Source organism: Hypanus sabinus, chromosome 13 (assembly GCF_030144855.1).
Source record: "Hypanus sabinus isolate sHypSab1 chromosome 13, sHypSab1.hap1, whole genome shotgun sequence".
Classification (NCBI taxonomy): Eukaryota; Metazoa; Chordata; class Chondrichthyes; order Myliobatiformes; family Dasyatidae; genus Hypanus; species Hypanus sabinus.
Window position 1 is genome coordinate 64,068,273 of NC_082718.1, and position 64,134 is coordinate 64,132,406.

Here is a 64,134-nt window from a genome sequence, read left to right on the forward strand (position 1 = left end):
CCCTGGATATACCTGCTCTGTACGGGTACTGACCTTCCCTGAATATACATGTTCTGTACGGGTACTGACCTTCCCTGGATATACCTGTTCTGTACGGGTACTGACCTTCCCTGGATATACCTGCTCTGTACAGGTACTGACGTACCCTGGATATACCTGCTCTGTACAGGTACTGACGTACCCTGGATATACCTGCTCTATAGGTACCGACCTTCCCTGGATATACCTGCTCTGTACGGGTACTGACCTTCCCCAGATATACCTGCTCTATAGGTACTGACGTACCCTGGATATACCTGCTCTGTACGGGTACTGACCTTCCCCAGATATACTTGCTCTATAGGTACTGACGTACCCTGGATATACCTGCTCTGTACAGGTACTGACCTTCCCTGGATATACCTGCTCTGTACGGGTACTGACCTTCCCTGGATATACCTGCTCTGTACGGGTACTGACCTTCCCTGGATATACCTGCTCTGTACGGGTACTGACCTTCCCTGGATATACCTGCTCTGTACAGGTACTGACCTTCCCTGGATATACCTGTTCTGTACGGGTACTGACCTTCCCCAGATATAACTGCTCTATAGGTACTGACGTACCCTGGATATACCTGCTCTATACGGGTACTGACCTTCCCTGGATATACCTGCTCTGTACGGGTACTGACGTTCCCCAGATATACCTGCTCTGTACGGGTAGTGACCTTCCCTGGATATACCTGCTCTCTATAGGTACTGACCTTCCCTGGATATACCTGCTCTGTACAGGTACTGACCTTCGCTGGATATACCTGTTCTGTACGGGTACTGACCTTCCCCAGATATACCTGCTTTATAGGTACTGACGTACCCTGGATATACCTGTTCTGTACGGGTACTGACCTTCCCCAGATATACCTGCTCTATAGGTACTGACGTACCCTGGATATACCTGCTCTGTACGGGTACTGACCTTCCCTGGATATACCTGCTCTATACGGGTACTGACCTTCCCTGGATATACCTGCTCTGTATGGGTACTGACCTTCCCTGGATATACCTGCTTTGTACGAGTACTGACCTTCCCTGGATATACCTGCTCTGTACAGGTACTGACCTTCCCTGGATATACCTGCTCTGTACAGGTACTGACCTTCCCTGGATATACCTGCTCTGTACAGGTACTGACCTTCCCTGGATATACCTGTTCTGTACGGGTACTGACCTTCCCTGGATATACCTGCTCTGTACAGGTACTGACCTTCCCTGGATATACCTGTTCTGTACGGGTACTGACCTTCCCTGGATATACCTGCTCTGTACGGGTACTGACCTTCCCTGGATATACCTGTTCTGTACGGGTACTGACCTTCCCTGGATATACCTGCTCTGTACAGGTACTGACCTTCCCTGGATATACCTGTTCTGTACGGGTACTGACCTTCCCTGGATATACCTGCTCTGTACAGGTACTGACCTTCCCTGGATATACCTGCTCTGTACAGGTACTGACGTACCCTGGATATACCTGTTCTGTACGGGTACTGACCTTCCCTGGATATACCTGCTCTATACAGGTACTGACCTTCCCTGGATATACCTGCTCTATACAGGTACTGACCTTCCCTGGATATACCTGTTCTGTACGGGTACTGACCTTCCCTGGATATACCTGCTCTGTACAGGTACTGACCTTCCCTGGATATACCTGCTCTGTACAGGTACTGACGTACCCTGGATATACCTGTTCTGTACGGGTACTGACCTTCCCTGGATATACCTGCTCTGTACGGGTAGTGACCTTCCCTGGATATACCTGCTCTCTATAGGTACTGACCTTCCCTGGATATACCTGCTCTGTACAGGTACTGACCTTCGCTGGATATACCTGCTCTGTACGGGTACTGACCTTCCCCAGATATACCTGCTCTGTACGGTTACTGACCTTCCCTGGATATACCTGCTCTGTACAGGTACTGACGTACCCTGGATATACCTGCTCTCTATAGGTACTGACCTTCCCTGGATATACCTGCTCTGTACGGGTACTGACCTTCCCTGGATATACCTGCTCTGTACGAGTACTGACGTACCCTGGATATACCTGTTCTGTACGGGTACTGACGTACCCTGGATATACCTGCTCTGTACGGGTACTGACCTTCCCTGGATATACCTGTTCTGTACGGGTACTGACCTTCCCTGGATATACCTGTTCTGTACGGGTACTGACCTTCCCTGGATATACCTGTTCTGTACGGGTACTGACCTTCCCTGGATATACCTGTTCTGTACGGGTACTGACCTTCCCTGGATATACCTGCTCTCTATAGGTACTGACCTTCCATGGATATACCTGCTCTCTATAGGTACTGACCTTCCCTGGATATACCTGTTCTGTACGGGTACTGACCTTCCCTGGATATACCTGCTCTGTACGGGTACTGACCTTCCCTGGACATACCTGCTCTGTACGGGTACTGACCTTCCCTGGATATACCTGCTATGTACGGGTACTGACGTACCCTGGATATACCTGCTCTCTATAGGTACTGACCTTCCATGGATATACCTGCTCTCTATAGGTACTGACCTTCCCTGGATATACCTGCTCTGTACGGGTACTGACCTTCCCTGGACATACCTGCTCTGTACGGGTACTGACCTTCCCTGGATATACCTGCTCTGTACGGGTACTGACCTTCCCTGGATATACCTGCTATGTACAGGTACTGACCTTCGCTGGATATACCTGCTCTGTACGGGTACTGACGTACCCTGGATATACCTGCTCTGTACGGGTACTGACCTTCCCTGGATATACCTGCTCTGTACGGGTACTGACCTTCCCTGGATATACCTGCTCTGTACAGGTACTGACCTTCCCTGGATATACCTGCTCTATAGGTACTGACGTACCCTGGATATACCTGCTCTGTACCGGTACTGACCTTCCCTGGATATACCTGTTCTGTACGGGTACTGACCTTCTCTGGATATACCTACTCTGTACGGGTACTGACCTTCCCTGGATATACCTGCTCTGAACAGGTACTGACGTACCCTGGATATACCTGCTCTGTACAGGTACTGACGTACCCTGGATATACCTGCTCTGTACAGGTACTGACGTACCCTGGATATACCTGCTCTATAGTTACTGACGTACCCTGGATATACCTGCTCTGTACGGGTACTGACCTTCCCTGGATATACCTGCTCTATACAGGTACTGACGGACCCTGGACATACCTGCTCTATAGGTACTGACGTACCCTGGTTATACCTGTTCTGTACGGGTACTGACCTTCCCTGGATATACCTGCTCTGTACGGGTACTGACCTTCCCTGGATATACCTGCTCTATACAGGTACTGACGTACCCTGGATATACCTGCTCTACAGGTACTGACGTACCCTGGTTATACCTGTTCTGTACGGGTACTGACCTTCCCTGGATATACCTGCTCTCTATAGGTACTGACCTTCCCTGGATATACCTGCTCTATACAGGTACTGACGTACCCTGGATATACCTGCTCTACAGGTACTGACGTACCCTGGTTATACCTGTTCTGTACGGGTACTGACCTTCCCTGGATATACCTGCTCTGTACGGGTACTGACCTTCCCCAGATATTCCTGCTCTGTACGGGTACTGACCTTCCCTGGATATACCTGCTCTATACAGGTACTGACATACCCTGGATATACCTGCTCTATAGGTACTGACGTACCCTGGTTATACCTGTTCTGTACGGGTACTGACGTACCCTGGATATACCTGCTCTGTACAGGTACTGACGTACCCTGGATATACCTGCTCTATACGGGTACTGACCTTCGCTGGATATACCTGCTCTGTACAGGTACTGACCTTCCCTGGATATACCTGCTCTGTACGGGTACTGACCTTCCCTGGATATACCTGCTCTGTACAGGTACTGACCTTCCCTGGATATACCTGCTCTGTACGGGTACTGACCTTCCCTGGATATACCTGCTCTGTACGGGTACTGACCTTCCCTGGATATACCTGCTCTGTACGGGTACTGACGTACCCTGGATATACCTGCTCTGTGCGGGTACTGACCTTCCCTGGATATACCTGTTCTGTACGGGTACTGACCTTCTCTGGATATACCTACTCTGTACGGGTACTGACCTTCCCTGGATATACCTGCTCTGAACAGGTACTGACGTACCCTGGATATACCTGCTCTATAGTTACTGACGTACCCTGGATATACCTGCTCTGTACAGGTACTGACGTACCCTGGATATACCTGCTCTATAGTTACTGACGTACCCTGGATATACCTGCTCTGTACGGGTACTGACCTTCCCTGGATATACCGGCTCTGTACGGGTACTGACCTTCCCTGGATATACCGGCTCTGTACGGGTACTGACCTTCCCTGGATATACCTGCTCTATAGGTACTGACGTACCCTGGTTATACCTGTTCTGTACGGGTACTGACCTTCCCTGGATATACCTGCTCTGTATAGGTACTGACCTTCCCTGGATATACCTGCTCTGTACGGGTACTGACCTTCCCTGGATATACCTGCTCTATACAGGTACTGACGGACCCTGGACATACCTGCTCTATAGGTACTGAAGTACCCTGGTTATACCTGTTCTGTACGGCTACTGACCTTCCCTGGATATACCTGCTCTGTACGGGTACTGACCTTCCCTGGATATACCTGCTCTATACAGGTACTGACGTACCCTGGATATACCTGCTCTATAGGTACTGACGTACCCTGGTTATACCTGTTCTGTACGGGTACTGACCTTCCCTGGATATACCTGCTCTCTATAGGTACTGACCTTCCCTGGATATACCTGCTCTATAGGTACTGACGTACCCTGGTTATACCTGTTCTGTACGGGTACTGACCTTCCCTGGATATACCTGCTCTGTATAGGTACTGACCTTCCCTGGATATACCTGCTCTGTACGGGTACTGACCTTCCCTGGATATACCTGCTCTGTACAGGTACTGACGTGCCCTGGATATACCTGCTCTATACGGGTACTGACCTTCCCTGGATATACCTGCTCTGTACGGGTACTGACCTTCCCTGCATATACCTGTTCTGTACAGGTACTGACGTACCCTGGATATACCTGCTCTGTATGGGTACTGACCTTCCCTGGATATACCTGCTCTGTACGGGTACTGACCTTCCCTGGATATACCTGCTCTGTACGGGTACTGACCTTCCCTGGATATACCTGTTCTGTACGGGTACTGACGTACCCTGGATATACCTGTTCTGTACGGGTACTGACGTACCCTGGATATACCTGCTCTCTATAGGTACTGAGCTTCCCTGGATATACCTGCTCTGTACAGGTACTGACGTACCCTGGATATACCTGTTCTGTACGGGTACTGACTTTCCCTGGATATACCTGCTCTATAGGTACTGACGTACCCTGGATATACCTGCTCTGTACGGGTACTGACCTTCCCTGGATATACCTGCTCTGTACGGGTACTGACCTTCCCCAGATATACCTGCTCTGTACGGGTACTGACCTTCCCTGGATATACCTGCTCTGTATGGGTACTGACTTTCCCTGGATATACCTGCTCTATAGGTACTGACGTACCCTGGATATACCTGCTCTGTACAGGTACTGACCTTCCCTGGATATACCTGCTCTATACGGGTACTGACGTACCCTGGATATACCTGCTCTCTATAGGTACTGACCTTCCCTGGATATACCTGCTCTGTGCAGGTACTGACGTACCCTGGATATACCTGCTCTCTATAGGTACTGACCTTCCCTGGATATACCTGCTCTGTGCAGGTACTGACCTTCCCTGGATATACCTGCTCTCTATAGGTACTGACCTTCCCTGGATATACCTGCTCTGTGCAGGTACTGACCTTCCCTGGATATACCTGCTCTGTACGGGTACTGACCTTCCCTGGATATACCTGCTCTCTACGGGTACTGACCTTCCCTGGATATACCTGCTCTCTATAGGTACTGACCTTCCCTGGATATACCTGCTCTCTATAGGTACTGACCTTCCCTGGATATACCTGCTCTGTACGGGTACTGACCTTCCCTGGATATACCTGCTCTCTATAGGTACTGACCTTCCCTGGATATTCCTGCTCTGTACGGGTACTGACCTTCCCTGGATATACCTGCTCTATACGGGTACTGACCTTCCCTGGATATACCTGTTCTGTACCTGTACTGACGTACCCTGGATATGCCTGCTCTATACGGGTACTGACCTTCCCTGGATATACCTGCTCTGTACGGGTACTGACCTTCCCTGGATATACCTGTTCTGTACAGGTACTGACCTTCCCTGGATATACCGGCTCTGTACAGGTACTGACGTACCCTGGATATACCTGCTCTATACGGGTACTGACCTTCCCTGGATATACCTGCTCTCTATAGGTACTGACCTTCCCTGGATATACCTGTTCTGTACAGGTACTGACCTTCCCTGGATATACCTGTTCTGTACAGGTACTGACCTTCCCTGGATATACCTGCTCTGTACGGGTACTGACCTTCCCTGGATATACCTGTTCTGTACAGGTACTGACCTTCCCTGGATATACCTGCTCTGTACGGGTACTGACCTTCCCTGGATATACCTGTTCTGTACAGGTACTGACCTTCCCTGGATATACCTGCTCTGTACGGGTACTGACCTTCCCTGGATATACCTGTTCTGTACAGGTACTGACCTTCCCTGGATATACCTGCTCTGTACGGGTACTGACCTTCCCTGGATATACCTGTTCTGTACAGGTACTGACCTTCCCTGGATATACCTGCTCTGTACGGGTACTGACCTTCCCTGGATATACCTGCTCTGTACGGGTACTGACTTTCCCTGGATATACCTGCTCTGTACGGGTACTGACCTTCCCTGGATATACCTGCTCTGAACAGGTACTGACGTACCCTGGATATACCTGCTCTGTACGGGTACTGACCTTCCCTGGATATACCTGCTCTGAACAGGTACTGACATACCCTGGATATACCTACTCTGTACGGGTACTGACCTTCCCTGGATATACCTGCTCTGAACAGGTACTGACGTACCCTGGATATACCTACTCTGTACGGGTACTGACCTTCCCTGGATATACCTGCTCTGAACAGGTACTGACGTACCCTGGATATACCTACTCTGTACGGGTACTGACCTTCCCTGGATATACCTGCTCTGTACAGGTACTGACCTTCCCCAGATATACCTGCTCTGTACAGGTACTGACGTACCCTGGATATACCTGCTCTGTACGGGTACTGACCTTCCCTGGATATACCTGCTCTATACAGGTACTGACGGACCCTGGACATACCTGCTCTATAGGTACTGACGTAACCTGGTTATACCTGTTCTGTACGGGTACTGACCTTCCCTGGATATACCTGCTCTGTACGGGTACTGACCTTCCCTGGATATACCTGCTCTATACAGGTACTGACGTACCCTGGATATACCTGCTCTACAGGTACTGACGTACCCTGGTTATACCTGCTCTGTACGGGTACTGACCTTCCCTGGATATACCTGCTCTGTACAGGTACTGACCTTCCCTGGATATACCTGCTCTGTACGGGTACTGACGTACCCTGGATATACCTGCTCTGTACAGGTACTGACGTACCCTGGTTATACCTGCTCTGTACGGGTACTGACCTTCCCTGGATATACCTGCTCTGTACAGGTACTGACCTTCCCTGGATATACCTGCTCTGTACAGGTACTGACCTTCCCTGGATATACCTGCTCTGTACGGGTACTGACTTTCTCTGGATATACCTGCTCTGTACAGGTACTGACGTACCCTGGATATACCTGCTCTGTGCGGGTACTGACCTTCCCTGGATATACCTGTTCTGTACGGGTACTGACCTTCTCTGGATATACCTACTCTGTACGGGTACTGACCTTCCCTGGATATACCTGCTCTGAACAGGTACTGACCTTCCCTGGATATACCTGCTCTGTACAGGTACTGACCTTCCCTGGATATACCTGCTCTATACGGGTACTGACGTACCCTGGATATACCTGCTCTGTACGGGTACTGACTTTCCCTGGATATACCTGCTCTGTACAGGTACTGACCTTCCCCAGATATACCTGCTCTGTACAGGTACTGACCTTCCCTGGATATACCTGCTCTGTACAGGTACTGACCTTCCCTGGATATACCTGCTCTGTACGGGTACTGAACTTCCCTGGATATACCTGCTCTGTACGGGTACTGACCTTCCCTGGATATACCTGCTCTGTACAGGTACTGACCTTCCCTGGATATACCTGCTCTGTACGGGTACTGACCTTCCCTGGATATACCTGCTCTGTACGGGTACTGACCTTCCCTGGATATACCTGCTCTATACGGGTACTGACGTACCCTGGATATACCTGCTCTGTACGGGTACTGACTTTCCCTGGATATACCTGCTCTGTACAGGTACTGACCTTCCCCAGATATACCTGCTCTGTACAGGTACTGACCTTCCCTGGATATACCTGCTCTGTACAGGTACTGACCTTCCCTGGATATACCTGCTCTGTACGGGTACTGACCTTCCCTGGATATACCTGCTCTGTACGGGTACTGACCTTCCCTGGATATACCTGCTCTGTACGGGTACTGACCTTCCCTGGATATACCTGCTCTATACAGGTACTGACGTACCCTGGACATACCTGCTCTATAGGTACTGAAGTACCCTGGTTATACCTGTTCTGTACGGGTACTGACCTTCCCTGGATATACCTGCTCTGTACGGGTACTGACCTTCCCTGGATATACCTGCTCTCTATAGGTACTGACCTTCCCTGGATATACCTGCTCTATAGGTACTGACGTACCCTGGTTATACCTGTTCTGTACGGGTACTGACCTTCCCTGGATATACCTGCTCTGTATAGGTACTGACCTTCCCTGGATATACCTGCTCTGTACAGGTACTGACCTTCCCTGGACATACCTGCTCTGTACAGGTACTGACGTACCCTGGATATACCTGCTCTGTATAGGTACTGACCTTCCCTGGATATACCTGCTCTGTACGGGTACTGACCTTCCCTGGATATACCTGCTCTGTATGGGTACTGACCTTCCCTGGATATACCTGCTCTGTACAGGTACTGACCTTCCCTGGATATACCTGCTCTGTACAGGTACTGACCTTCCCTGGATATACCTGCTCTGTACAGGTACTGACGTACCCTGGATATACCTGCTCTGTACGGGTACTGACCTTCCCTGGATATACCTGCTCTGTACAGGTACTGACCTTCCCTGGATATACCTGCTCTGTACAGGTACTGACGTACCCTGGATATACCTGCTCTGTACGGGTACTGACCTTCCCTGCATATACCTGTTCTGTACAGGTACTGACGTACCCTGGATATACCTGCTCTGTACGGGTACTGACCTTCCCTGCATATACCTGTTCTGTACAGGTACTGACGTACCCTGGATATACCTGCTCTGTACGGGTACTGACGTACCCTGGATATACCTGTTCTGTACGGGTACTGACGTACCCTGGATATACCTGCTCTCTATAGGTACTGACCTTCCCTGGATATACCTGCTCTGTACGGGTACTGACCTTCCCTGGATATACCTGCTCTGTATGGGTACTGACTTTCCCTGGATATACCTGCTCTATAGGTACTGACGTACCCTGGATATACCTGCTCTGTACGGGTACTGACCTTCCCTGGATATACCTGCTCTGTACAGGTACTGACGTACCCTGAAAATACCTGCTCTGTACAGGTACTGACCTTCCCTGGATATACCTGTTCTATACGGGTACTGACCTTCCCTGGATATACCTGCTCTGTACGGGTACTGACCTTCCCTGGATATACCTGCTCTATACGGGTACTGACGTACCCTGGATATACCTGCTCTGTGCAGGTACTGACCTTCCCTGGATATACCTGCTCTGTACGGGTACTGACCTTCCCTGGATATACCTGCTCTCTATAGGTACTGACCTTCCCTGAATATACCTGCTCTGTACGGGTACTGACCTTCCCTGGATATACCTGCTCTCTATAGGTACTGACCTTCCCTGGATATACCTGCTCTGTACGGGTACTGACCTTCCCTGGATATACCGGCTCTGTACCTGTACTGACGTACCCTGGATATTCCTGCTCTATACGGGTACTGACTTTCCCTGGATATACCTGTTCTGTACAGGTACTGACCTTCCCTGGATATACCTGCTCTGTACGGGTACTGACTTTCCCTGGATATACCTGTTCTGTACGGGTACTGACCTTCCCTGGATATACCTGCTCTGTACGGGTACTGACCTTCCCTGGATATACCTGCTCTATACGGGTACTGACCTTCCCTGGATATACCTGCTCTATACGGGTACTGACCTTCCCTGGATATACCTGCTCTGTACGGGTACTGACCTTCCCTGGATATACCTGCTCTGTACATGTACTGACGTACCCTGGATATACCTGCTCTATACGGGTACTGACCTTCCCTGGATATACCTGCTCTATACGGGTACTGACCTTCCCTGGATATACCTGCTCTATACGGGTACTGACCTTCCCTGGATATACCTGCTCTGTACATGTACTGACGTACCCTGGATATACCTGCTCTATACGGGTACTGACCTTCCCTGGATATACCTGCTCTGTACGGGTACTGACCTTCCCTGGATATACCTGCTCTATACGGGTACTGACCTTCCCTGGATATACCTGTTCTGTACAGGTACTGACGTACCCTGGATATACCAGCTCTGTACAGGTACTGACGAGCCCTGGATATACCTGTTCTGTACGGGTACTGACCTTCCCTGGATATACCTGCTCTGTACGGGTACTGACCTTCCCTGGATATACCTGCTCTGTACGGGTACTGACCTTCCCTGGATATACCTGCTCTCTATAGGTACTGACCTTCCCTGGATATACCTGCTCTGTATAGGTACTGACCTTCCCTGGATATACCTGCTCTCTATAGGTACTGACCTTCCCTGGATATACCTGCTCTGTACGGGTACTGACGTACCCTGGATATACCTGCTCTGTACAGGTACTGACCTTCCCTGGATATACCTGCTCTGTACGGGTACTGACCTTCCCTGGATATACCTGCTCTGTACGGGTACTGACCTTCCCTGGATATACCTGCTCTATACGGGTACTGACCTTCCCTGGATATACCTGCTCTGTACTGGTACTGACCTTCCCTGGATATACCTGTTCTGTACGGGTACTGACGTACCCTGGATATACCTGTTCTGTACGGGTACTGACATACCCTGGATATACCTGCTCTGTACGGGTACTGACCTTCCCTGGATATACCTGCTCTGTATGGGTACTGACCTTCCCTGGATATACCTGCTCTCTACAGGTACTGACCTTCCCTGGATATACCTGCTCTGTACAGGTACTGACCTTCCCTGGATATACCTGCTCTGTATGGGTACTGACTTTCCCTGGATATACCTGCTCTATAGGTACTGACGTACCCTGGATATACCTGCTCTGTACGGGTACTGACCTTCCCTGGATATACCTGCTCTGTATGGGTACTGACTTTCCCTGGATATACCTGCTCTATAGGTACTGACGTACCCTGGATATACCTGCTCTGTACGGGTACTGACCTTCCCTGGATATACCTGCTCTGTACGGGTACTGACCTTCCCTGGATATACCTGCTCTGTATGGGTACTGACTTTCCCTGGATATACCTGCTCTATAGGTACTGACGTACCCTGGATATACCTGCTCTCTACGGGTACTGACCTTCCCCAGATATACCTGCTCTATAGGTACTGACGTACCCTGGATATACCTGCTCTGTACAGGTACTGACGTACCCTGGATATACCTGCTCTGTACAGGTACTGACCTTCCCTGGATATACCTGTTCTGTACGGGTACTGACTTTCCCTGGATATACCTGCTCTGTACGGGTACTGACCTTCCCTGGATATACCTGCTCTGTACGGGTACTGACCTTCCCTGGATATACCTGTTCTATACGTGTACTGACCTTCCCTGGATATACCTGCTCTGTACAGGTACTGACGTACCCTGGATATACCTGCTCTATACGGGTACTGACCTTCCCTGGATATACCTGCTCTGTACGGGTACTGACCTTCCCTGGATATACCTGATCTGTACGGGTACTGACCTTCCCTGGATATACCTGCTCTGTACAGGTACTGACGTACCCTGGATATACCTGCTCTATACGGGTACTGACCTTCCCTGGATATACCTGCTCTGTACGGGTACTGACCTTCCCTGGATATACCTGCTCTCTATAGATACTGACCTTCCCTGGATATACCTGTTCTGTACGGGTACTGACCTTCCCTGGACATACCTGCTCTGTACAGGTACTGACTTTCCCTGGATATACCTGCTCTGTACGGGTACTGACCTTCCCTGGATATACCTGCTCTCTATAGATACTGACCTTCCCTGGATATACCTGTTCTGTACGGGTACTGACCTTCCCTGGATATACCTGCTCTGTACGGGTACTGACCTTCCCTGGATATACCTGCTCTGTACGGGTACTGACCTTCCCTGGATATACCTGTTCTGTACAGGTACTGACCTTCCCTGGATATACCTGCTCTGTACGGGTACTGACCTTCCCTGGATATACCTGTTCTGTACAGGTACTGACCTTCCCTGGATATACCTGTTCTGTACGGGTACTGACCTTCCCTGGATATACCTGCTCTGTACAGGTACTGACGTACCCTGGATATACCTGCTCTGTACAGGTACTGACCTTCCCTGGATATACCTGTTCTGTACGGGTACTGACCTTCCCTGGATATACCTGCTCTGTACGGGTACTGACCTTCCCTGGATATACCTGCTCTGTACGGGTACTGACCTTCCCTGGATATACCTGCTCTGTACAGGTACTGACCTTCCCTGGATATACCTGTTCTGTACAGGTACTGACCTTCCCTGGATATACCTGCTCTGTACGGGTACTGACCTTCCCTGGATATACCTGTTCTGTACAGGTACTGACCTTCCCTGGATATACCTGTTCTGTACGGGTACTGACGTACCCTGGATATACCTGCTCTGTACGGGTACTGACCTTCCCTGGATATACCTGCTCTGTACAGGTACTGACGTACCCTGGATATACCTGCTCTGTACGGGTACTGACCTTCCCTGGATATACCTGCTCTATACGGGTACTGACCTTCCCTGGATATACCTGTTCTGTACAGGTACTGACCTTCCCTGGATATACCTGCTCTGTACGGGTACTGACCTTCCCTGGATATACCTGCTCTCTATAGATACTGACTTTCCCTGGATATACCTGCTCTGTACGGGTACTGACCTTCCCTGGATATACCTGTTCTGTACAGGTACTGACCTTCCCTGGATATACCTGCTCTGTACAGGTACTGACCTTCGCTGGATATACCTGCTCTGTACAGGTACTGACGTACCCTGGATATACCTGCTCTGTACGGGTACTGACCTTCCCTGGATATACCTGCTCTGTACGGGTACTGACGTACCCTGGATATACCTGCTCTGTACAGGTACTGACCTTCCCTGGATATACCTGTTCTGTACAGGTACTGACCTTCCCTGGATATACCTGCTCTATACGGGTACTGACCTTCCCTGGATATACCTGCTCTATACGGGTACTGACCTTCCCTGGATATACCTGCTCTGTACGGGTACTGACCTTCCCTGGATATACCTGCTCTGTACAGGTACTGACGTACCCTGGATATACCTGCTCTATACGGGTACTGACCTTCCCTGGATATACCTGTTCTGTACAGGTACTGACCTTCCCTGGATATACCTGCTCTGTACGGGTACTGACCTTCCCTGGATATACCTGTTCTGTACAGGTACTGACCTTCCCTGGATATACCTGCTCTGTACAGGTACTGACCTTCCCTGGATATACCTGCTCTATACGGGTACTGACCTTCCCTGGATATACCTGCTCTATACGGGTACTGACCTTCCCTGGATATACCTGCTCTGTACGGGTACTGACCTTCCCTGGATATACCTGCTCTGTACAGGTACTGACGTACCCTGGATATACCTGCTCTATACGGGTACTGACCTTCCCTGGATATACCTGTTCTGTACAGGTACTGACCTTCCCTGGATATACCTGCTCTGCACCGGTACTGACTTTCCCTGGATATACCTGCTCTCTACGGGTACTGACCTTCCCTGGATATACCTGCTCTCTATAGGTACTGACCTTCCCTGGATATACCTGTTCTGTACGGGTACTGACCTTCCCTGGACATACCTGCTCTGTACGGGTACTGACCTTCCCTGGATATACCTGCTCTGTACAGGTACTGACCTTCCCTGGATATACCTGCTCTATACTGGTACTGACCTTCCCTGGATATACCTGTTCTGTATGGGTACTGACCTTCCCCAGATATACCTGCTCTGTACGGGTACTGACGTACCCTGGATATACCTGTTCTGTACGGGTACTGACGTACCCTGGATATACCTGCTCTGTACGGGTACTGACCTTCCCTGGATTTACCTGGTCTCTATAGGTACTGACCTTCCCTGGTTATACCTGCTCTGTACGGGTACTGACCTTCCCTGGATATACCTGCTCTCTATAGGTACTGACCTTCCCTGGATATACCTGCTCTCTATAGGTACTGACCTTCCCTGGATATACCTGCTCTCTATAGGTACTGACCTTCCCTGGATATACCTGCTCTCTATAGGTACTGACCTTCCCTGGATATACCTGCTCTCTATAGGTACTGACCTTCCCTGGATATACCTGCTCTCTATAGGTACTGACCTATGTACTACCCTGGTCGAAGCTGTTTATTTAGGTCTGGTTCACCAGCCCCTGGCAAGAATGGCGTGAATCCAAAGATGTCATTGATTGACCTCTGCTCCTGAGATATATAGTCTACTATGATTGACCTCTGACTGTTGGGGAGCTGGACCCATTCAGTAAGAGTGGATTGGAATCTTGGTAGTCAGTCTGTGTGTTGGGAGAGGGCATGTGGTTGATGTGTGGGATCGGAGCCCATGCTTGGTACTGCAGTTCGTGCTGGGGGAGCGTGTACATGCTGACTTGGGTCACGACCTGGATGTATCGGGAACATCTTTGGAGGGCAATACCTGGAAATGCAGCATTTAATTCAAATACGGCCAGCACATGGAATGTTTACTCAGGAAGTACAGGGCATTCTGCAAAGTGAAGGGGCGATCCCGTGTTAGATCCAGTGGGACCTGTAGATGGCAGCAAAGCTTAGTGGTTAGCGCAGGGGTGGGCAAACTTTTTGACTTGTGGGCCACAAAGGGTTCTAAAATTTGACAGGGGGGCCGGACCAGGAGCAGATGGACGGAGTGTTTTGGTAATACACCTCATAAGAGAAAATAAAATATCATGGGATATGTAGAAAACATGTGCTTTAATTTCAATTGAAAATGAACAAATGCATTACAACAAAATATCTGTCTTTGAAGTCCCATGGTATTTAGATATTTATTGAAATGACTTTTAAAACACTGAAAATTAAAAGAATAAAATACAGCTTTTTTAAATAGTAACAGTTATTATTTTAAAGCACTGAAAATTCTGTTATCCTTCAAGATATTATCATCATCACTCTCCTCCTGACTGTCTTTATTTCAAAAACGGTAGGAGATGCAGGTCTACTTGTCCTGCTCCTTCTTATTCAATTGTCCCCTGTGCCAAAACTCAACAACAACCAGCACAAAGACAGAACAGTGACAGCGCGCCAGTATGCGGAGCGCGTTATTTGATCTGGAGAGCATTTTTTATTTTGAGAACGTACGTGCACCTGCGCACTACTCATGTCCATCACTTAACAGAAATGACATGTAACATGTAAGGCTTATTGAAAAAATATTTTCAAATGCATTTTTTACATAACACAACGAAGAAACTTATTTTTAATTTCAGTGGGAACAGTGTTGTTGGTCTCCCTTTTTAGCCAGCGCATCAAAGTCTGGATTTAGTTTTGTTGTGGCGATTCTCAGGATGGATCTGAGGTGTTGGTCAGTTAACTTGGATCTGTGGCTGGCTTTGTTGATGTTCATGACGCTGAATGCCTGTTCACACAAATAGGTCGAGCCGAACAAAGAGTAAAGCGCAAATGTGGAGTAATACGCTGCACCTCAACAAAGGTCAATGTGTAGCGGTGTGCTACATGCAGCACTAAAATTACGACACGGAGTCGGTAACTGCAGTCGAAGAAAAAAACTTTATTCGAAATCCCCAGCCTCACTTTTAAGCCTCCCTCAACCTGCCCCCCGTAGCGCAGAGGCTCCAAAGCTCTGTGCTCGCAAATCCCCGCAGGCTAACTCCCTTAGCCAGAACGCTGGCTAATTGTGAGCCGGTTCGGATGTGCCAGGAAATGGGTCGCCACAAATGTATATAGAGTGCGTCATCATTGGGAAAACGCCAGAATTGCGGGGAAAAAACGTTAACAAGGTTTATTAATATAATTTCATCAAGTTCTGTGGGCCGGATTAAAAAGCTTAACGGGCCGCATACGGGCCGTAGTTTGCCCATGCCTGGGTTAGCGTAACATGTTTTTGCAGCACCAGCTTTGAGATTGGGGTTCAATTCTGCTGCGATTTGGAAGGCCAGTTGTCCATCTCCATGACACTGGGGGTTTCCTTTGGCAAGTGATGCATTTGATTCTATGTTTTCATGTAAGTGTTGACAGATAAAGCTAATATTTATCTTTATAAGGTGGACCCACTTCCCTGCAGTGGCAATGGAAAAAGCAAAGCATAAACTAATATTGTCCAAGAAAGTTCAAAGTCAATTTATTATCAAAGTACATATATGTCAACATATACAATCCTGAGATCGTTTTCTTGTGGACATACTCAATAAATCCACTACACATCGATAGAAGTTGATCAGAGTTTTAGATGTTGTGCTGAATCTCTGCAAACTCTACAGAAGTAGAAGCCCTGCTGTACTTTCTTCATAATTGTACTTTCAAGGAAATTTTCGTGACATACAGTTGGACTTTAGAACAGAGATGTGGAGGAATTTCTTTAGCCAGAGGGTGGTGAAAGTATGGAATTCATTGCCACAGATGGCTGTAGAGGCCAAGTCATCGGGTGTATTTAAAGTGAAGGCTGGTAGTTCTTAATTAATAAGTGTGTCAAAGGTTACAGGGAGAAGGTAGGAGAGAGGAGTTAAGAGGGATAATAAATCAGCCTTGATATGGCAGAGAAGACTCAATGGGCTGAATCTGCTCCTTTGTCTTATGGTCAGTGATCATAAACCTGATACTGATTCTTCTTCTAGTGTAGGATATGCCCATCCTCATCTAAGATACAATTTGTTGCCTGTGGGTCCTAACAGTCCTGGAATATCTCCATGGTGATCATTGATACGGGATGTTCTTTCTCAGGGACAGCCATGAACATAACCCCAGATGATTACGGGGCAGTTAGCCTAGGCAGGAGAAACCATGTCATTTTTGTGACAATTTCAGTCAAAATATAACACTCCTTCCGTTGATGTCTTCTACACTTCTTTTCTGTCTTTTACGTTTGTACTTCCTCTTGACTGTGACTCGGGAACTGTTGGAGTCTGTGATTTGCAGTTTGGACATCGTTGTGTTGTCTCCGAGAGGGTTCCGGCAGGCAAAGGCAGCATGCACGAACCTCATGGCAAGAAAGCTGTGTGCCGATGTTCGACTCCATTTCACCAATTAAAGCTTCCATTGTTTGTCTATTAAAGCGACGAGGGAGGTTGAAACTTCAAGGTGAATGCAGAAGATGAGCGCCTGCTGCCTGCCTTTTTATCCCCGGTGGGTTCACTCTGCTGCCGGAGAGAGGAGACTGTCTTTCGATCACCGGTGGGATCGCTCTGCTGCCGGAGAGAGGAGACTGTCTTTCGATCACCGGTGGGATCACTCTGCTGCCGGAGAGAGGAGACTGTCTTTCCATCACCGGTGGGATCGCTCTGTTACCGGAGAGAGGAGACTGTCTTTCCATCACCGGTGGGATCGCTCTGCTGCCGGAGAGAGGAGACTGTCTTTCCATCACCGGTGGGATCACTCTGCTGCCGGAGAGAGGAGACTGTCTTTCCATCACCGGTGGGATCGCTCTGTTACCGGAGAGAGGAGACTGTCTTTCCATCACCGGTGGGATCGCTCTGCTGCCGGAGAGGGGAGACTGTCTTTCCATCACCGGTGGGATCGCTCTGTTACCGGAGAGAGGAGACTGTCTTTCCATCACCGGTGGGATCGCTCTGTTACCGGAGAGAGGAGACTGTCTTTCCATCACCGGTGGGATCGCTCTGCTGCCGGAGAGAGGAGACTGTCTTTCGATCACCGGTGGGATCGCTCTGCTGCCGGAGAGAGGAGACTGTCTTTCCATCACCGGTGGGTTCGCTCTGCTGCCGGAGAGGGGAGACTGTCTTTCAATCACCGGTGGGATCGCTCTGCTGCCGGAGAGAGGAGACTGTCTTTCGATCACCGGTGGGATCGCTCTGCTGCCGGAGAGAGGAGACTGTCTTTCCATCACCGGTGGGATCGCTCTGCTGCCGGAGAGAGGAGACTGTCTTTCCATCACCGGTGGGATCGCTCTGTTACCGGAGAGAGGAGACTGTCTTTCCATCACCGGTGGGATCGCTCTGTTACCGGAGAGAGGAGACTGTCTTTCCATCACCGGTGGGATCGCTCTGCTGCCGGAGAGAGGAGACTGTCTTTCGATCACCGGTGGGATCGCTCTGTTACCGGAGAGAGGAGACTGTCTTTCCATCACCGGTGGGATCGCTCTGCTGCCGGAGAGAGGAGACTGTCTTTCGATCACCGGTGGGATCGCTCTGCTGCCGGAGAGAGGAGACTGTCTTTCCATCACCGGTGGGATCGCTCTGCTGCCGGAGAGAGGAGACTGTCTTTCCATCACCGGTGGGATCGCTCTGCTGCCGGAGAGAGGAGACTGTCTTTCCATCACCGGTGGGATCGCTCTGCTGCCGGAGAGAGGAGACTGTCTTTCCATCACCGGTGGGATCGCTCTGCTGCCGGAGAGAGGAGACTGTCTTTCCATCACCGGTGGGATCGCTCTGCTGCCGGAGAGAGGAGTCTGCCATTGATTGCTGGTGATCTCTCTGCTATGGTGAAGGGAGACTGCTTTTTGATCATAGAAACATAGAAAACCTAAAACACAATACAGGCCCTTCGGCTCACAAAGCTGAGCCTACCTAGGCTTACCCATAGCCCTCTATTTTTCTAAGCTCCATGTACCTGTCCAGGAGTCTCTAAAAAAAGACCCTATCGTTTCTGCCTCCACCACCACTGCCGGCAGCCCATTCTACGCACTCACCATCTCTACGTAAAAAACTTACCCCTGACATCTCCTCTGTACCTACTTCCAAGCACAAAACTGTGCTCTCTGGTGCCAGCCATTTCAGCTCTGGGAAAAAGCCTCTGACTATCCACACGATCAATGCCTCTCATTATCTTGTACACCTCTAACAGGTCACCTCTCATCCTCCGTTGCTCCAAGGAAAAAAGGTCGAGTTCACTCAACCTATTCTCATAAAGCATGCTCCCCAATCCAGGCAACATCCTTGTAATTCTCCTCTGCACCCTTTCTATGGTTTTCACATCCTTCCTGTAGTGAGGTGAACAGAACTGAGCACAGTACTCCAAGTGTGTTCTGAGCAGGGTCCTATATAGCTGCAACATAGAAACATAGAAAACCTACAGCACAATACAGGCCCTTCAACCCACAAAGCTGTGCCGAACATGTCCCTATCTTAAAATTACTAGGCTTACCTATAGCCCTCTATTTTACTAAGCTCCATGTACCTTTTAAAAGACCCTATCATATCCGCCTCCACCACCTTTGCCAGCAGCCCGTTCCACGCACTCACCGCTCTCTGAGTAAAAAACTTACCCTTGACATCTCCTCTGTACCTACTCCACAGCACCTTATACCTGTCTCCTCTCAGGCCAGCCATTCCAGTCCTGAGAAAAAGCCTCTGACTATCCACATGATTAATGACTCTCATCATCTTATACACCTCTATCAGGTCACCTCTTATCCTCTGTCGCTCCAAAGAGAAAAGGCTGAGTTCAGTTCAGTTTCAGTTTATTGTCATTTAGAAACCACAAATGCATTGCAGTTTAAAAAATGAGACAATGTTCCTCCAGAATGATATCACAAAAGCATATGACAAAACAGACTACACCAGAAAATCCACATAACGTTTGGCAATCCCCAATCCAGAGTCCGGAGAGGCTGCTGTGTATTAATATTGCGCTACTGTCTTAGCGCATTTCCTGGAAAGGAGCTCCAAATCCACCAGACAAAACAAGACCAAAATCTAAAGCTACAAGACCTGCACAAAACCACATAGTTACAACAGTGCAAACAATAGCATAATTGATAAAAAAAAAAGACCATGGGCACAGTAAAAATAGTCTAAAGATGTTAAAAGACTATAAGTTCGAAAGAAACCACCACACAGTTTCCACAAGTCCTCAGGGTCCCGATAGACTCGTCATCCCACGCAGACGGCAGAAGGGAATACTCCCGCTATGGACTTCCATGGTGCCGCCGGACTCAGCCTCGCAGAGGTTCACTCAACCTATTCTCATAAGGCATGCTCCCCTATCCAGGCAACATCTTTGTAAATCTCCTCTGCACCCTTTCTATGGTTTCCACATCCTTCCTGTAGTGAGGCGACCAAAACTGAGCACAGTACTCCAACTGGGGTCTGACCAGGGTCCTATATAGCTGTAACATTACCGCTCGGCTCCTAAATTCAATTTCACGATTGATGAAGGCCAATACACCGTATGCCTTCTTAACTACAGAGTCAACCTTGCAGCAACTTTGAGTGTCCTATGGACTCGGACCCCAAGATCCGTCTGATCCTCCACACTGCCAAGAGTCTTACCATTAATACTATATTCTGCCATCATATTTGATCTACCAAAATGAACCACCTCACACTTATCTGGGTTGAACTCCATCTGTCACTTCTCAGCCCAGTTTTGCATCCTATCAATGTCCCACTGTAACCTCTAACACCCTTCCACACTATCCACAACATCCCCAATCTTTGAGTCATCAGCAAACTTGCTAACCCATCCCTCCACTTCCTCATCCAGGCCATTTATAAAACTCACAAAGAGTAAAGGTCCCAGAACAGATCCCTGAGGCACTCCACTGGTCACTGACCTCCATGCAGAATATGACTCATCTACAACCACTCTTTGCCTTCTGTGGGCAAGCCAGTTCTGGATCCACAAAGCAATGTCCCCTTGGATTCCATGCCTCTTTACTTTCTCAATAAGCCTTGCATGGGTAACTTATCAAAAGCCTTGCTGAAATCCATATACATTACATCTATGGCTCTACCTTCATCAATGTGTTTAGTCACATCCTCAAAAAAATTCAGTCAGGCTCATAAGGCATGACCTGCCTTTGACAAAGCCATGCTGACTATTCTGAATCATATTATGCCTCTTCAAAAGTTCATAAATCCTGTTTCTCAGGATATTCTCCATCAACTTACCAACCAGTTACCATAGAGGGGAGACTGTCTTTTGATCACTGGTGGGATCGCTCTGTTACTGGAGAGGGGAGACTGCCTTTTGATCACTGGTGGGATCGCTCTGTTACCGGAGAGGGGAGACTGTCTTTTGATCGCTGGTGGGATAGTTCTGTTACCAGAGAGGGGAGACTGCCTTTTGATCGCTGGTGAATGCTCTGTTACCGGAGAGGGGAGACTGCCTTTTGATCGCTGGTGAATGCTCTGTTACCGGAGAGGGGAGACTGTCTTTTGATCGCTGGTGGGATCGTTCTGTTACCGGAGAGGGGAGACTGCCTTTTGATCGCTGGTGGGATCGTTCCGTTACCGGAGAGGGGAGACTGCCTTTTGATTGCTGGTGGGATCACTTTGTTACTAGAGAGGGAAGACTGCCTTTTGATCACTGGTGAACGCTCTGTTACCGGAGAGGGAAATGCCTGCTGCTCCAGAGAATGTTACCCAGGTTTTCTGCGTTTTGAATGTGGACTTGGACTATAGACTTTTTTCAGACTTAGTTTTTTATATCTTTTTTTTTGCTGAATCTTTCTACTTTATTTTGTGTGTGGGAGAAGGGGATTTGGGGATCGATGTGCCTGTTCTGTTTTTGTTTGTTTTTTTGTGAGGGGAGGGTGGATTTGGGGATCGATGTGCCTGTTCTGTTTTTGTTTGTTTTTTTGTGAGGGGAGGGTGGATTTGGGGGTCGATGTGCCTGTTCTGTTTTTGTTTGTTTTTTTGTGAGGGGAGGGTGGATTTGGGGATCGATGTGCCTGTTCTGTTTTTGTTTGTTTTTTTGTGAGGGGAGGGTGGATTTGGGGGTCGATGTGCCTGTTCTGTTTTTGTTTGTTTTTTTGTGAGGGGAGGGTGGATTTGGGGGTTGATGTGCCTGTTCTGTTTTTGTTTGTTTTTTTGTGAGGGGAGGGTGGATTTGGGGGTCGATGTGCCTGTTCTGTTTTTGTTTGTTTTTTTGTGAGGGGAGGGTGGATTTGGGGGTCGATGTGCCTGTTCTGTTTTTGTTTGTTTTTTTGTGAGGGGAGGGTGGATTTGGGGGTTGATGTGCCTGTTCTGTTTTTGTTTGTTTTTTTGTGAGGGGAGGGTGGATTTGGGGATCGATGTGCCTGTTCTGTTTTTGTTTGTTTTTTTGTGAGGGGAGGGTGGATTTGGGGATCGATGTGCCTGTTCTGTTTTTGTTTGTTTTTTTGTGAGGGGAGGGTGGATTTGGGGGTTGATGATCATGTTTCTGTTCTTTTCTTTCTTGGTTGCGTGGCTATCTGGAGAAGAATTTCAGAGTTGTAATCTTTGATAATTGAACCTTTGAGCCAGTGGAAGAGCCATGAACTGGCGGTGAACTCTGTCATGGCAAGAGGTAACCAACCTGATTCAGGAATGTGCATGAAGAACTACAACTCTTGGGAACACCCAGCTTACAACCACTCAGAGTGAAGGAGCATTCAGTGCAATATTGCAGACTGCAGAACTGCATCAGGAGCACTAGGCCCAGTGTAAGTGACAAAAAGGACAGACCATCTCTCAAACCAGCTTGACCCATCTTTCACCTCTCGACCCATTGGTGGAAAAGTCTGCAGTTCCCACCTTGGCCTCAACAGCTCCCTGGAAACCCACAGAACTGATCTTTGTCTGTCCTCAGACACTGCCTAAAAAGTGTGGGAGTGACCCCGTGACAGTACCCAAGGGGCATGTGTGCCAGGGGTTGGGACTGTGCATTTGGAACTGTGGTTAGGGATATGTTTGTGCAAGACAGCAGGTGTGCAACTGGCTGCCAATGTAGCTGTGTGTGTGTGTGTGTTTGTCTGGGACTGTGTGGAGGGGCAGGGTGTGTGTGGGTGTGAGTGACTGTGGGGGGATGTATATGTGTTAAGGACTGTAGGAGGGGCTGTTTGTATGTGTAACAGGGACTGTGTTTGGGTCTATGTAAGAGGGACTCTGTGTGTGGGGGTGTGACTGCGTCAGGTACTGTGTGTGCGTGTCAGGGTCTTTGCGTGTCCCGGGTCTGCCGAAGCGGCTGTAAGAGTTGCCGAGGGCGGAACTTGGTGTAAAGCCTTCACAATGGGGACGCCGGGCGGGCTGCTGGTTCGAAACGCCGCGCAGGTTGTGCTGGTCTGCGGGAATGGCGCTCAATACCTCAGCAAGGGGGACATGCAGGACATCGCACTCATCCCTGGCGGCAGTCTTGTGATCGGAAGGTAAAAGCGTACTGCTAGTATGGGAATATCTGTCGGGCGCGGGCGGTACTAGTTAAAGGAGAAACTCACCACTCTCCCTCCCCACGCCGAGGTGCCTCAACCCAGGCTCTTTCTGGTCCCCACGGACAGCGGAATGATGCCATGGGCTGTCTGAACAAGAAACTGTTTTCTCCTGGCTGAACTAGCAGCTTCTCCAGACAATTACTGGCAGTGTCTGGGATCTTTCTGTGCACAAATTGAGCGCTGCTGTGCCACGTTCAACATGTGGAAATTCTGATTAAATAAAAGGGAGAATAGATAAAGGCGAGTCAGTGGGTGGTGTTTTCTTGGACTTTTACAAGGTCTTTGACTTGTGCCTAAAAAATAAGATAAGAGCTTATGGTATTACTGCAAAAAATACCAGCATGGATAGAAGATTGCCTGAACAGCAAGAAGCATAGAGTGGCCTTTTCTGGTTGGCTGCCGGTGATTGATGGCTGTGCTGGCGGGATTGGTATTGGGACCGCTTCTTTTCACATTATATGTAAATGATTTGGATGATAGATTTGATGGCTTTATGGCCAAGTTTATGGGTGATACAAAATAGGTGGAGAGGTAGGTAGTGTTGAGGAAGCAGGGAGTCTGGAGAAGGACTTGGAACAGATAAGGAGATTGGACAAATGGGCAGATGGAATATAGTGTAGGGAAGTGTATGGTCATGCACTTTGGTAGAAGAAATTAAGGCATAGACTGTTTTCCAAATGGGTATCCTCGTGCAGGTTGAATCAGTGGTGAGATAGGCACATACAGTGTTAGCATTCACTTTGAGGAAACTAGAATATAAAAGCAAGGATGTAATGTTGAGGCTTTATAAGGCATTGGTTGCACTGAACTTGGAGTATTGTGAGCAGTTTGGGGCCCTTTCCAGGAAAGGATGTGCTAGCACTGGAGAGGATCCAGAAGTGGTTCATGACAATGTTCCCAGAAATGAAAGGGTTAATGTATGAGGCTCTGGGCCTGTACTCGCTGGAGTTTAGAAGATTGAGAAATCTGTTGAATGTTGAAACCTATGAACAGAGATATAGCTGTATTTCTTTAGTCAGAGGGTGTTGAATCTGTGGAATTCATTGCCACAGACAGCTATGGAGGCCACGTCATTGGGTATATTTAAAGTGGAGGTTGATAGGCTCTTGATTAGTAAAGGTTATGAGAAGAAGGCAGGAGAATGGGGAAAATAAATCTGCAATGAAGGGATGGCAGAGCAGATTGAATGGGCTGAGTGGCCTAACTCTACTCCAATGTTTTATGGTCTTATGTGGTTCACTGCCTGTAACCTGGTAAGATGCAGCCAGGAGTCAGATCTGCCCAAAAGGTACAAGCTTTTCTTACTATCTGCTTCCAAGGACTGAGGGAAATTGTCTGACCGTCTTACAGAGATGGGCTGATCGAGGCGGTGGGGCCTACACACCTTATCCAGTCCCAGTATCGAGGAGTGGTCTTTGACCGAGAAATAGATGCCAGTGGAATGTGTGTTCTGCCAGGTCAGTACTTCAATGCAATCAGTTTAGTTGTCTCCATTCTACAGTGGAGAGAGTTCCAGACTCACTGAACTCTTCTGCTTCTCTCTGGATAGGTTTGGTGGATGCACACACACATCCCGTGTGGGCTGGAGACCGGGTTCACGAATTTGCAATGAAGGTAATTGAGCCAGCGAGGGAAAGCTGATAGGGACTTGGCTGATCTTACCTCCACATTCTCATCTGCTCATGGTTACCTTTCACCGTCACCTTTAACATCTGGCCGTCTTTACCTAACAATTCATCATTCTGTTTCTACCTTCCTTTAATTCATACCCTATTGAAAGTAAAACAAATCACCGTATCTCTGTTCTAATTAGGTAACCTTTTACGTGTAAATATCTGCTTTTATTTTGTCCCACAAAAGGAAACATCCCTGCCACAGTGAACCTAGGGTGCATCATGGTTTGGTGTGGAAACTGCTCTGCACATGACCACAAGAAACTGCAGAGTTGTGGGCAAAACTGCACAGAAACCAGCCTCCACTCCGTGAACTCCATCTGTACTTCTCACTAGCTCAGTAAGCAGGCAACATAACCCACACTCCCATCAAGCAAAAGTTACAAAAACCTAAAACCGCATGCCACCAGTCTCAAGGACAGCATCTACTCCATTGTAATAAGACTATTAAATAGTTTCCTATCAGAATACGATGGACTCTTGACCTCACAATCTACTTTATGATCTTGGAGCTTACAGAATACGTGCACTTTCCCTGTAGCTGTTACACTTTATTCTGCATTGCCATTGCCTTACCTTGTTCTAATTCATTGCATTCTGCGTGAACAGTATGCAAGACAAGTTTTTCCCTGTACCTCAGTGTACAGTATATGATAATGATAAACTAATACCTCTCAAGATCCTGCATGTTTGAATCAAGAGTCCTGGCAAATACTGGCTTCTTATTCTACATAACCACCGTGGGTATTTGGATCCTAAGGCTATAATATTTGTGGCAGTTCGCTGGAGCAGATGCACATTGGCTCACACACTTCCTGCATCATCAGTTCACAAGTTTTTGTGAAGAGCTTTAGGAAAATCAGAATAGATTGTGATAGACACTATATAAATCCATGTTTGTGTTTTAACCAGGAGATCTAAGAAGGCCTAGAGAAAAGTGGGGGCCTGGGCTTGGTAATTGAAGGGGTGGGAGGGGAGCAAGGAGTTTGGGAGAATCTGACTTTAGGGACTGCACAGTCATGCAGAAGACACAGTGTTTCCCAACTTTCCCTCCTTACTCTCACTATTGACTTTCTTAGTGAAAGATCATTGTCAATGAGAGAATATGCAACTAGCCCATTTCATGTTAACCTGCTGCTATATTAGAACATAGAACAATATTGTGCCAAACTTTAAACTTGCTCTGAGATCCCTCTTACATAACCCTCCACTTTTCTACCACCATGTGCCCTTAATATATCTGCCTCTCCCACAATCCCTGGCAGGACATTCCACGCACCGAATATTCACTTTGTAAAGATACCTACCTCTGACATCTCCCCTATACTTTCCTCTAATCACCTTAAAAATATGCTCCCTCATATAGCCATTTCTGTCCTAGGAAAAGGTCTCTGGGTGTCCACTGTATCTATTACTCTTCATCTTGTACACCTCTATCAAGTCACCTCTTATCCTTCTTTGTTCAAAAGAGAAGAGTCCTATCTCGCTGAGTCCAATCTGTTAAAATGGAGACTGGCATCACAAGATAATGTTAAATATAATTCCTCAGACCAGGATGACCTGTGATCTATGCGGGCCCTCACCGGATCAGAGTGGGTGAAGATAGGCAGCTGAGCTGTAGAGTGTCTGAGTTTATTTTTACAATGTGTTTGCCAGCTGGCAGGAGCATCCTACATGGAGATTCACAATGCTGGAGGAGGGATTCACTTTACTGTGGAACACACCAGGAAGGCTTCAGAGGACGAGCTGTTCAACAGCCTGAAGGAGCGACTACTGTGTATGCTGAGAGCAGGAACCACTCTGGTTGAGTGTAAAAGTGGATATGGTCTGAACCTGGACACCGAGGCAAAAATGCTACGGGTGATTGAGAAAGCTCGAAGTGAGCTCAGTGTCGGTGTCTCCTCCACTTACTGTGGTGCTCACTCTGTCCCCAGGTAACGTCACCATTGATTGCTAAACAATTAGGTCACGTAAATTTTGTTTTCCACCTATGGATAGTTTAGAATCGCTCCAGATCTCAGTTAGCAAGACATGAGAGTGCAGATGCTGGAGTCTGGTGCAACAACAAACTTGCTGGAGGAACTCAGCAGGTCAGGCTGGAGGGAAATGATCCAAAATAATATTTTGGATTGAGACTTTTCATCTGGACTGAAAGATAGACGGAAGATGGCCAGTCTAAAGAGATGGGGAGAAGGGGTGACTATCCCTTCCTCACCTGGATGCACCCAGCTTTTGCTCCATCCCTTCGCTTTACAAAATTTCTCTTCTAAGGTTACACCTCACGTGTATCGTTTCTTTGGACTTGATATCTATTGTAATGTGCTGTCTTTCAAACTGGACTCAGTGTTCCAGAACATCTTTAGAGATAAGAATGACCCCTTTGCTTTCAAGCTCAGTAAATGTAATAACAGGCTGCTGTTATTATTTTTTTTTGCAGCCTCAGCCTGACCTGTCACCTTTATTGATTGGAGTTCATACATTCCCCCACCCCCCCACCCCAGTCTATTTCTTCTTGGGCTACAATTACGATCAGATCCTTCAACGTAACGATGCAAAGTGTTATGCTAACCACTACAATACCCGGGGTAATGCTTTACTGTACATGCAACTGGGGTTCCATTTCTCCTGTTGCCTGTAAAGAGTTTGGAATGTTGTGCATTTCCTCCAGGTACTCCGGTTTTTTCCCATATCCCAAAGATGTATGGATTAGTAGGTTAATTAGTGTAATTGGGTAGTGCTGGCTCAGTGGACTGGAAGGATCTGTTACTATGCTGTATCATCTCTCACTTCCCCACGTTTCACTGCATCTTTTATGTGGCTCCCCATTTTGCAAGCCTATGCCTTTCATTGGTATCATCGTTATTACAGTGCATTCCTGAGTTACATCGTCCTTGTTATAAAATACAGCCAATGATGTCCTGTATACTCAAACTCAGATTATTAATATACATTGAAATATTTTATTTCTGTGACAGAATTTTGAGATGACTGAAAACAACACTCACTGAAATACTTCACAATGAATGAATATAAAATGCACTCAGAATAAAGTTGTTTTAAAAGTGATTTTCCTTTTCCAGAGGGAAGACCATGGGAGAAGCAGTGGATGCAATCATTAATGTTCAGCTCCCCAAACTGAAGGAGATGATGGCAAATGGTGAATTCCACATTGATAATATTGATGTTTTCTGTGAAAAAGGAGTCTTTGACCTGGATGCCACCAGAGCCATTTTACAGGCTGGGAAGCAGCTAAATCTCCAGATTAATTTTCATGGTGATGAACTTCATCCAATGCATGCAGCAGAGGTAAAGCAGAATACATTAGTGAAGCAAATGTAAACCCACAGCAGCACCATTATTTACAGGCTGCAAATCATTAACTTACTTGGTAACTAATAAACCAAGCTTTAGAACCCAAAAGAAAGTTTATATACTGTCATTATAGTCTAGATAAATGTACCCAGCAAATTAAACTAAATTGGACACCAAACCACAGAACAAGATATTTGGCCATCAAAAAGAATCAAAGCTTTAGTCAAAGAGAAAGGATATAATGATTAAATTAGCTTTACTTGTCACATGTGCATCAAAACATATGTCATTTACATCAAATCAAATCAGCAAAGATTGTGCTGGGCAGCCCACAAGTATCGCCACGCTTCAGCGCCAACATAGCATGCCCACAACTCACTAACCCTAACCCACATGTCTTTGGAGGAAACCAGAGTAGCTGGAGGTAACCTACACAGTTGCGGAGTGAAATCCAAACTTCATATAGTTACGGCAGGAATCAAATCCGACCTTACAGCCGGTGCTATAAAGCATTGTTCTGATCGCGATGCCACCAGTCAGCTTAGTTGAGGAGAAGGTGAGAGATAAGTAGAGGGGGAGGAGACAAGGTTCAAGGAACAGCTCAAAAGAAGAGAGAAGAGTTGAGAGAGAGATGTTCAGAGAAGGAGCTAAAGAATTGAAAGAGTGGCTGCATGTCACAGACCTGTGAAAACCAGGGATAGCAATAGGACCAGAATTGAATGAAACAAAGAAATTGGCAGATTGGAGAAGGAAAAGAAAGACTTTCATTTGTGGGCAGTGTTCACAGTCTCGGGAGTGTGGCCATGGTAAGATTTGAGCACAAGAATGATATTAATGTTATTGTATAGGCAGTGTAGTTGCAGAGTAACAGTGGTAATGGGGAGATGGATCCATGTGAATAAGTTATGTGTGGCAGATTTGGATTGGCTGAAACTTCCAATGCTGGCTAGGAGAGCTTCGGAATCGTTTGTCCGGGGGGAGCTTTGGAATTTCCTGAAGGAGCTAAAGCATGTACAGTAGCATCAGATGAGCAGAATTAGGAGATTTTAGCAATGGAGCAGAAACATGGTCAGAGGCTGAGCTCACAGTCCAGTGGCACAAGACAGCAAATGGTTGTGCCTCATAGCAAGCGTGAGATAAATGTGAAGGCTAGGCCATGGAAGTAGTGGTGGGGAGGAAATTCTGTTCAGCCTGCATAACCAGTTGGAGGCAGCGAGAGGTGTGGCTGGATGGATGTTAGAGGTGATGGCGAGGCAGAGTTGGGCATCAGTGTTTCAGCAAGTACAGCTAATTCACAAAACTAAAAGGGCTAAGACAGCTCCAGGTGAGTGGGATGAACGGGGACATCATTCCTGTTAAAGGCTTTTTGTTTGTGTCCAGAATTTCATTAGAACCTCTGATACCTCAAATATTGTAAGTGATGGTGATGTGAAGATAGGGGTGTGGGCATTCTAATCCAGCTTAATCTGTCAGTGCTGTCACAATAAATCTTTTTTATTAAATAGCTTGGAGCTGAACTTGGTGCTGCTGCTATAAGCCACCTAGAGGAAGTGAGTGATGCCGGAATAGCTGCCATGGCGACTGCAAAATCATGTGCTGTGCTTCTCCCAACCACTGCCTACATTCTGAGGTATTATGCTTTAATACGGAATCTAAATGAGGTAGAAGTGTGAACGATCTGGGAACTCAGATGTCAAACGAGTGACCAGGTTATCAAGGTCAGCTCTGGAGTTCATTTATGGAGGCTCAGAATTGAAGAACCTATGTAGAACTTGGTTTAAACTGGTCATGTAGTACTGGTCACATTTCTGGACCCACATTTCAAAAACACTACATAAATGCAAACACAAGAAGTCTTCAGCAGCATGATACATGAATTCAGAGCAGGAAAGGCCACAGAATCCAGAGCTGTTTTCACTGGAAGAGGGACTGATCATCAATGTCATAGAGATGTCCTTGTGTAAGAGGATGATTACATTTGATGGATGGTAACATGAAGTTGCTATTTGTGAGAAAATCCAAAGTGGTCTTAAATATCAGATTAAAGAAATTAGTTAAGGAATCGGGATTTTTTTTTCAATCCAAGAAGAGGATGATATATTGAATTAGCTGTTACAGATCAGGGTTGAGACAAATAGTGTAGATAAGCATTAGATAAATATGTAAAGGGTTGGGGGTTATGTTTGTGGAGTCTCCTGTATAAATACCAACTTACTTCGGTCTGGTCAAGTGGACAAATTTGTGGCATAAACTCCTTGTTTGTATATTGTGTGTATAAAGGATATAATTTTTTTAACCAACTTACCCTGCCTATCCATTTATACAACTTCCAAATTGTTTGCAATAATAGTAATAGTCTTTAACTGCCAAAGGGCTTTGTGAACGTCAAGAACCGCTTATAAAGTGAATCTTTCTTACCAATGCCAGAACTGTCGTTCTCCATCGAGGTGCATTCCATTTAATCTGTTACTGTTTACATGAGATAATGATTTACAACAGGTTTATCAGTGTTGCTTTTATAAAGGCTGTGTGAATTATACGTCAGCAAATTCAATCAATAATGGCTATATTAGCAAACATGTTTTGCAAAGTTGGCCTTTTTTAAGGCTGGAGCTATTTGAATTAGTCACAGCATTAACCATTAAATACGTTAGGAATCAAAGTGCAACCTTCCAGTCTGGGTGAAGTTCGTGGAGCTTACTTTATGTGTGGAAGCAAGTTGTACACAATTCTTTGAGATAGGTTACAGTGAAACTACTGAGTTGAAGTCAGTATACATGTGGCTGATGGAAACCTGAGACCAGGTAAATGCAATTGTCTCACTAAACGAGCGTCTGAATCCAGTGACTGCTTGCCACCTCTGCTCACCCTCAAACACCTCCCAACCCAGTCACTGAGCTCAGCCTTTGGACCCACATTGCTTCACTGGTGCACATCATCACTCAGTCCAACTGCAATATGTTTTGCCATGCCTTTTCTTTTTTACGCATGCTGGTTCTACATAGCACACCAAGGAAGGACACTTCATTCCCACATCATCCACGTCTCTCCCCACCTTCCCCTATCCCAGAGTTCCCATCCCCATCTTTGCTCATCTTAGACTACATCACAGGTGAGAGGAGATTCGGTACAATTGGTCTGATGGATCTAGCAGGGTTACAGTATAGAACATAGAGGATCACAGCACATTGACCCATGATTTGCCACCCTTTTAACCTACTCAAAGATCAAACTAATCTTTCCCTCCACAAACTAGAGAAAATCTGCAAATGCTGGAAATCTGAGCAACACACACAAAGCCCACCAGGAAGGTCTCAAAGCTCTCCGCTTCCTTCTGGACACCAGACCCAACCAGTTCCCCTGCACCACCACTCTCCTCTGCCTAGCGGAACTTGTCCTCACTCTAAATAATTTGTCTTTTGGCTTCTCCCACTTCTTTCAAATGAAAGGTATAGCCATGGGCATTTGCATGGGTCCCAGCTATGCCTGCCTGTTTGTCAGCTAAGTTGTAGGTCTACGTTCCAAGCCTACGATGGTGACTGTCTCGCACTTTTCCGACGCTACATCGACGACTACATTGGTGCTGCTTTTTGGACTGTGCTGAACTCGTTGATTTCATCCACTTTGCTTCCAACTTCCACCCTGCCCTCAAATTTACCTGGTCCATTTCTGACACCTCCTTTCCCTTTCTTGATCTCACTGTCTCTATCTCCAGAGACAGCTTATCCACCAATGCCCTTTACAAACCCACGGACTCTCACAGTTACCTTGTCCCACCTTGCTACTTGTAAAAACGCCATCCCCTTCTCTCAATTACCTCCACTGCATCTGCTCTCAGGATGAGGCTTTTTATTCTAAGACAAAGGAAATGTCCTCCTTTTTCAAAGAAAGGGGCTTCACTTCCTCCACCATCAACGCCACCCTCAACCGCGTCTCTTCCATTTCATGCACGTCTGCTCTTACCCCTTCCTCCTGCCACCCTACTAGAGATAGGATTCCTCTTGTCCTCACCTAACACCCCACCAGCCTTCGTGTTCAGCACATAATTCTCTGAAACTTCTGCCACCTCCAATGAGATCCCACCACCAAGCACCTTTCCCACCCCAACTCCACCCCCCCCCCCCACTTTCTGCTTTCTACAGAGATCGCTACCTATGCAACTCCCTTGTCTAATCATCTCTCCCCACTGATCTCCCTCCTGGCATTTACCCTTGCAAGCAGAACAAGTGCTACACCTGCCTTTGCACCTCCTCTCTCGCTACTATTCAGGGCCATAAACACCTTTCCAGGTGAGGTGACACTTACCTGTGAGCTTGTTGGGGTCATTTACTGTGTTTGATGCTCCCAGTGTGGCCTCTTGTATGTCGGTGAGACCCGACATAAATTGGGAGACTGCTTCGCTGAGCATTTATGCTCTGTCTGCCAGAACAAGTGGGATCTCCCAATGGCCACCCATTTTATTTCGACTTCCCATTCCCATTCCAATACTGTATGTCCATCCATGGCCACCTCCATTGACATGATGAGGCCACACTTAGTTTGGAGGAACAACACCTTATATTCTGTTTGGGTAGCCTCCAACTTAATGGCATGAACATCGATTTCTCAAACTTCCGATAATGCTCCCCACACTTACCCTCCTTCACCATTCCCCATCTGCTTTTCCCTCTCTCGCCTTATCTCCTTGCCTGCCCATCACCTCCCTCTGGTGCTTCTCCCTCCTTTTTCTTTCTTCCATGGCCTTCTATCTCTTTCACCAATTAACTTCCCAGCTCTGTTTTTCATCCCTCCTCCTCCAGGTTTCACTACCACCTGGTGTTTCTCTCTCGCCTTCCCCCACCTTTAAATCTACTCTTCAGCTTTTTTCCTCCAGTCTTGCTGAAGGGTTTTGGCCCAAAATGTTGATTGTACATTTTTTTTCCATAGATGCTACCTGGCCTGCTGAGTTCCTCCAGCATTTTGTGTGCAGTGCTCTGGTTTCTCTCCTCTGTTTTTTGTCTTCCATGTGGCTAAGAGTCATTTAAATGCCCTAATGCATCTGCTTCTACCACACCTCTCAGGGTATTCTATGCACTCACCACTCTCTGTAAAAAATAAAAAAATAATAATCTTACCTCTGACATCCCTCTTATACTTCCCTCCATAGCGATTTGAATTATTTTTGCTTTCCCATTGTGAACCTCATTTATTGTGTAGAGAGGAGTTTGTTACTGACTTGGTTGCTGGAGTCCATTCAATACTTTTTGTACTTTAGATTAGCCAGTGGGCAGAAGACTCTTCCTTTACCCCTTGTTCTGGACTCCATCTCTATCATCTACAAACACTCTCTTTCTCAATTATCTCTAGTTTTGTGACTTTTTTTTTGCAGTTTCAATGCACACTACAGTTATCCTTAATCCTGACCATCAGTCTTATAAAATCAATGTTTTTGGTCCCTTTTTGCACTTTGATGTTTTGTGGTTTCTTTCTACCTAGCAGACTTAATTGTACTGACTAACACCTTCTTATAGTTTATATTCATTTTCCATTAATTCTAGACTTTGCTAAGACCCCATTCCACCAGATGAGAATATTATTATCTATATTGAGCTCATTCTATGTTCTAAAACACAGGAGATTCTGCGGATGCTGGAAGTACAGAGTAACACACACAAAATGCTGGAGGAACTCAGCAGGTCAGGCAGCATTATGAAGAGGAGGAAAACTTAATTATATTGTGTTACTTGGATCCAAAGTTTTAACACATACCCTATTGCATTACCAAAAGTTAGATACAGGGTTATACTTTATGCTGAATTTTAGGATTAACAGATGAAGTGAGGCTATGACAAGACAACCCAACACCCTTTTGTAGAATAGTAAAAATAATACCATACAGAAGGAAGAAGGTTTCTACTGAGCCACAGCCAATAATAATGTCTTCCCATTGTCTAGAAGTGTGTCCTCAGAGTTAAGTTAAGGGTCTTTAATCTTCGAACAATTAATGAATTTTTCAGGGCTATATCTGAGCAGCTTTGGGGGTCACTAGTTCCATCTCCACTAAAACAGCTGAGAGATGTTAGATGACCATTTGTTCACATATGTCGATTAGTATAATTTCTTGACAACTGGTTGTATGGTCCAAGCACCCACCACTCTACATAAAAACAAAATGTACTTTTGATGTCCTGTCTATACTTTCTGATAATCATCTTAAAATCATGGCCCCTCATAATCCCACTTTATTCTCCCCACAATCCCATCAATTCCCCCAGATTCTACCACACACTTGCACACTGGGAGCACTTAACCTATCAACTCACACTTTTGGAACGTGGTAGAGAACTGCAACTTGGGGGTTTCCAGGAGAACGTACAAACTCCGCATGGACCAGCCTTACAATAATAAACCAATTACTATTGTTTTGTAAAGTTAGTAACATAGCACTCCATGTCTTATATTCTATGCCCATGTGGACTGAAAAGCTAGAGAAAACAGATCGTTTCCCCATAAAATTGTACTTGTGTGTACATAGAACATTACAGCACAACACAAGCACTTCAGCCGATAGAGTTGTGCCAACCTTATAACCTATCTATTCCCTCCTTCCAATGTATCCTTCCATTTTTTTTCATCAATGTGCTTATCTAAGAGTTCTTTAAATATTCTTGATGTATCTGCTTCTACAGGGTGTTACATGTACCCACCACTCTCAAAATCCCATTGACCATAAGATATAGGAGCAGAATTAGGCTACTTGGCCTATCAAGTCTGCTCCACTATTCCATCATTATTATCCTCTCAACCCCATCCTCCTGCCTTCTCCCCATAACCTTTCATTACCTGACTAATCATGAACCTATCAACCTCTGCTTTAAATATCATCTTCTTCTTCTTGCGCCCTTAACTCCTGGTGGAGTCGTTGGGGCGCTGTCATGACCAGCTTTTTGGTGTTCTCGTCATGCAGCATATCTTGGGCATCTGAAACCTTGCAGAGCCCATCCCTCTCCAGGTTTGACCACATCTGATTTCCTCCAACTAGTTGGCTTGCCTTGGTCGTGAACACATGGCCGTTATAGTTCACCTGAGAGCCTTTCTGCCCCGGCCAGTGACTTCATCATGGAAGTCATTCACCAGTGATGCCATGTTAACACCACTCCCTCACATGGTTTAGCCCGCCAACTGAAGCGGTTTACTGGGGTATGGCACTTGGAGCCAACACATGAGAGATTTAGGAGATGGATGAGGACCAGTGAATTAGGGAGAAAATTAAAAACTCAGAGACACAAAGGGACTTGGAAGTCCTCATGCAGGATGCACTAACTTGCAGGTTGAGTTAGTGGTAAGGAAGGAAAATGCAATGTTAGCATTCATTTTGTGAGGACTAGAATATAAAAACAAGGATGTAATGTTTGAGACTCTATCTCAAACTGCATGTGGAGTATTGTGAGCAGTTTTGGGCCCCTTATCTAAGAAAAGATGTGCTGATATTGGAATAGGTCCAGAGGAGTTCAGGGGATTGATTCTGGGAATTAAAGGGTTAATGTATGAGGACATTTGATGGCTATGGCCCTATACTTGCTGGAGTTTAGAATAAATGGTGGGTGGGGGGCGGAATTCACATTGAAACCTATAAAATATTGAAAGGCTTAGAATGAGTGGATGTGGAAAGAATGTTTCATATAATGGCTGAACACAAGACTAGAGGGCACAGCCTTAGAATAGAGAGACATGCATTTAGAACAGAGATCAAGAGGGATTTCTTTAGCCAGAGAGTGGTGAATCTGTGGAATTCATTGCCACAGCCAGCTGTGGAGACCAAATCATTAAGTATATTTAACGTGGGGTATAGGGGGCTCTGGATAGAGGTAGTACCCTTGATGTCTGGCATGCTGCTCCCTATCAGACAGGGTGGACAGGTATCACTGGTCCTCATCCATCTCCTAAATCTCTCATGTGTTGGCTCCAAGTGCCATACCCCAGTAAACCGCTTCAGTTGGTGGGTTAAACCATGTGAGGGAGTGGACCTGGGGATTTGTCAGCCTTCAGTCCCATCAGTCTACTCATCACCGTTTCCTTCCTAATGTCAATCTGTTTCATTTCCTCTGTTACCCTATGTCCTTGGCCCATCCATACATCTGGGAGATTGCTTGGTCTTCCCTAGTGAAGACAGATCTAAAGTACTTATTAAATTCTTCTGCCATTTCTCTGTTTCCCATAACAATGTCACCCAATTCATTCTTCAAGGGCCCAACATTGTTCTTAACTATTTTCTTTCTCTTCACATACCTTAAAAAAAGCTTTTGCTATCCTCCTTTATATTCCTGGCTAGCTTGTGTTCGTACCTCATTTTTTCTCCCTGTATTGCCTTTTTAGTTAAGTTCTGTTGTTCCTTAAAACTTTCCCAATCATCTGTCTTCCCACTCACCTTAGCTCTGTCATATTTTCTTTTTTTTAATGCTATGCAATCTTTGACTTCCTTTGTCAACCACTGTGGACCCTTTCCCCCCTTTGAATCCTTCCTTCTCTGGGGGATGAACTGATTTTGCACCTTGTGCATTATTCTCAAGAATACCTGCCATTGCTGTTCCATCTTTTCTGCTAGGATATCCATCCAGTCAACTTTGGCCAGCTCCTCCCTCATGGCTCCATAGTTTCCTTTGTTCAACTGCAACACTGATCTGCCCTTATCCTTCTCAAATTGCAGATAAAAACTTATCATATTATGGTCACTACCTCCTAATGGCTCCTTTACTTCAAGAACGCTTATCAAATCCTGTTCATTACACAACTCTAAATCCAGAATAGCCTTGTCCCTGGTCGGCTCTCATACAAGCTGTTCCAAGAATGCATCCCGTAGGCACTCTTCAAACTCCCTATCCTGGGGTCCAGCACCAACCTGATTCTCCCAGTTCACCTACATGTTGAAATCCCCCATAACTACTGCGACATTACCTTTGCCACATGCCAATGTTAACTCCCTATTCAACTTGCACCCAATATCCATGCCTGTAGACAACACCCATTAGGGTCTTATTGCCCTCACTGTTCCTCAGTTCTATCCACACCGACTCTACTTCTCCTGATACTATGTCCCCCCTTGCAAAGGACTGAATCTCATTCCTCACCAACAGGGCCACCCCACCCCCTCTGCCCACATTTTTGTCCTTACGATAACACGTATACCCTTGTACATTCATTTCTCAGGTCTGATCTCCCTGCAGCCATGTCTCTGTTATCCCAACAACATCATAGTTACCCATTCGCACCTGAGCTTCAAGCTCATCTGCCTTATTTCTGACACTTCATGCATTCAGATATAGAATTTTTGGCCCATTTCTCCTTTCTCTGTTTAAATTGCTGCCTACTATGCTCAACCCAGCTCCCTGAACTCCCATGGGGCTATACGCCCCTTGAATTTTGTTGTCCTTCCTAAATTTACTTATTCTTTCTGCACATTTAACTCCATGTTCCATCAGACCATCCCTCTGTACATGTGTCCTCCTTATCACTTGTTCTGCCTCACCTTTCTCTACTACATACTTAATTTTCCGGAACCGTGTTGTCCCCACCTGTCCTTTATTCTTCATCTCGCTACCCTCTCTCTCATTCTAGATCCCTGCCCCCTGCAAATTTAGTTTAATCCCCCCCCCCCCCGACCAGCACTAGCAAACTTTCCTGCAAGAATGTTAGTACCGCTCCAGTTCAGGTGTAAACCGTCCCGTCGGAACAGATCCCACCTTCCCTCGATCCAAGCCTAATTATCTGAAGCCCTCCCTCCTGCACGATCCTCTCAGCCACATATTAATCTGTATAATCCTTCTGTTCCTTGCCTCACTGGCACTTGGCACAGGTAGCAATCCTGAGCCCTTCAGCTTCACACCTAACTCCCTGAACTCACTATGCAGGACCCCCTCACACATCCTACCCACGTCGTTGGCCCCTACGTGGACCACAACATCTGGGTTCTTGCCCTCCCTCTCAAGAATAACTTGCACCCGATTTGAGATGTCCCGGACCCTGGCATCAGGGAGGCAACGTACCATCCGAAACTCCCGATCTTCCCCACAAAATCTCCTATCTGCCTCTTTGACTATAGAATCCCCTATCACTACTGCTCTCTTCCCTTCCCTCCTCCCCTTCCTAGTCGAGGGTCCAACCTCAGTGCCAGAGACAGGACCACTGCAACTTGTTCCTGGTAGGTCATCCCCACCAATGGTATCCAAAACGGTATACTTATTGTTGATGGGAACAGCCACAGGGGTGCTCTGCTCTCTCTGTCTGCTCTCTCTGCCTCTCTTGACTGTCACCCATTTGCCTACCTCCTGTCTTTTCGGTGTGACTACCTCCCAATAACTCTTATCTATCTCTGTCTCTGCCTCCCGAATGATCCGAAGTTCATCCAGCTCCAGCTCCAATTCCCTAACACGGTATGTCAGGTGCTGCAGCTGGATGCACCTTTTGCAGGTGTGGTCATCAGGGGCAGCTGTGTTGACCCTGACCTCCCACATACTGCATACGGAGCACACCAAAACAAGGTGACCTTTGACAAGGTGTCATACATGAGGCTGCTTAACAAGCTATCAGCTCATGGTATTACAGGAAAGATTCTAGCATGGATAAAGCAGTGGCTGATTGGCAGGAGACAAAAAGTGGGAATAATGGGAGCTCTTTCTGCTTGACTAGTGATGTTACACTGGGGTCTGGATTGGGACCAATTCTTTTTATGTTATATGTCAATGATTTGCATGATGGAATTGATGGCTTTTGTGGTTAAATTTGTAGACAATACAAAGATAGGTGAAGGAGTAAGCAGTGTTAAAGAAACTCACAGAAGGATTTAGATTGATTAGGAGAATGGTCAAAGGAGGGGCAGATGGAATACGGTGTCAGGAAGTGTATGGTCATGCACTTTGCTAGAAGAAATGAAAGGGTTGACTATTTTCTAAATAGAGAGAAAATTCAAAACTTTGAGGTGCAAAGGGACTTGGGAGTCCTTGAGCAGGATTCCCTAAAGGTTAATTTGCAGGTTGAGTCTGTGGTAAGGAAGGCAAATGCAATGTTAGTGTTCATTTCAAGAGGATTAGAATATGAAAGCAAGGATGCAATGTTGATTAGGCACTGCTGAGGCCTCACAGTGTTTTGTGAGCAGTTTTGTGCCCCTTATTTAAAAAGAAAGTGCTGACATTGGAGAGGGTTCGAAGGAAGTTTACGAAATTGATTCCAGGATTGAAAGGCTTATCACACGAGGAGCATTTGATGGCTGTGAGCCTGTGCTCACTGGAATTCAGAAGAATGAGAGGGGGGATTTCATTGAAGCATATTGAACGTTGAAAAGCCTTAATAAAGGGATGTGGATAGGATGTTTCCTATGGGTAAGACCCAAGGACACACCCTGAAAACGGAGGGATATCATTTAGAACAGAGATGAGGAGGAATTTCTTTTGCCAAAAAGTAATGAGTTTGTGGAATTTGTTGCCACAGGCGGCTGTGGAGGTCAAGTCATTGGGTACATTTAAGGTAGAGGTTAATAGATTCTTAATTAGTCAGGGCATGAAGGCATACGGGGAGACAGCAGGAGATTGGGGCTGAGAGGGAAATGGATCAGCCTTGATGAAATGGTGGAGCAGACTCAATGGGCCAAATGGCCTAACTCTGCTCCTATATCTTATGACTTTTTCCAGGTGGAAAAATAGGCTGAAAAATTGCAGATGGAACTTAATATAGACAATTGTGAGGTTTTGCACTTCGGGAGGACCAACCAGGGTAGGTCTTAAATGGTGAGTGGTAGGATCTGGGAACACAGGTCCATAATTCTTGAAAGTAGTGTCACAGGTAGATAGGGTTGCAAAAAAAGCTATTGAGTACAAGAGTTGAGATGTTATGTTGAAGTTGTATAAGTCATTGGTGACGCCTCATTTGCAGTACTGTGCACAGTTTTGGGCACCAACCTGCAGGAAAGATGTAAGTTAGATTGAAAGAGTACAGAGAAAATTAACAAGGATGTTGCCAGGACTGGAGGACCTGAGTTATAAGGAAAGATTGAATAGGTTAGAGCTTTATTCCCTGGAATGTAGAAGATTGAGTGGAGGTATACTGAATTACGAGGGGTTGGACAACGAGAGGTCATGAGTTAATGGTGAAAAGTGAAATGTTTAAGGGGAACATGAGGGGTAACTTCTTTCCTCAGAGTAGTGAGGATGTTGAAAGAGCTGCCAGTGCAAGTAGTGAATGCAATTTTGATTTCAACATTTAAGAGAAACTTGGATAGATACATGGATGGTAGAGGTATGGAGGGCTAGGGTCCAGACGTAGGTTGATAGGAGTAGGCAGTTTAAATAGTTTAGCGAGGACTAGATGGACCAAATGGCTTGTTTCAGCGCTGTAGATTTCTATGAATCTGGATTCCTGTATCTTAGGGTTGACTGTAGCTCCTATCTATCATCTCCTCATTCTCCTGAACGAGCCAAAGATCATTGAGCTACAGCTCCAGTTCCTTAACATGGTTCCTAAAGAGCTACAGCTTGCTGCACTTCATGCAGATGTAATTATCAGGGAGATTGGAGGTTTTGCAGAGTTCCCACATCTAGCACTAACTCTGATCCCATTCCCATTGCACTAGGGAGGCACTAACAGACAAAGAAAGAGAAAGAAAAATCTTACAAGAAAGTTACGTAGAGGCTCCGCCTGTTCTCACCCATGGTTACTGAGCCAAAACCTAACCACTCTAGCACTCACACCAATGGCTACTTCTTTTTGTTGGTCTTTGATGAGTGCCAAAGAGATTAATATGATTGCTGCTTGCCAAAAAGTCCCAAAATGCCCCGAGCTCTTTTTAAACCTTGCACCGCCTCAGCCAATCAAGTGACTCCTCACAATGATTGTAGCCCACTGAAATCACTCTTTGTATTAACCATTTCCAAGCTGGGGAAAAAGTCTCTGGCTATACATTTGATCTATACCCATCAAGTCACCCACCTCTTGTCCTCTTTCACTCCAGAGAGAGAAGATCTAGCTTGCTCAACCTAACCTTGCTAGACATCAAATACAGGAGTTTAGACTGTCGTAGACAGTAGAGAAGGGGCGGTACTGGATGTAATCTTAGGGAGTGTAGCAGGGTAAGTGGTTGTGAGTGCATGAGAATTTTGGAGATTGTGACCCTAACCCTGTTAAATTAAGTTTGGGATTGCTCCTGGGATGCTTACTGGCTGTTATATGTATTTAGTAATTTGAGTATGAATGTGATTAGTAAGTTTATAGATCTCATGAAAATTGGTGGTGGTGTTGATAGCAAAGAAGATAGTTCCAAGCTACAGAATGGTATTGATCAGTTAGTAAGATGGCAAGAGTGATGTACCTGGAACTTAATCCCGATAAGTGGGAGAACTAATAAAGGTAGGACACACCATTAAAAAAATCAGAAGGGGTCTTACAGAGTATTGAAGAACAGGGGACTGTGCTGTATGACTCTATGAAAATGGCTGACTAAAATCCCTAGCATAACGCTGGTACTCTACAATAGTCAGGAAACAATTTTCCCTTTAATGGCAAAATATGCAGCTTTGTCCAGGACGTATATAATTGGTGATACCTTTCCTTTCAAATAATGTAGAAAAAGTCTGTACAGATATTTCCAACACAGATATATATGTTTTATCATATAAAGGCATCAATGTTTCCAATCAGCGATTAAGGGGCTAGAGGAACAAGATCTTGTTTCACCTCCTTGTGCTGCCCACCTTGTTGCCAAGGTCCTGCAAGTTGGCAGCCCAGAGTGGGTCCAATGTACAAGACTAACTTGTTAGCCATGACAGATAAGTAACTAAAACTCATGAGTCTAATTAAAATAGCAATCTGTGAGTTGATGTTAATGAAAAATTTCTAGAAAATGTTCATTGACTGACGAACATTCTTCAAATCTGGGAACTAACTGATGTGGTTGGTTCTTGTCCAGTGAAGTGTAAAGTGTAAAAGGTACTGATTCATGTGCTCAGCTGTAAGTTGTGTTGATTCGTGTCCAGTGACGAGACGTCAACTGTAAAGGTAAGCACAAAGAAAGCCAACCACTGACACAGTCATAACAGCCTGTAATGGTCCAATCCTAACAACTTAAAGTGAAAATAGCACAGAGACGAATGAAAATTGTCTATTTACTGCCATTAAGCACAAATCCAGCAAGCAAGGTATGGGGTAAGAGGGTAAGAATTGTTTAAAAAGCCACAGGTGTAGACAGTAGATAAATGGTCAGAAATTCTTAGAGAAGTTATGAAGGTTGGGGTGCAGAAAAATTGGCTGGTAGAAATAGTTACTGTTTGTGAACAATGAACTGGACTGCTTAGCTAGTTGTATAAAGTTTGCTATGGTCCACTATAATAAGAAGAAAACTAACCTGAGCAGCTTCACGTTCCTTCACATCAACAGGTTGTATTCATATTGCACCATGGACAGAGGAGGGTAATCAGACCCAAATGGACACAAAGCTGAAGAACTGAAAGTAGTTTTAGAAGTGAAGATACAGAATCTTAAAGGAAATACAGCGAGAGCAGAGGTTTAGCGAGGTAATCCTACAAGCCAGCTCCTGGCTGTTCAATGTAGGGCTGTCAATGTGAGGCAAAAGCATGGAGTAAATCTAAACCAAAGTCACAGGAACCATTGTTGATAAATGATTTCAGGCTATAAACAATGCTATTCTTACGAAGTTTTCAAAACATTTTCAGGCTTAAAACCCCACGTGCTCGGGACATGCTGGATGCTGGAGTGATTGTTGCTCTGGGCAGTGACTTTAACCCCAATGCATACTGCTTTTCTATGGTAAGTGATACTATACTTCGATCGTTTTATACTTAGAACCAATTAAAGTTTAATCAAACTAAACATGATTAAACTTTGCATGATTGGTGAACAGATAGGTCATGTTTTTTATGAGGACCTTTTGGGGCAGAAAATCAAAGAGCTTGTATTTCATTAGCACCCTTAAGGAATACAAACAGAAAATGCTGGAAAAATTCAATCGCTCAGTCAGAATTTATGGAAAGAGAAACAGAAAAAGTTGTAACAGAATGTGATGGAACCCTTCATCTCAACAATGTGAAGATACTTTAAAGTCTCTTACCATAAATTGATTGATTGTCTGTCATATCTGACGATGACAGATGTGCACTTCTTTAAATACATGAGAAATTGTGCGGGAGATTTTTTAAAGTGGAAAAACCGTTGTACTGCGGCAGTTTCACTCTCCTGACCTCGGAAGTCTAAGTCCAGTGATACAAGTACTTGTCACAGCTGGGGTCTTCCTTACTTGCAGTGAATGTCCATGACTTCTTTAGTGCATGTCTTGCCCTTCATTCGCCACATAATGTTGCAGAGAAGCCTTCCTGGCCTTTGGGTCTCACTGCGGATATCATCCACGCAGTCCTCTGGAGCTGACCTCGCATGCTAGAACAGGCATGTCCCTATCTCACTAGGGTATGAGGTCTATTGGAAGTCCTCACCTGGTTTAAGCCACCTGTCGACGTGGTATACCAGGGTTGCATGCAAGCAGCTACTTGGAGCCAAAGGTGTGAACTGAGTGTCCGAACGGGGACTAAAGGTGAATGATGCCCCAGAGCGGAAATGAAAAGCCCCTTCACCAGAACTACTACCACTCCCTGGACACCCCATACATCCCAATAATACAGTGCCTTGAAATAGTATTCAGCTCATATTTTCACATTTTACTATCTCATTTTCTATATTTAAAATGTATTGTAGGATTTTTGAGCTAACCTACAAAACATTGTGCATCATGTCAAATCAAAAGAAAAATTCCAAAACCTGTCAACAATTTCCCAAAAATTAAAAACCAAAATTGTGAGGCTGAAGAAGTATTCATCCCCTTTGTAAATACTGTGCTAAATTCCCTCAGGTACAATATACTGTATTATCTTACCAACTCACTCAATTTACTAATGTAGAAAATTGGAGGATCACCTGTTTTCAATGAATTCATAAGATTAATAGCCTATAAAGTCTCTCTGTAAGGTCCAACAGTATGGTAGATTTTCAACAAATTAAACCAAAATGAAGACAAAAGAGCATTCAAGGTAAGTCAAGCTAATGATATTAGAGAAGCACAAGTCTGGGAAAGGGTACAAGACCATCTGAAAGTCACTGAACATACCTCGAAGCTCAGTGCAGTTCACCATGAGAATGTGGAAAAAATATGAAACCACAGCTACACTGCCTAGATCAGGCTGCCCCTTTAAACTCAGTCACCAGGGAAGAATGCCACTTGTAAGAGAGGCTACCATGGTGGCAACAGTCACTCTGAAGTCAGCTACAGAAGTCAGTGACAGCAATTGGAGATGAAGTTCATGGCTCCACGCTATCGAAGGCCTTGCACAAAAAGGGTATTTATTTCAGAATAGCAAGCCCTGGTCCAAAAAAAGGAATATCCTTGCCTGTAAAGTCTTTGCAAAGCTTCACTTAGAAGATACTGTAAAGATGTGAAAGAAGATCTTGTGGTCAGATGAGAATAAAGTGGAACTCTTTGGCCTCAACACTAAGCAGTATGTGTGGTGTAAATGTAATTCTGCACATCAGCCAGGTAATATCATCTCTATTGTAAAGTATGGTCGAGGTGCCATCGTGCTAAGGTGATGATTTTCAGCTGCAGGGACTGAAAATGGGAAGATGTTTGCTGCTAATTACCTGCTAGCTTTTGCCAGAAACCTTAAACCGGGGAGGAAGTTTGTCTTTCAGCAGGACAATGACCCAAAGCACACTGCCAGAGCAACCATGGAGCGGCTTCAAATGAAGAAAGTTGATGTCCTTGAGTGCCCAAGTCAGAGTCCTGACCTTAACCAGATGGAACATCTCTAGCAAGACTTCAAGACTGCTGTCCACCATTGCTCCCCAACTAACCTGGCATAGCTTGAGCAATTTTGCAAGAAGGAATGGGAAAATCCTGCTCCATCATTGGTGCAAAGCTAATAGAGACATCCAAAAAAAATTACTGGCTGTAATGCTGCAAGAGGTGGTTCAACTAAATACTGAGCAAAAAGGCACAAATACTTCTGAACTGCTGACATTCCAGTTTTTCATGCTTTGCAATTTTCCCTGTTTTTGGGGGTCTGTTGTGGAAAAAGGAGCATGTGGTTCACAAATAAAAATTCTCAGTTAAATTGATCCAAATTCATGGTTGTAATATTCATTTATGTGAACAAAGGGTTGGGGTTGAATACTTTTTCAAGGCATTGTAAGTAGATTACCTAGATGAAAAATAGACATTGTCTTAATGTGGAAAATACTGCAAACAATTTTGACATAGCAAGTTCCAACTAATCACTAGATTGTGATATACTGTTTTAGTGCCATGGATAGAGGGGAATATAAAGGCCAAGATGCAATGGAATCTTACACATCAATCTTAAAGGACATGGGTTTAAAGTGTTATCTGAAGATGCCATCTACAACAGGATCCTACCACTAAACATTTCTTTCCCTCCACACATTCTCTGCTTTCTGTAGGGGTCACTCTCTCTGTGACACCCTTGTCCATTCATCCCTCCCCACTGATCTTCCTCCTGGCAAGTGGGACAAGTGCTACACCTGCCCCTACACCTCTCCCTCGCCCCATTCAGGACCATAAGCAGTCATTGCAGGTAAGGCAACACTTCACCTGCAAGTTTGGTGCTGTTGTCTACTGTACTTTTCCAGTTGCAGCCTCTTCTACACTGGTGAGACCTGACATAGATTTGGGAACTGCTTCATTGAGCACCTTCACTCTGTGTTAGAAAAGACAGGTTTCCTGGTGTTAACACGTTTCAATTTGACTTCCCATTCTCATTCGGATATGTTGGTCCATGGCCTCCTGTACTGTGAAGATGAGACTTCTCTCGGGTTGAATGAGCAACACCTCATATTGCATCAGTGTAGCCTTCAACCTGATGACATAAACAAGATCAATTTCTCTAACTACCAGTAATTTCTACCCCCATCCCTTCTCTTTCTCTGTTCCCCACTCTGGCTCCCCTTTTACCCTTTTCTCCTCATTTCCCCATCACTTCCTTTTGATGCCTCTCTTCCTTTTCTCCCGTGCCTACTGTCCTCTCCAATCAGGTACCCTCTTCTTCAGCCCTTTACCTCTTCCATCTATCACTTCTGAGCTTCTTACTTCCTTCCCCCTCATCTGGTTTCATCTATCACCTGCCAGCTTGTGCTCCTTCTCCCCCCCACCCCAGCTTCTTATTCTTACTTCACTCCCCTTCCCTACCCAGTCGTCTTATTCTGTCTTCTTGTACCCATTTATTCTGTCGTCTTTCCCCTTCCTTTCTAGCTTTCCAGTCCTGATGAAAGGTCTCAGCCCAGAACTTTATCTTTATTCTTCTGCCTAGATACTGCCTGACCTCCAAACTACACAGTGTCCTGACTTGGAAATAACCATTTCTGTTGCTTTCTCAGCAAGTTTCGCCAGCATTTTGTGTGTGTTACTCTGAGTTTCTAGCATCAGCAGAAACTCCTGTGTTAGTCTACTGTATTTTGTTTTCCACAAAACTGTTTTATGCAAATATCATCTTCTATGAGTGAGGCTGCATCTCACTTGGTTCTTTATTGATAACCAGTCTCCACAAACTCTACTTGTTTGACTGTTTTTTCCCTGCAGCCAATGGTTATGCACATGGCCTGTGTAACCATGAAGATGACGATGGCCGAGAGCCTGGCGGCTGCCACCATCAATGCTGCGTACGCTCTTGGAAAATCCAAATCCCATGGCTCTCTGGAAGTGGGCAAAGAGGGAAACATCCTCATCATTAATGCACCCAGGTAGGTCATGCAACACTAGAGTCAAACCACCAACCCTTGACATCTTTGGCACTCCAGAAACACCATCTTCAACATTCTGGGGTTTCCACTGACCAAAACTGAACTGGATGAGCCAAAAGAGCAGATTCGATGCTGCTATCCTTGGGCATGACTCACCTCCTGGTTGTCCAAAGTAGTTCTGCCATGTACACAGCTTGTTGGAATACTTCCCATTTGTCTGGTTGGCAGCAGCTCCAAAACCACTCAGCAATCACAGCTTAGGGCAGCAGAAATGATGGGCACAAGTCCAATTTCAACATTAAAAAGAAGTTTAGATAATTACATGGATGGGAGGGAATGGAGGGATGTAACGATATAACAATTACAGCACAGAAACAGGCTATCTCGGCCCTTCTAGTCCATGCCGAATGCTTACTCTCACCTAGTCCCACCGACCTGCACTCAGCCCATAACCCTCCATTCCTTTCCTGTCCATATACCTATCCAATTTTTTTTTTTAATGACAAAATCAAACCTGTCTCGACTACTTCTACTGGAAACTTGTTCCACACAGCTACCACTCTCTGAGTAAAGAAGTTCCCCCTTGTGTTACCCCTAAACTTTTGCCCCCTAACTCTCAACTCATGTCCTCTTGTTTGAATCTCCCCTACTCTCAATCGAAAAAGCCTATCCACATCAATTCTATCTATCCCCCTCATAATTTTAAATACCTCTATCAAGTCCCCTCTCATTCTTCTACGCTCCAGAGAATAAAGTCCTAACCTGTTCAACCTTTCTCTGTAACTTAAGTGCTGAAACCCAGGTAACATCCTAGTAAATCTCCTCTGTATTCTCTCTAATTTGGTGACATCTTTCCTATAATTCGGTGACCAGAACTGCACACCCTGAGCAAGTGGAAGAGACTCGGCAGAATAACAGTTCAGCGGACTGGATGGGCCAGAGGGCCTGTTTCTGTGCTGTAGTGCTCTATGATTCTATGACTCATCCAGGATAAATCAGCCAACCATCCTTAATGTTTATTCCCTCAATCTATGTGAACCATCTACAAAATATACTAAACTTCTCCAAATGCAGCTTGCAATCTTGCCACCTCTAACACCAAGAAGGACAAAGATAGCAAATACATGGGATCACCTCTCCTCGAACTGTACAGTGTCCTGACTTGGATATAAACATTTTTGATCCTTGCTCAATGTTAGGTCTAAATCCTAGAGCTCCTCACCCAAGAGCGGTCCAGAGCACCTTCACCGTAAGGACTGTGGCATCTCAAGAAGGTTGTTTAGTTCCTCCCCTCGCCCTACCAACCCTTTCAAAGGCAATTGGGGATTGACAGTAGATAACCATGGGGTATCTTTTGGGACAATTTTCCACAGTCATGCATTAAAATAGAAATAGATTTACAGTCTGAGACATATCTATTTATTAAATGTTTTGGATTACCTGAGAATTTTTTTAATACCTACACTGAAGCAGTTACAAGTGAAAAGGAAATCGAATCTAGTTATAGCCAATTAAACCTCAAAATATTCTGTTCTGTGCTGTATTGTTTGAAGTTCTATTACCAACCCCCTCCAATAGTTTCCCTACCACACCATTCTATAGCTTTAAGGATTTTACTTGAAGTATAGTGAGTTTTCAGTATTTATATGGAGCACTTTGTTCAGTTCCGCACAGCTTGTTATAGGAAGGACGTAGACCCTTTAGAGAGGAGGCAGAGGAGATTTACTATGATGTTGCCTGGGTTGGAGAGCAAGTCTTATGAGGAAGGGTTGAGCAAAAGAGGATGAGAGATGAATTGATAAAGGTGTACAAGATGATAAGAGACAGCAGACCTTAAGGCATAGGAGCAGAATTAGGTCATTCAACCCATTGTTTGCTCTGCCATTTCACCATGGCTGATCCTGGATCCCACTCAACCCCATACACCTGCCCTCCCACCATATCCCTTGATGCCCCGAGCAATCAGGAATCTATCAACTTCCACTTTGAATATACGCACAGACTTGGCTTCCAACACTGTCTGTGGCAGAGCATTCCACAGATTCACTGGTCTTTTGCCTAAAGAATTCCTCTTTACTTCTGTTCTAAAAGATTGCCCCTCAGTTCTGGATACACCCACCAGAGGAAACATCCTCTCTACATCTACCTTATCTAGTCCTTTTAACTTGGTAGGTTTCAGTGAGATCCCCTTGCATTCTTATATGTTCTTATAACACTCCTCATATGTTAACCCCATTCATTCCCAGAATCATCCTTGTGAACCTCCTCTGGACTCTCTCCAATGACAATGCATCCTTTCTGAGATAAGTCCCCCAAAACTGTTGACAGTACTCCAAGTGTAACCGGACTAGTGTCTTATAAAGCTTCAGCATGATATCCTTGGTTTTATGTTCTATTCCCCTTGAAATAAATGCCAACTTTGCATTTGCCTTCTTTACCACAGACTTAATCTGTAAATTAACCTTCTGGGTGTCTTGCATGAGGACTACTAAGTCCCTCTATACATCTGATGTTTGAACTTTCTCTTCATTTAGGTAAAAGTTTGCACTATTGTTCCCTTTACCAAAATTCATTATCATACATTTCCCAACACTGTATTCCATCTGGCACTTTTTTGACCATTGTTCAATTTGTCTAAATCTTGCTGCAATCGCATTGTTTCCTCAGTACTACCTACCACTCCACCTATCTTTGTATCATCCGCAAACTTTGTCACAAAGCCATCAATTCCATTATCTGAATCATTAACAAAGAATGTGAAAAGTAGCGGTCGCAATACTGACCCCTGAGGAACAGCACTAGTCACTGGCAGCCAACCAGTAAAGGCTCCTTTTATTCCCACTCGCTGCCTCCTGGTTGTCAGGCAGTCCTCTGTCCATGCCAGTATATCTCCTGTAACACCATAGGATTTTATCTTGTTAAGGAGCCTCACATGAGGTACCTTATCAAGTGCCTTCTGAAAATCCAAGTAAATAACATCCACTGCCTCTCCTTTGTCCACCCTGCTTGTTACTTACTCAAAGAATTCTAACAGATTTGTCAGGCAAAATACAGAAATGTGGACTGAGAGATAGCAAGAGACTTTTCTCCCAGGGCAGCAATGGCTAATACCAGGGAGCATAATTTTAAAGTAATTGGAAGGAAGTGTAGGGAGAACATCAGAGGTAAATTTTTTACACACAGTAGTGGGTGCTGTTGTGTATTTAATATTTCAGTAATATTAGAGTAGTATTATAAATATATTTTTGATTAAGCACTGACTGTTATTTGAATAGTTCATTGTGGTTATATATAAAAAGTACATGAATTTCATGTCATCACACCACTGTGTCATATGTGCAAGACTCACATTGCGGACTCCCACCTTTCCTTTCAATTAGTCTAATGTTTTGGTGTCACAGACTATAACAGGTGCATGGGACGCTCTGCCAGGGGTGGTGGTAGTGACAAATGCATTAGGAACATTTAAGAAACTCTTAGAAAGGCAGAAAGATGATAGAAAAATGGAGGTGGTAAGTGCTAGATTGATCTTAAAGTTGGTTAAAGGTCAGCAGAACATTGTGAGATGAAGGTCCTGTACTGTAATATTCTAATTACCTGTCATTGTCTCATATCAAAATGAGTAACAGCATTGAAACTGATAATATAAAGAGCATACTTTTATTAAATTTGAAAATATTGATTGCAGTCTCTTGGAATGTAATTGTTTATTAGTGCTTATTGGCATTTAATTGACATTACTATCCAAGACCCATTTTAAGTACAAAATGAATGTGTATAAAATTAAAGCTTAACACTTATTAAACAGGAGCTAGAGGAATTGAAACCAATTGGTTATGGATAGAGCAGAGTTTACAACATACAATTATGTTGTCATTATCTGTAAGTCCTACAGTTACTTTTATTTTTATCTTTATTATCTTAAGGTGGTACAATTACAATAAAGTAGCTTTACTAAGCTAAATATATATCCTACTAGTTAAAGCTCTAGCAGGCTTATTCTTCATTGTGAAAGAAAATAGGTTTGAAATGTCTACAGATGATACAAATCTGGGTTGCATAGTGTAATAGATATGTCTTTAAAGATGTCCCAGGTCTCCCCCCATCAACTCTGACAAATTAACCAGCTGCTGTATCAATAGGGAAAATGCAAGCAGGCTTTTCCACTGAGATTGGGTGAGAATTAGAGGTCTTGGCTTAAGGGTAAAAAGTGAAATATTTAAGAAGAACATGAGGAGGAACTTCAGTGAGAGTGTGGAATGAGCTGCAAGTGGAAGTGGTGGAAATGGGTTCAATTCCAACATTTAAGAGATGTTTGGATAAGTACATGGATGGGAAGGTTATAGTCCAGTGCAGGTCGATGGGACTAGGCAGAACAGTAGTTTGGCATGAACTAGTTGGGTTGAAGGGCCTGTTTCTTGCTTTGGATTTTAAAAGAAGTGGCCAAAGAAGGGGATATATTGGTTATGATCTTTCAATATTCTATTGCTTTGGAAAATCACAAATTGAACATCCCTGGACCAGGAAGGAGAGGACAGAAAGCAAGAAAGTGAAGACCTATGGACGAGTATCTGCTTCCTGGAAAATGCTGGAAAAACCAGATGGTGGCATCTGGAAAATGGCCAGACTACCAAGCAAAGTCAGAATGGTTTTATGAAAGAGAAATTACATTGGGCAAATTTGTTAGACTTGCATGGAGAGTTAATGAGTAGGGTAGATACGAAGGACCAGTAGATGTGGTGTATGTAGATTTTCAGCAGGTATTTGATAAGGTGCCAGGTAAATAAAAGATAAAACCTCACGGTGTGGTGAGATCTGATGGTTTGGTAGGTTGAGAATGTTTTGGCTAAATGGAAGATGGGCAAACGAACAAAATCAAACAGTCTAGATAAGTGGGTAATTTTCAGTCATATTTTATGCGGTGCCAAGGGACTCAACCATTTATAATTTGTATTAAGGACTCATGTCAAGTAACACAAAGATGGGTGGGAAAGCAGATTCCTAAGTAGCTGCCACAGCCAGCTCTCGAGTCCTTGGAGACTCTTGTACTTGTAAAAACGCAATCCCCTTCTATCAATTCCTCCGTCTCCACTGCATCTGCTGTCAGGATGAGGTTTTTCATTCTAGAATGAAGGAGATGTCCTCTTTTTTCAAAGTAAGGGTCTTCCCTTCCTCTACCATGAACACTGCCCTCAACAGCATCTCTTCCATTTCACGCATGTCTACTCTCACCCCATCCTCCCACCATCCTACAAGGGATAGGGTTCCTCTTGTCCTTACCTACCACCCTACCAGCCACCGCATCCAGCCCATAATTCTTCAAAACGTCTGCCACCACCAAACACATCTTTACCTCCCTCCTCCCCACTTTCTGCTTTCCACAGAGATCACTCCCTACATGATCCCCTTGTCCATTCATCCCTCCCTACTGATCTCCCTCCTGGCGCTTAACCTTGCTGCACCTTTCCCTACACCTACTCCTTCACTATCATTCAGGGCCCCAAACAGTCCATCCAGATGAGGCAACACTTCACCTGTGAATCAGTTGGGCTCATGTACTGTGTTCAGTGCTCCTAGTGTGGCCTCCTGCATATCGGTGAGACCCGACATAGATTGGGAGACTGCTTCATCAAGCACCTATGCTCCATCCACAAGCCGGATCTCCCTGTACCCACCTATTTTAATTCCACTTCCCATTCCGATATGTCCATCCATGGCCTCCTCCATAGTTGTGATAAGGCCATGCTTAGTCTGGAGGAACAACACCTTATATTCCATTTGTGTAGCCTCCGACCTAGTGGCATGTACATTGATTTCTAATAATGCCTCTCCCACACCCTCACCATTTCCCATCCCCTTTTCCCTCTCTCATGGTATCTCCTTGCCCGCTCATCACCTCCCTCGGGTGCTCCCCTCTCTCCCACCCCCTTTTTCTTTCTTTCATGGCCTTCTGTCTCTTTCACTAATCAACTTCCTAGCTCTTTGCTTCATCCCTCCTTCTCCAAGTTTCACCTATTGCCTGGTGTTTCTCTCTCCCCTCCCCCCATCTTTCAAATCCTCTCCTCAGCTTTTTTTTGCTCCAGTCTCAACAAAGGGTTTCAGCCCAAAACGTCAACTGTACTTTTTTCCATAGATGCTGCCTGGTCTGCTGAGTTCCTCCAGCATTTTGTGTGTATTGCTCGGATTTCCAGCATCTGCAGATTTTCCCTTGTTTGTGAGCTGCTTGTTTATTATGCTTCTGACAGCTCCATTATTACAGCCCTGTGCTTTACACACATTCAGTGTGGGTCAGCTCCTCTAAAAGAATGGCTGAGCCAAAATGAAGGTCTTTCTCTATTGCATTAAACACTGCATTAACTCTCAAGAGGTTTCAAGATGGCACCAATAAGTGGCGACTCTTTGCATGCAGCTCCGATGGGAATCATCAAATATTCCTGTTTAGGACCACTATGGGTGAAATCCACATCACAGGCATGGGCACTGCAATCAGCAGCATTGTTTTAGGATGTTTAAAAAAATCTATCGAAACTTAAAATCAGTGGATCCCGGATTGCAGACTCAGGTCACGAATGCAGTCCTCTTTAAGTAAACAGTAGTGGAGAGATCTTGCTGGGCTACAGGTACGATTGAAACCCAGACTTTGGAGACCCACTCCCGACTATCCTGACAATCTCTAGAAAATAAAACTGAAGACCTCAGAACAAGATCACTGTACCAGAGGGATGTCAAGGACTGTTGTGTACTTTGCTTTTTCAGACGCAGCATTGCAGCTGGGTGGCTTCACCATTCTCTGCAAAGACAGGACAACTCAATTTTTTTTAAAGGGCAGAAGAGATGGAGTATACTTTATGATTAATTCATCATGACTCACAGACGTGGCGGTGCTCTGTCAGTCCTGCTCACCCAACCTGGAACATCAAGTGGTCAAACATCTATTTTATCTGCCAAGGGAGCTTTCCACCATCATCCTGATAGCGGTGTACATTCCACCTCAGACTAATGTCAGGCAGGCACTGAAGGAGTTGATCTGTCACAAAACAGCACACCCTTGATGCTCCCCCTATCATTGCAAGGGATTTCAACCAGGCCAGCCTGAACAAATCTCTAAACAACTACCGTCAACATACCACCTGTAGAACTAGAGACAACACACTTGACCACTGCTAAAACACCATCAATAACGTTTGCTGTGCCATCCCATGCCCACACTATGGAAAGTCCATTCACCTGGCTGGACTTCTACTCCCAGTGTACAGGCAGAGACTAAAGGCCACAGCACCAATGATGAGGACCAAGAAGGTTTGGTCAAGGGAGGTGGAGGAGTGCTTACAGAACTGCTCTGAGTCAGTGGACTGGACAATATTAGGGATTCATCTTCAAATGAATATGCCATAGTTCTCACTGACTTCATTGAGATCTGTGTGAATGAGTGTGTGCCTTCAAGAATATACTGGACATACCCAAACCAAAAGCCATGGATGAACCAGGAGATTCACAGTCTGCTGAAGGTATTCAAGGCTGGTAATCAAGAACTATACAAGAAGTCGAGGTACAACCTAATGAAGGCTATTTTAAGAGTGAAAAAATAATTCCAATTGAGGTTATAAATGGAATTGGATGCACATCAGCTTAGCCAACGTTTACAGGTCATTACTTCCTACAAAGTGAAACCCAACATCATGAATGGTTGTGATACTTCTTACAGATGAGCTCAATGCTTTGAAAAGGAGAGTAAAACTACTCCTGTGCAAATCCCTGCAGCATCTGGTGACCCTGTGACCTCTGCCTAGGAGGCCAACGTTGGAACATCTTTCAAGAGGGTGAGCCATTGTAAAGTGCCAGGGCCTGATGGCTCTGAAAAACTGTGCCAACCAATGGGTGGGAGTGTTCAAGGTCATCTTCAATCTCTCACTTTTGCACTTGGCGGTTCCCACCTTCTTCAAAAGGACAACCATCATGCCAGTGCCAAGAATAGTAGGGTGGACATCTCAACGACTATTGCCCAGTGGCATTCACATCTATGGAGGTGAAGTGCTCTGAGAATTTGGTCATGGCCAGAATCAACTCCTGCCTCAGCAAGCACCTGGATGCACTGCAATTTGCCCCTCGCCACATTAGGTCTACAGTGGATGAAATCTCACTGGCTCTTCATTTGGCCTTGGATCTCCTGGATGATAGTAATAGCTACATGAGGCTGCTGCTTATTGACTACAGCTCAGCGTTCAACTCCATCATACCCTCACTACTAATCAACTAGTTCCAAAACCTGGGCCTCTGTACCTCCTTCTGCAACTGGATCCTTGACTTCCTCACCAGGAGACCACAGTCTGTGTGGATCAGAAATAACATCTTCTCCTCGCTGGCAGTCAACCTTGATGTGTGCTTAGCCCACTGCTCAACTGTCTCTACACCTACCACTGTGTGGCTAGACACAGGTCAAACACCATCTGACAACACAACTATTGCTGGCATAATTTCAGATGGTGGTAAGGAGGCGTACAGGAGTGAGATAGATCAGCTGGTTGAGTGTTGTCACAACAACAACCTTGCTCTCACTGTCATATGACCAGGACGTTCATTGCGATGTTCAGGAACAGGAAGTCGATGGGACATACACCAGTCCTCCTCAAGAGCTCAGCAGCAGAAAGGGTAAGCAGTTTCTACTTCCTGGGTGTCAACGTCTCCAAATACCTATTGTGGACCCAACATATTGATGCAGTTACACAGAAGGCACGATAGTGGCTATATTTCATTAGGAGTTGGAGGAGATTTGGTATGTCACCAAAGACCCTGACAAACATCTACAGATGTACTGTGGAGAGCAGTCTAACTGGTTGCATCAGCACCTTGAGGAGCCACTGAACAGAATTGGAAAAAGCTGCAGAAAGTTGTAAACTCAGCCAGTTCCATCATGGTTACTAGCCTAATTGAGGACACCTTCAAAAGGCAAAGCCTGACATCCATTATTAAGGACCCCCATCACCCAGGACATGCTCAATGTTTCAGTAACAGTTGATTCCCCTTCATCAGATTTCTGAATGGACAACGAACCCATGAACACTACCTCACTACTTTTCCTCTCTTATTTAATTTAATATTTAAATATATATACTTAACATAATTTCTAGTTTTTAAATTATGTATTGCAATGTACTGCTGCCTCAAAACAAAAACATTCATGACATATGCCAGATACTAAACCTGAATCTGATACTGATTCTGAGAAGTGTTAAGTCTTTTCTAAAACTTATCTCAAAGACCATGATAAGTATTTGAAAAAGTGGCTATTTCAAAACCTCACCTGTAGCTGGTTCATACCTTACATTGAACATTGTTCTTGCCCAAGGATTTAACCTTATTAGCTTCTTTAACTGTTACCAATGATACAATAGATTAATGATTTTATATTATTTTTTCTTGTCTAAATGATAGCTCCTTTAATTCTATACCATTTTATATACTATTGTATCCAGTCTTAGTTTAACAATTTCTCTTTGTTATAAGATCTTAAAAATCACAACATCTGAAACTGAAGATCTAAGTACAATTTCCTTATGAAGTCATATTGTGCTTCATAGAAATGCAGTAGACCAGTAGACCATAGAACATAGTAGGTGCATTCTATAGGCATCCGTTAGTCTCGTGAGACCAGGATTTGCACCTTGGAAGGTTTTCCAGGGTGCGGGCCTGGGCAGGGTTGTATGGGAGACCAGCAGTTGCCCAAGCCCCTCTCCTCACCACCAATGTTGTCCAGGGGAAGGGCACTAGGACCCAAGCAGCTTGGCACTGGTGTCGTTGCAGAGCAATGTGTTGTTAAGTGCCTTGTCACAGAGCTGAGGCTCGAACCAGTGACCTTCAGAACACTAGACCGATGCCTTATCCACTAGGCCACGCGCCAACACAAGGTAGCATTAGGCTAGCACAGTGCTATGGCAGCTCAGGGCGTACTGGAGTTCAGAGTTTGATTTTGCACTGTCTGTAAGGAGTTTGCACTTTCTCCACGTGAACCACATGGGTTTCCTCCCACAGTCCTAAAATGTATGGGTTAATAGGTTAATTGGTCATTGTAAATTGTCCTGTGATTAGGCTAGGGTTAGATGGGTGGGCTTCAGGGCAGTGTGGCTTATTGAGCTGGAAGGGCCTCTTCCACACTGTATCTCTAAATATAGGACAAGTACAGCACAAAATACAGGCCCTTCAGCCCACAATGTTGTGCTGACCTTTTAACCTACTTTTAGCCCTCCACTACTATAATACCCTCAACTTTTCTATCATCCATGTGCCTATCTAAGAGTTTTTTAAATACCCCTAATGTATCTGCTTCTACCACCAATCCTGGCTCAGCTCACACAATGCTCTCTGTGTGTTTTAAAAAAAAATAATTAAAAAAAAAAGTTGCCTCTGAGATCCCTCCTATACTTTCTTCCAATCACCTTAAAATTATGTCATCTTGAATTGGCCATTTCCACCTGAAGAAGTCTCTGGCTATCTGCTCAATCTATGCTTCTTATCATATTGTACATCTTTATCAAGACATCTCTCATCCTCCTTCGCTCCAAAGAGAAAAGCCCTAACTGGTTCAATCTATCTTCACAAGATATGCTCTCTAATCCAGACAGCATCCTAGTGAATCTCTACTGCACCCACTTTAAAACTTCCACGTCCTTCCTGGTGACCAGAAGTGAATAGAATATTCCAAGTATGTCTAACAACTATCTTATAGAGCTGCAACATTACCTTGCAATAACAAATGCTTTTCTTTTTTTAAAGGTGGGAGCATTTGATTTATCAGTTTGGAGGTCATCGGGAGCTAATCAAGTATGTAATTACGAAAGGAAAAATTGCTTATGAAAATTAAAGATGTTTTGGTTATTAACAGTGTGGAAGCTCCTTACCTGAGGTCATTTAACAAGGATATTGATCATGAATTTGAACACCCACATTATGAACAAGTTTAAAAGTCTGTATAAACTTGGACACCAACAGAAGGTCAAGACTGAAAGATGACTTCCAGGGTCATCTGTTAATATCTTGAGAAATGTCTTAATGTTTGCTTATTGATTCATGTTTTGCCATACCTTTGAGTGTTGTCACTATTTCAATATATGCAAGAAATAAATAGTCTATAAATAAATTATCTGGTCGTATGCTGTTTGATTCCACTTGAAGGTGACATTTATCTGAAGAATTCACCAATGTTTCCTTCTGTCTGTCATTGGTTTGTGTCTTTGTGATTATCTGCCTGTGAGAATGGCTCTGGTATACAAATAATACAGCTGGTTTCATCAAGCCCTTGCTTGTATGGGTTCCTCATTCATCCAGACACTAAAGAGGGGACCAACCTCACCAGCCAGGAAGCCGAGTAGAATTGTTTACACCATTATCTGAAATGTTGCTTTTTGTACAAACTACATTTGCTGAAAATATGTTTGGTAAGGCCTGCTTATGTTAAAATCCTAATTCCCACCCTCCTATTTACATTCAGGAGGTTAAGGTAAATCAATTAATAGGAATGTTCACCAGCTGCCCTTTACCCAACAAATCAGGTTCAACTGGGGGTGTGTGTGGCAAGAATATGAGATGTCCATCAAGTCATCCACTGTCTAACCATCACAGACTATGCCAGTCTGACTTTGGGAGTCAACAATGAACTTTGGTTGAGGACACCAGGCCCTATTTTCCAGTGCAAGCACATTCCATTATATTAGCACCAATGGAATATGAGGCACAACAGATTAAGAGCCAAGCTAACGGCTCAAGGTTGGATAGTTCTTTTGATCCTCTCAAGTACAATGTGATATTCCTTCATACTCTCTGTTCTTCACTCAGCTCTAAGACCAAACCTGGCTCAATGTTGGGAGCAGAACCTAGTAGATGTGAAATGAGGCTCTAAACTTACAATGCTTAATTACAATAACGTCAATGCTTGTTAAACATCAAGCCCAGAAGGCAAGGCTGAAGGTTGAAGTCCAGAGCTCAATGAGTCTCAATGAAAGCCCGAAAGGTCAAAGAGCAGTCTGGAGGTAGAGTGAGAGTCCATGTCAGAGACTGTAGGTTGGAGATCCAATGTCTGCAAGTTTGAGAGTCCAGGGCTGGGACTGGAGGCTCAGGACCTGTTCTGGCATGGAAGGCCTGGGTGTTAGTGAAGAGATGGCAGGGTGGGAAAGATTCTTGTTTTGCCTTCCTTTTCTCTGATTTGATTTTGCTGTTGTTGTTGCTTCTGCTGTACCGTGTTGTGTTGTTGTGCTGAACGTTGTGGGCATGCTGTGTTGGCATCAAAATGTGCAGCAGACACTTGTGGCTGCCCCAGTACATGCTTAGAAATGTTGGTTGTTAATACTATTGATGCATTTCTCTATGTTTCATGTTACATGTGAAAATTAATCTGAATCTGATTTTGAATGCAATATGACCTTGAGAAGGCAAAGCTTATCACACAACCAATGGATCAGGTTAAGGCCCTGCACTCCTGCCACATCCAGTTGGAGTCACGGAATCAGGAGAACAAAGTTCCACATACCACTCTGTCCTCAACGATAAATGAGCAAAGCACAATGTCAAACAGACAAAGCTGAAGAGTTAATTTCAGCTAAAAGTACTAAGTAGATGAGCCATTTCTCCTCTTGAGGTCCCCACCACCAGAGGTTTCCTACGTATCAGCTATGGCTCGGTAGACTGGATGCATCGAAGGTTTTAGGTCCTGATAGAGGATACTTGTGCTCCAGACTGAGCTGTTATGATGCAGTTACACCACTACCATCTAGGCATGTCCATTCAACCCAGTAAGGTCAGTCCAATCTTGCTTATTAGAGATGAGAAAATGCGGATGCTGGAGAAAGGGTACCTCATATTCCACCGGGGTAGTATACAGCCCAACACTGAGTTCTCCAGAGTAACAGTGTTACAATGATCACCCTTGTAATAATGACCAGAGTGACACAGTGAGATGTGTATTTACCGGCAAGCACCTCACTGTCTCAATGGGAGAACACATGAACTTACACAACCAATACCTGTGTACACACCAACCAAGTTTTCCAGACCTTCCATGAACAGTCAAACAGGAAAGACATTACCAGTTGAACAGGAGATTTTGCTGCTGGCCACAAGCTCCTTGTGGTCCCATTTTGAATTTCCATGTGTCTGTGGGGCTCCTCACATCCACGATAGTTGTTCTCATACAGAGTTACCACTGCCTGCACATTTGAAGCGTCTGGTTTAATATTCATTTCTTACCAATTCATTCCAGTGTCATTGGCTATTGATCATGTGTCTGACCTTTCACACCTGTTTACTGGCTCTGCTCCAGCCCAGCATCCATTTATTGCCCTATTCCCAGCAAGTGACAATCGGTAATTTATGGCTCTTTGTTCTCAATCAGCCATCAACTTGAATTACACAGACCAGCATTCTCAAGCCTGCATTTTATATCCAACTTCTTATTTGGAAATGATCCTTAGTTCAGCAGATTACCTGAGGCATCATTGTGTCTCTTTTAAGACACTGATCAAGCCCAGTGAACAACTCACAAAATGGTCTTCTTCATAAAATGGCAGCCTCCATCTCCTCCCTCATGGCCAGAACACAAGCAATTGAATTGTCTGCTTCCACTGATTTGCAGACTGTAGTTCTTTATGCCCAACATCACACGGAGGGAGAAACAGCTCATATTCTGCCTGGGTAAACTCCAACCTGACAGCATGATCATCAATTTCTCTCCCCTCTTCCATCTCTTTTTTTCCCATTCCTTAATTCTGGCTCCCCTCTTACCCCTTCTCCTCTCCTGCCCATCACTCCTCCTTCCCTCTCTCTCATGGCCTACTCCTCTCTCCTATCAGATACCATCTTCTTCAGCCCTTTACCTTTTCCACCAATCATCTCCCAGCTTCTCATTTCATTACCCCTCTTCCACCACATTTGCCCATTAGTGTGCCACATTTCCACACTACTTTGCCCATCACCTGTCAGGTCCTTTCCAGTTGTGATGAAGTATCTCTGCCCTAAACGTCAACTCCTCATTCCTTTCCATAGATGCTACCTGATCTGCTGAGTTGCTTTAACATTTTGTGCGCATTACTTTGGATTTTCAGCATCTGCTGAATCACTTTTGTGATTGAACTCTCCACTTTCAGGTGAACTGCTGCCTTTTATCCATTTCCTCTCTCCCCCCCATCTACCCAGTTTCTTCTATGTCCACCTCTGCCCCCATTACACAATTTCTTTCCCCTCCTCCACCCACTCCATACCCTTATGACCCACACCTCCCCTGATTCCACAATCCACCTTGTTGTCTATCAGATTCTGACACCTTCAGCTCTTTGTTGACTCCATCTATCACCTCCCAGCTTCTATCACTATTTCCAACTGCCTCTCCTCCATCTGCCTATCAACCCTCCTCAAGTGAGAGCAAATCTGCAGATGCTGGAAATCTGAACAACACACACAAAATGCTGGAGGAACTCAGCAGGCCAGGCAGCATCTATGGAAAAGAGTACAATCAACATTTCGGGGAGTCCTGCCGAAGAGGCTCAGCCCAAAATGTTGATTGTACTCTTTTCCATAGATGCTGCCTGTGTCACCGGGTTCAGACATGGCCCAGTGCGGAATCAGAGACACTGAAACAGGTCAATATTTCACAGACTTTAATGCGAACAGTGTTAAAGGGAAAACACTAGGCCAAACAGGGTCATTAACCAAAACTCTCAGATGGAAAACAAAGCCTACACTGCAGCTGAAAAGAACAACTAAATATTAAATGAATACCGCTAGTCTTCAGAGTCAGTTGACTCAGCAGTCCAATTTCTCAGGTAAGGCCGAATGCAGAAGGTAGTGAAGCATTTCTGTGCTATGTCCAAGTCCCAACAAATACTACAGCGGAATGAATGGAGTTAAATACTATCACAATGAAATAATAATTAGCTGACACAAGCCCAATTGCCTTATCTACTGCGCTGCCAAATCTGTGGTTGTGACAACCTGGCCTGCTGAGTTCCTCCAGCATTTTGTATGTGTTGCTATCACCCCTCCTCACCTGGATTTATCTATCATTTGCCATCCTTTGCCCCACATTCCCCCCCCCCCCCATAGCCCTTTATACTGGCTATTTTCCTTCTATCTTTCAGTCCAAGTTTAGGGGTTTTGACACAAGATGTCAGCTGCCCATTGCCTTCATTGCTACATCCTGACCTGCTGAATTCCTCAAGCAGTTTACTTTTATGCTCCAGATTCCAGTATCTACAGCCTCTTATTGAGTCCTGTTGCTCTTCTTGTATTCTGTTTTGGCTCTTTCTACCGATGTTAGTTTTACCTGTAAAAATAATGATTTCCATTGTTACACTTCCCTGTCACAGATTATGACTGTCCCATAATTGTTAAATTAACTCAGTCTCTCTTATTTGAAAATAGTTACAGGTTTGACTATTTTCTAACTAATAGCCTGAGGGGCATCTGCTCCAACCTTGTCCCTCCAATTATTAGCAAGATAATGGTAGACTTTGCCAACAGCCGTTGAACACCATCAGTGCTTAGTTTACTTTCTATTTTGACGACATGGTTCCAGATCTAAAAGTAAATTGGTTCAGACATGCACCTTAACCATACATCTTTCTTCTCATGTTCCAAAGACGTTCAATTAGGGTGAGTTGTGGACATGCTATGTTACCGCCAGAAGCGTGTGACATTTGCAGGCTACACCCAGGACAATCCTCGTTGACTTGATTTGGCTCAAACAATGCATTTCACAGCAACGCACACAAAACACTGGAGGAACCCGGCAGGACAGGCAGCATCTATGGAAAAGAGTACAGTCAACATTTCAAGCTGACACCCATCTTCAGGACTGGAGAAGATGGAGAGAATAAGAAGGTGGGGAGGGGAGGAAGAAGTATAAGGTGGCCAGTGATAGATGAACCCGTGAGGAGAGGGTGCGAAGTAAAGAGCTGGGAAGTTGATTGGTGGAAGAGATGCAGGGCTGGAGAAGGGGGAATCTGATAGGAGATGATAGAAGACCATGGAAGAAAGGGAAGGGGGAGGAGCACCAGAGGGAGGTGAAGGGTAGGTAAAGAGATAAGGTAAGAGAGGGAAACAGGAATGGGGAATGGTGAAGGGGGGGAAACAACCGGAAATTCAAGAAATCAATGTTCACACCATTAGTTTGGAGGCTAGCCAGACGGAATATACAAGTGTTCCTCCAACCTGCATGTGATCTCATCATGACAGTAGAGAAGGCCATGGACTGACATGTCGGAATGGGAATGGGAAGTGGAATTAAAATGGGTGGGTACAGGGAGATCCCACTTTGTCTAGCAGACAGAGTGAAGCCTCTCAGTGAAGCTGTTTCCTGATCTATGTCGAGTCTCACCATATACAGGAGGACAGACCGGGAGCACCGAATACAGTAGGTAACCCCAACAGACTCCCAGGTGAAGTGTCGCCTCATCTGGAAAGACTGTTTGGGACCCTATATGGTGGTGAGGG

The 64,134-nt window shown here is 45.2% G+C and overlaps 1 protein-coding gene across 2 annotated transcripts; it reads left to right on the plus strand.

The window, feature by feature from the left end:
* Window positions 1-23,006: 23,006 nt before the first annotated feature.
* Window positions 23,007-58,792, plus strand: amdhd1 (amidohydrolase domain containing 1). Of its 2 annotated transcripts, none has more exons than XM_059987806.1 (9): window positions 23,007-23,125; window positions 25,241-25,347; window positions 25,440-25,504; window positions 27,220-27,497; window positions 28,644-28,869; window positions 30,381-30,505; window positions 43,572-43,665; window positions 47,498-47,658; window positions 58,429-58,792. In XM_059987806.1, exons 2-9 carry the CDS (start codon window positions 25,332-25,334, stop codon window positions 58,514-58,516), a joined length of 1,053 nt encoding a protein of 350 aa, XP_059843789.1. In that variant the 5' UTR covers window positions 23,007-23,125; window positions 25,241-25,331; the 3' UTR covers window positions 58,517-58,792. The 2 variants fall into 2 exon arrangements, with proteins under 2 accessions (XP_059843789.1, XP_059843788.1); XM_059987805.1 differs by lacking the exon at window positions 23,007-23,125 and adding an exon at window positions 23,330-23,827.
* The last annotated feature ends 5,342 nt before the right edge of the window (window positions 58,793-64,134 follow it).

Bases quoted from the DNA above. Each gene is read 5' to 3' on its own strand.
- amdhd1 (XM_059987805.1), top strand. From the start codon at position 23,691: ATGGGGACGCCGGGCGGGCTGCTGGTTCGAAACGCCGCGCAGGTTGTG. The intron at 25,505-27,219 runs GTAATTGAGCCA...TGTGTTTGCCAG, and splicing joins TTCACGAATTTGCAATGAAG to CTGGCAGGAGCATCCTACAT. The intron at 27,498-28,643 runs GTAACGTCACCA...TTCCTTTTCCAG, and splicing joins GGTGCTCACTCTGTCCCCAG to AGGGAAGACCATGGGAGAAG.